The following is a 72,089-nucleotide window of genomic DNA, read 5'->3' as shown; positions in this document are numbered from 1 at the left end:
AAGATTGAAAAGCTCAAATGGTCTCCTGGTGAAAATAGCTTAGCCCTGGCTTTGCCAGTCTTTCTATTAAAACATCTCTTAACTTTTTTCTTACTTTGTTTTTTAATTTGATCAGTTTTACTACTCCTGAAACTTAGAGACTTTTGAGCATGGGACAAAGCCAGTCAAATTTCAGGTAATCGTTTTGCAAGCTTTTACACTTCTGCCGGCACGTCTCAGACCCGACATGTGATACCCTTGCTGTTTAACTCTTGGACCTCTGCTGACAGTTACTGACAGTTGTGACAAATGGTGTGGGTCTCTGTGGCGGACACAGACACATTAAGGAATATCAGAAAAATCACCAAATTCATTCTGCTGATGACCTAATACAACCATATTAACTTCTGTCTCCAGAGGAGGTTGCATTCATGTCCTCATCTCCCCTTCCCTCTTGGTTTTCCGAGGTTTGCGTCTGGGATGTTTGACTGAAGCATATCTCTGGGCACGGTCACATGATGCTTTGCAGGAGGTGCAGGATTCCTGCACTAGCTCCTCAGCAAGGGACCCTTCTGATGATGATGCTAAAACGTTGGCAGGAAAAGTTTCCCTAGCATTAGATCACTTCTGCCAGCAAATCCCTTCTCCCTCCAAAAATACACAAGCATAGGAGGAGAACCAGGCAAGAGGCCTCACCTAGGCTTGGAAGCACGTCCCCTCAAATGGCCCTCTGCAGAAGCATGTGTGCTTGCTGAGGCAAGGGGAGTGAGCATGGAGCAATTCTGGCTAACTAAGCCAAAAAAATAAAAATGACTGAGGCCTCCATGCTTACTAAACCCAGCAACTCCTCCACCTTTTGAAAGCAGAGTCAGCACTTTCTCCTACACTGGCTCAACTCCTTTGACTCAGTTCTGCTTCCAGCCCAGCACCTAAAGACAACAAGCTATTGCAAAGAAAGCGACACAAAGGTCTTATTTTATCTCTTGTCACTCTATATTTTTGTTAAATGTAATCAAAAGGGCCATTATGCAAAAAATTTTAAGTCATTCATTGCTGTCTGTGCAGTGGACGTCTGGCCACAATGTCTCCTCATTGCTCTGCTCTGCAGTGACTGCTGAAAAGGTCATGCTTATTGTTCCACACTATTATAATGCACAATGGGACTACATTAAAGGAAACCACAATAAAAGGGATAATCTTCTCCCACCAAACCCACTTCAAAGTGACTGGGCTCTTCACATATAGCCAAGAGTACTTAGGTACAGGAAGAATGCTAATATATGACTTTTAGCAACAGTTACAGCAGATTCACAAATCAACCAAAAAATATCTGAACTCTTGGAAGAGATTGAAAACTTTAAATAATTAAATTTCTGTAGGTAAAATAAAATCTCAATTTCAAATGCAGAGATATTGCAGGTCAAACACTTTCAGCAAGATTTTTTTGACCTGGACAAGCAGAGCCAAGAAACGGTTGTGCACCTGCTCTATTAAGCAAGACACTGCTGCCTCTGGCATTTGCTTCTTGGTTCGGAGAGGTGGAAGATCATTTTGTTCTTGCAAACATACACTCTTACAATGCGTTCACCTTAATAGCCATTCTCAGGATTACAAGTGAGAGCACCAATTGATTCAGGTTGATTAACTCACTGGTGACATGATGCCAACTGTTGATACCAGGTGACAAGTCACACACTCTGTGCCAGCATGAGAAATCAATGTTACTGGGTGGGTACTCAGCTCATGCATGTTTTCTCCTGGGTGATTTCTCTCCCTCTAGTTCATCCTGTCTCTATTAACAAAATAAAATGAGAGAGGGGAAAAAAAAATAACATAGTATGGGAAAGAAAGATACAATTAAAGAAGGTAGAATAATAGAATCATAGAATCATAGAATCATAGAATGGTTTGGGTTGGAAGGGACCTCAAAGCCCATCTAGTTCCAACCCCCCTGCTGCGGGCAGGCACACCCTCCACTAGACCAGGTTGCCCAAAGCCCCATCCAACCTGGCCTTGAACACTTCCAGGGAGGGGGCATCCACAACCTCTCTGGGCAACCTGTGCCAGTGCCTCACTATCCTCACAGTAAAGAATTTCTTCCTAATATCTAATCTAAATCTACCCTCTTTCAGTTTAAAGCCATTACCCCTTGTCCTATCACTACACTCCCTCATAAACAGTCCCTCTCCAGCTTTCCTGTAGGCCCCTTCAGGTACTGGAAGGCCGCAATTAGATCTCCCTGGAGCCTTCTCTTCTCCAGGCTGAACAATCCCAACTCTCTCAGCCTGTCCTCTTAGGAGAGGTGCTCCAGCCCTCTGATCAGCTTCGTGGCCCTCCTCTGGACTCGCTCCAACAGCTCCATGTCTCTCCTGTACTGGGGCCCCCAGAGCTGGATGCAGTACTCCAGGTGGGGTCTCACAAGAGCGGAGTAGAGGGGCAGGATCACCTCCCTCGACCTGCTGGTCACGCTGCTTTTGATGCAGCACAGGACACGGTTGGCTTTCTGGGCTGCAAGCGCACACTGCCGGCTCATGTTGAGCTTCTCATCAATCAATACCCCCAAGTCCTTCTCCTCGGGGCTGCTTTCAATCCATTCCTCACCCAGCCTATAGTCGTGCTTGGGATTGCGCTGACCCACGTGCAGGACCTTGCACTTGGCCTTGTTGAACTTCATGCGGTTCACACAGGCCCACCTCTCCAGCCTGTCAAGGTTCCTCTGGATAGCATCCCTTCCCTCCAGTGTGTCAACCACACCACACAACTTGGTGTCATCGGCAAACTTGCTGAGGGTGCACTCGATCCCGTTGTCCATGTTGCCGACAAAGATGTTGAACAGTGCCGGTCCCAGTACCGACCCCTGAGGAACGCCACTCATCACCGTTCTCCACTTGGACATTGAGCTGTTGACCACAACTCTTTGAGTGCGACCATCCAGCCAATTCCTTATCCACCAAGTGGTCCATCCATCAAATCCAGGTCTCTCCAATTTAGAGACAAGGATGTCATGCAGGACAGTGTCACATGCCTTGCACAAGTCCAGGTAGATGATGTCAGTTGCCCTTACCTTGTCCACCAACGCTGTAACCCCATCACAGAAGGCCACCAAATTTGTCAGGCATGATTCGCCCTTAGGGAAGCCGTGTTGGCTGTCACCAGTCACCTCCTTATTTTCCATGTGCCTGAGCATAGTCTCCAGGAGGGTCTGCTCCATGATCTTGCCAGGCACAGAGGTAAGACTGACCAGCCTGTAGTTCCCTGGGTCTTCCTTTATTTCCTTCTTAAAAATGGGGGTTATGTTTCCCCTTTTCTAGTCGGTGGGAACTTTGCTGGGCTGCCAGGACTTCTCAAATATGATGGAGAGTGGCCTGGCCACTTCATCCGCCAGTTCCCTCAAGACCTGTGGATGCAACTCATCAGGTCCCATGGACTTGTGCACCTTCAGGTTCCTTAGATGGTCTCAAACCTGATCTTCTCCTCCAGTGAGCGGTTCTGCATTCTCTCCAGTCCCAGGTAGCATTATAGGAGCTAAGCCCAGGGCACTTCAGTGCAGGATGGGGTGCTGCCAGAGACACCACGAGAAGCCTTGTAAGGTAGGTAAGCAGAGGAAACCTCATAGCACAAATGTGTCAGTGTGGCTCTGAAACTGGCCTCCAGTGCATTGGGATGCAGCAAAGATAACAGAACATTAACTTGGTGCCCACAGGGGGAAGGTGGAAGTTGTGTCATTTTCAAAGCGTAGATGACAGTGGTGAAAGAGATGCACTGGAAAATGAGGGCAGTGAAGAAGAGTTTCTGGAGCAAGCTGATGTGATGGTATCAATGGACTTATTTTGGGTGATCCTACAAAAACTAATAGATACAATGGCAAGGTTTAAGGGAGGAAGCTGCAGGGGTCAAGTCCATAACCACACTGAAGGTTTAGGGAAAGCAAAGGCACTTCTCTTTGCCATATTCTCCTTTCATTAACTTGAACAGAGGCTTCAGAGGGGTCTGGACCTAGGACCAGGGATCCGTTCAGCAACACAAAGGGGCGTCAGTTCCTCTCCAGAAAATATATCAATAAATTTGCTAAGGGGACAACTATGGCATTGCTTGCCAATTAGCAAGTAACAAATATATATATGTATAGCAACAGTTTTCCAAAATAGAAATTCTGCAAAACTGGAGGGCAAGTGAACATTAACCAACACAGTCTGTTGCAACTACTCTTTCTGAATTACTCATTTTGCATTTCCAAATGTGAAGCCTCTTAAAAGGCCTGGCTTTCAGAAGGGCTGAAAATTTCCTTTTATTCAAAAAGTGTATCATGATGGGCTCTCGGGTGTGTGTAAGACCTTAAATCACCAACCCATCCCATTTGAAAATCTTCTGCCTATGTATTTTTCAACACCAGAAAGAAGTCACCCACTCTTGCTACCTCCCCACAGTAAATCGTTCCTTATTCCTTTCTTAAGATTTTTTTTCCTTAATGTTATGGAGTTTGAAGACAGACATGAAGTAATCTCCTGTTGAATCGCCTGCTCTCTGCCATGTATATCATTGTTCATGCACCAGGAGAATAAAGTCCATCATCCTGTATCTACACCATATCCTGCCTTTCCAGGCAAAAGAAAAAAAATCTGACTGGCACATCTCTGCAGCCACAGATAACAAGATTCCATGGCCATCCCATCCACTGTGAGGACCCGCTGAAGCCTTGAGGAAGTGGTGAGCTCATATATCATCTTGGCATTTTCCAACAGCTAGAGACGATGAAAGATGGAGGTGGTTTGGAGGAGGTGTGTGAAGCAAAGCAGGGAAGATACAGGGGGGAGAGAGAGCCAGGATAATTGTTTGGAAAAAAAGAAAGAGTAAGGTAAAAATGTGTATTTTACTGTTTATGGGTGGGGGGATGTATGTGTGTGCGCTTGTGTCTACTCTCTCCTGGAAAGAGGAGGAACTGCTGCCCTGGGTGCCCTGCTAAGCAAGAGCCAACAAATAACTCCTTGTAAGTAACCCATTGCACTGGGAAACACAGCCTCCTCCAGCGAGGCTGCGAGGCTGCCAGTGTGCAAGCTGGAATGCCTGTCTTCCTGCGCTGCCCTGGTTCCAGCCTCCGGTGCTGGTTTTGATGAGGGGAGCCGCGACTCCCACTTTTTCAGTCCCGTCTTTCCCAAGGTCCCTCCAGTCCCTGTTGGGAGGACTGGCCTCCTCCACAGGCACCAGTGCTCAGTGGTCCTGGGAGCCCTCAGAGCCACAGCAGACATGTGTGGCCACCCTGCTCTTACTGAGAGGTAACGGTGCTGCTGGTGCCACATGCCATGTCCTAATGCACCGGGCAGGCATGTGGCACTAACAGCACCATCTCCCACAGGTCAAAAAGGAGGAATTTGAGGAGTCTGAAAAGGATGCTGCTTGCAACAGGTTCCTCCTGTGCACTTGTGTGTCTCTGGGCCTGTAAATCAGTGGAAAAGTAAAAGAGACCATGAGGAGTTCAACAAAACATTATGCTCACAAGGGCAAGGAGTAGAAGGGGCTCCTCCTTATCATAAAACATTCCTCCATCACTGAGGAGATGAACAGCCAAGACCATCCCTTTCTCTCCCAAAGGACTCTGGGCACAGGCAGCCCTTGTCTAGAGCACTGAATACCCAAATACCGCCACGCAGTGGAAAATAAACTCATAAGTTAGCTCAGTTTATGCACAGGATACCTGCTCGTGGGAGAAGCATGGCATCCACTGTGCCTCATCATCAGGGGAGCGCCCACAGCAAGAAGTGTGACAAAAGCTAAATGAGCAGGGAGAAGCCAAGAAAGAACGAGCATACCGAGAGCTTTAAACAGAGTATTTGTGTCCAAGTTGCAGTTCTGAGGCGTACTCGCTGATAAGTGGGTGCAACACCAACATTTATACTTTGGCCTCTGATCTAGAGTGCACTCTGTTTTCTTTGTAAATTCATCTTGCGTTATGGCATATCTGCTTACATTTTAAAACAACCTAAGGAGTAAATAATTCGCTCTTTTTGACAGGCATACTGGGAGTTTCAGTCTGTTACCCATTTGCTTTAAATACCAGGCCGTAAAACTGTGCTTGAGTTTTTGGCTGACATCACAGTTAATGATGCGCTGTGCCTATTCTCTGGTTATGGAGGAATTCTCACATTATTTCTGGGGTAAACTAATAATGAATGTTACTCAGAACAAATCTTAAGTTTGTGATTGACTTGCTGCCAGTGTAGGAAATCATATTACAATGGTTATCTCAAGCTATCTCCTCCCTCTCAAGCACAAAGTTTTCATATTAATTCCAATGCAATCCATATCTAAGTAACCAGTGCCTATTTGGTGTGCAATATGTTGCACCAACTCCCTTTAATAGTGTCAATGTGGCACTTGTACTGAGGGGGACCATCTTGGCACCTCACCTTCCCAGGTTTTTTTGGGGCACGACCTTATTTCTTATGTTCAGCTCCATGCTCTTCTCTGCTTTGCAAAATTTCCTGCAGCAATTCTCATCAAATGAACCTGCCTTAAATGGCGATCATTTAAATGGATTTAATTAATTGCACTGTTTAGCCCCGGTACAAAGGCAGAAATAACATACACATCACATAGGTCATACCTGTCAAACTGCAAACACATCAGTAGAGCAAAGCCAAGCAGTTCACTTTCAAATCTTCACTTACATATTTGTATAAAAATAGAGCCTTCAGGAACAACAAAATACATCTAGAATGGGAGTGTTGCAATTAGGGTCTCATTCACACTAATGCTTGGGATAGCATTACAAAAAGTCTAGCGGACTGCAGCTCTGTTAGGTGGTTGCATTCACATTTGGGATCCAACCCGCCAGGGCCTTCAGAGCTCCATTTCTCTCTGATGTGGTTACCAAACAGTGGAACATTTCTAGCGTGACCAAAACTTAGTCATGCCTCAGTAACTTAACTCAGATTCCACATCTTCAAGCCTGGAAGTAGTTTGAGGGGCACAATTTTATCCATGCCATCCATAAAATGTAATTTAACCCTGTTTTCCTGATCACCTTGGATGTTGTGGTGTGCACACATCAGCTATCCTGCTTATATGCGCGGTGCTGTCCAATAGGTCATAAATCCTACGGCTGCTGCCATCCAGTTATGGCATATGGGAATTTGCCTTTAAAAACTCCGCTCCGGTGTTAGCAGAGTGGAACTTGTATTCTCCCCGCCATCAGAACCGACGCTTTCAAACAGCCACATAATACAAGTAAGAGGGGCAAAACCGCTATCTACTTTTACGATGGAACGTGATCAGTGTGTGAAAGGTCCGTATGATGTGGTGACGACAGCAGAAGGAGACGGGGCTGAGTGACTCAAGCTTTCCTTGCAGGCCCCCGTTACCATGAGGGCTCCCAGGGGCTCTTCTCCTGCTATAAGATAGCGCAGTTCTTTCCACTGACGTGGAATTATGTCCAGCTCCGTGAAAACTGAGCTTGTTCCTTGATTTGCTCCTCTCTGAACGTCAGGTGAGTTATGGCAGAGGAAAAAAAAAAAGACATTTCCTGTTCCCCTCATCTCACTGCCCAAAAGCCAGTGGCAAAATTCAAAACCTGAAAGCAGCTTCTTGATGACTTACAGTGACAAGACGCCAAAAGAAAAAGACAAACAGTAAGAAAGCAGAATAGCTGTCTGAATACCATCCAAAGATTTTTCTTTCTGCCTACACTTTTCCCTTTCTCTAACCTAGGTCTAGGTTTCCCTCATAACTACAAAGGATGTGCTACTTAATGGGGTTTGAAACAACCTTTTTTCTCCAGTTACAAAACAGCAGATCAAGAAATAATAGACTAAAGTGAGATTCTTCTCGGCATCACAGCACCTTCTCAGCTAGCAGACCTTCTCTATGACTGTCCTTGGAGCCTCTTCATGTTACTACTGGAAGGTGACTTGGGTTTTAAAACCCTAGTCCTATACAGCCAAAGAAAATAAGAGGCCAAAGCAGATTCAAACATGTCGATGAAACATTGCATTAGCATATGCAGAATCACACGTTATACAAGTGTCACTGTGGTCACAGCCTGGAAGTGGCACAGTTCTGCCCGTACAAAGCCAGTTCATCTTGATACAGCAGTTGGCATAAAAAGAAGGTTAAAAAAAAAAAAAATAAAGCCTTGCAGTCTTATTTTACAATTTGAGGATGAGTTTCACGGACCACTGGTTTTGAAAAGGGTGCGTGTTTGTGGGAAGTGAGGTGTGGAGAGGGATGAGTGTTTTTATAGCTGAGCGTAAGAGAGAGGGGTCTTGAGAAACAGAAGATGTGATCCCACAATGGATTAAGCAGAGCAATTTTTACACACAGAAAGTGTTGGAAGGATGAACTGTAAAGAGAGAGAATTTAATAAGTTACAGTAAAACTCTCTCCAACATTAACTACTTAAAGGCTAGTGGTACACAGGCTTTCCCTTTGCTACATCAAATGTGTACCACTTCCACATCCAAGAGGAACAGATTTCAAAGTAGGAGATGTCCATGACTGGTCAGAGTAATTTTAACAGTTTTTTTTTAAAAAAACCTATGCATGGGAGAGGCCCCATTTAAGTTCTAATCAGTCCCTCAGAAAGCGCATTTTTCTGGAGTGTAATACATTTTTTTGTGTGGCATGCCAGCACCCAACCCACATTTTTTTCCACAAAGTGGGTGTTGTCTGGGAGTATTCTCTCAGGATGTCTAGCGCCTTGGAGCCAGCCTGTACCAGAAATCCCCTCTGTCTCAGCACCCTGATCCAGCTTCATGCCTCCTATCCTCCCCTACTGTATTTCTCCAGCTACTCGTGCTCTTGTGCCTTTATCTCATTAGCCAACTTGCTCTATCTGCCCACGGAATTCTCTGCCTGATGAAAACCTCCTGCACGCAGTTTTTCCTGGTCTCGGCGCTTGTCTGCTCTCAGACATGTAGACATAATACGGTCTGAGAAGATCAATTTCTTCTTTGAGGTCCAGTCTTATCTCCCAGACAGTGGTTTACACAGTGGATTCCCTGGGGAATTTTCCTCTTCGCACATGGAGCCGTTCCCTTGGCCAAAAGCTAATGAATGTGGCACCTCTCCAGACTGCGCCATGAAGGCAGGCAGGAAGGATGCACACCCAGACGGGCTTCTCGCACACTCAGACATCTACTCTGAAGCACGGAGAGAGGCCTTTACTGCTGGTGCCGCTCCCCTGCCAAATGGGTGAAATATCCCAGTCTCTCAGCGAGGACCTTACATGGACAGTTTGGCTTTTTTCCACCCTGATATTCAGTGTCTTCAAAGTGGACTGGGGTATTTCATAGCTGAAGGCTCTGTATTTCTCCCCCATCAGCATCATCCCACTATCACTGGACCCTCAGCGCTGTTCCTGTTGTGGGCAGTGTTAGTGACCCATTGACTGCAGGACCACAAACATCAGCGATGAGTTCCCAGGAGGTACAGCACTTCAGCCTAGCTCAGGGTGGCTTGCTCCATTCTTCAGAGACATCGGCTCTTTTGTGCAAGTTCCCCATGCCTCTTGGGGGCTCCAGGGTGTAGCCTGGACTCTAGTTGCTCATGGCTCTTTTCTCTGTGCTGTGGAAGGACAGTCCTTGCAATAGTGCTGGGGAAGCCAGTGCCCTGTTTTGTAGGAAGCAGCATGAGCTGGAAAGTTCACACCAGACACAGACTTCTTCCAATTTGGAAACATCCACATCTGGGATTTGATTAAGGGTCATTTCTTTCTGTTGGCCACCCGTGGCTGTACTGATGTAGTCTTGGAGATGAGCTGGCTGCCCTACCAGGCCCCAGGGCTGTGGGCACAGCTCACAGGGCAGCAGAGCAGCTCAGAGGTGGTTTCTGTGTGGACCCAGGGGCTGCTGCCATGGGGTTGTCCCACTGAGGACTGCATGGAATAGCTGGAGCCATCAGCTGCCCCATCAGGGACCTTCAGGGCATGGGATCCAAAGCCATCAGTGGCCAGCTGTCTTAGTTTATCTTGCCTATTTACGCACACCCCAAGCCCTAGAACTACTTTTCGTGCTGCACCCTCCTTTCACACTGCCCAGCACAAGATCAGCTGTCCTCCTTTCTTGATGCAGAGCTACATGGTGGCAGCGAGTCCCCCCACCCCACTCACTGGGTCATCTGGCCCTCCCTAGGCAGAAACACGGCACCCATGACTCAGCCCTCCAACTGCTAGAGCAATGACATAATTCTGGGTTTCTTCCTCCTGCTACCTGCCCCAGCAAGCCTCATAAATGGCCTGCAAACCTCAAATTACCAGCGCCCTCCCCCTTTCCAGATAACATGCCTGTTTCCCCAAGAGTTCAGCTGCAGAGATAATCTTTTCCTAGTTTTCCTCTAGAGGGACCCTTACCTTGATTTTTAGTTTTATTAGCTCTGATTAAAACACATTTAAGTATAAAGAAACCTCACTAAAACCCAGCTGCTAACCCTGCAGAGATAGCAGCACAGTAACCATTCCTACCACAGTTCCTCCTAAAACCAAGGGGACTCCTGAGTGTGTGAGGAATCAAGACAGGACCGCTGCAGTGCAACTACTAAGTTTTACTGAACCATACAAAGCAAATATATTAGTGTGTTTAGTCTTAAATGTAATTAAATGTTTTCAGTAGCAAATTAAGTGAAGAAAACAAATCAACCACATGTTTTCAGATACTGGGTACATAAATATTAAATCATTATAAAAGGCATATGAAGAGGAAAATGCAAACATTATGCAGATTTTAATTTCCTCAATTAGTCCTAATTCCCCCTGAGCTCTACATTCATTCCCAGTGATTGCAGACAGACTAATCACTCAAAGCAGGACACCATTTAATAAGATGCAGCAGCTGAAACACAGAGTTTGTCACTGTCCCCGTGTTGGCACTGTCAACACGGTGGCACTGTCGTCTCAATCAAGCTCCTCAGCTGCAGGGGACCGTGGTTTGCGACTCGCGTGTCTGCAGGTACGTAGGTGATGTGCATTTCACACTGCTCTGCAGTCTATCTGGGAAGATCTATCCATCAGCATCTGCCTTCTAAAGCCTACAGAGATCTATTTATGTAACTCCCTCTCTGGAGGAAAGGTGCTGGGAAAGCAGCCAACAATAAATGGAGTGGGTGTGGGAAAATGAAAAATAAGCAAGCAGAAATACTACATAAAAGAATGACCATATGGTTTAAGCCACAAGCTATATAAGTCACAGCTATAAAATTGTGTCTGATAACAGATCCAGCAGAGTAGGTGCGTAGGGCCAGAAGCCCCATGGAGAGGGTCCCGGTGGGGGGTCAGGTGTGCAGAACGAATGCGGGCTCAGAGACCTCCGCCAAGCACAAAACAAGCCAGAGCGAGCCCGGAGGCGGCTCTGCCTTTTCCCAGCCAGCCACAGACCTGCTTTGCCTATCCACAGACAGCATCCTACAGCCAACACCTGCCATGGCATCCGTTCACTGGCCACGGTATGGAAAAAGAAAACAAACACCACTCAAACCTATACACTGCTCCACTTTGAGGACCGATAGTGAGTAGACTGAGGTGTTGATTCTGGATCAGGAAAACCCCACACACTCTCCTGCCTTGTTCACAGCCTTCTTAAGGCCACTCTAGTGATCTCCAAAGCGACCATCCAAGCAGATAAAGAGAAAACCTAATGTATAACTCCTTTCTCATTCAGTATCACATAATGCACAGGCTGGGACAGAATTTAATGGGCAACAACTGTATTTCAAAAAGCAAATTAAGATCTTTGCTCTTCCAATTACTCATTAGTGCAAGAGCTTCAAAGCAGCCTGCTGTCCTGGTGCCAGCAGGGAGATGGGTGTGCAAAGTGCTCCAGCTCGCTGCCCGCACAGCCCCGCTGCTACCCGGTGTCCAGCACCCGGTGCCTTTCACAGGGTGGGAAATGCTCACAGAAACCAAAGCAGGAATTAAGGCAGACCGTAGCAGGAACATCTAAAATGGATGGTGCAGTCAGTCACTTTGGAAAAGAGGAGCCAGTTGTCACTTCTTAACCTGCACCCAGAGGAAACCATGTGGATTAGCTCACTTCTAAATCAGACTCCTTGATTGATTAGTTCCAGCATGCCAGTCCTCCAGCCTGATGGTGAGAGGGATTCCAGGGCTGACAACAGTCACTCACCAGCGGGGGAGTCAGCTGCCTCAAAGGAGAAAGCACTTCTTTCATTCAAGACAAGGAGCTGAGATACTATGAAAATCTCACCTTAGATAGCTACTGTAGGATGAGAGGCACTGACCCAGAAGTGCCAGTTTCCCTCCACTGACTGCAAAGGGAGCTCAGATTTGGACGCTACATCTAGTCAAGGTGAAACCCACGTCTTCACAGCAGAGCACTGCCCCAAAGCACTCATACCATGGCATGGAGAAGTCCCAGTGGCACAGGCCTGTCCCTCACATAAGACATCTCTTTATCATCTCATGCCATGTTCCAAAATAGACCCCTAATGTAGCCTTATCCCTCATCCCACATAACTGAATCAGAATTGAAAGGGTGGCTCCAAAAATCCACCTTGACCTACCACTCAGCTCGGACAGGCACCTCTGCAAAGGGCCTCCTCCATCTCAGCATAAGTGCTGGAGGTGAGAACAAGGTGGGCAAATTTCATCCTATATCCCAGCACGTTTGGCAAGAAAGTGTGAAAAGGATGAAACAGGAACGATTTTGTTCGTGCCTGTTCACGCCCATGGGAACAGTGTGTATAAGCAAGTCCTTCATCCTCTACAAGCTTCCTGTGGCAACTAGCAACCAGATAGTTTGGCAGATGATAATGAAATGAGCATGGGGCAGATCGGACTCAAGGGCACTGTTATATGTACAGCACAGTTCAGTGCTGTCTGTGGAGCGATGCCACACTTGAAAGGAATGAAAAAGCTGAAGATATAGCTCACCGAACTGAGAAAAGGGGTGACAGACAAAATGACTACCGCTTTACAAAGGCCATTTCTTCTCCTGCCACCCCCACAAATGAGCTCTAAAACTGATGCAAGCAATAGCAGCAATTTCTAAAGCAGGCAGCTCTGCCCCTCGCAAAGATGGATCAGAGAATGGAAGTCTGAGATTGATGCAGCCATTATATATGGTCGTCAAACCAATACTCCCCAGTGTATTTTGTGCACAGCATTTTTTTTCTTTCATATGTCCTCTTTTTTGCCAGCAAAGAAGACTTCTTATTTGCAGGATTAAGTGCAATTCTTGCTGGATACTTTTTCAACAGGAAATGGAATTTTTAGTTGTGGTTGTTCAGTTCTATTTTTCCTCTAAAAGTGATTGTTTCCCAGACTAAATTTCAACTTTTCATTAAAAAAAAAAATAAATCCTTAAACGCAAAGCGTTTTAGTGGTTTTTATCCAAATCTAGCTCAAATTCAGTGCAGTTTGAATATTATCCTCTCTGAGCTGGACTACCCTATTTCAAAGTACCTCTTCCCCAGCATAGGGTGACTGTCTACGTAGGGAGATACCAAGGCACCCTGGGACCTGTCACATAGCAGGGATGTCCAACCCCTAATGTGAGACATCACAGCTACAGCACTATATCTTTAACCGCAGTGTAACACATCTGCTCACAGGGGAGATCATCCCAGATCTCCTCCATGGGCTTGGTGTGGGAGGCAGGTAGGAAGTGGGTTTGGGGGAGGCTGCAATGGGATGCCTCAGTGGAGATGTGATCACGGGTGAGCAACCCCAGGACGAGCCACAAGCCTTCTCCCTGTTGCAGGGCTGCTTTTCCCATCCTCTCTGTACTCCTGCATGCATCCTGCTCTCCCAGTGAAAACCTCTGTCGCTCAGTTGGGATTGTCATATAGACCATCACTGCAATCCCAACGTGCAGCTAGCTTGAGGGTAAAAGCCTGCACAACGCTCGCTGCTCTTCAGAGGCTGCAAACACACTCTAGCGAGTCAAAAGGCAGAGAACCAGGATTACTTCTGGCTCGAGGTCCTACACATGGCAGCAGAAAATTTCACCTTTCCGCTGCAAGATTTCATCTCCTGTGCCAAGCCCATGTCAGACGTCACGTCAAGCCTCTAAATTCTCCTTTTGGAGTTTTCCTTTTAGGAAAAAAAAAAAAAAAAAGTGCTGTTTCTAGGAGGTAGGAAGCTACAGACTGCTGTCTGGTTTGATGTGTGTGTATTTTTAAGAATGAATGAAAAATGTTCTGGATAGATACGGTGTAACAATATGTAAGCCTGAGGCTTCAGATGGTTAGAAAGCTGTATTCAGTGTGTGCACAGATGTAATTCACTGTAAGGAATATGTGACACCACACAGCAGTTCAAAGTAGCAGGCTGGTACTAATTACTATGCTCTTAATGACTTCATCCATCAAATCATAACATGTTCTATAATTATACAGCACAGCCATATGACAACCAAATGCCCAGCCACTATTTCATAGGAGATGGTTACACAGCAAAATTCTCTGTTGATTACAAGCAGAAAACTTGAAACATAACTGAATTTTAAGTCATATGAGCCTCCAAAATGACTTTATTTTCCCCTTTTGCAAGGAGTAAAGGTAAAACATTGAGTGTTTGGGAGGAGGAAGGCTGCACGCAGATAAGGCAGGGAGGGTCTGCTGGGATTTGCCACTTTTCATACAGATCTGGGATGTCCACGGTCTGTGCCTTGGACCACTTAAGGACACCATGCGGAGATGCCTTGTCCTAAGAGAGGTGTGCTTCCTCACAAGAACAGTTTGGTTGTGGGAATAGCATCAAACTGCAGCCAGGGGAACTGCCTTGCAGGCAGGGAGTGTCCTCAGCATCTTCAGGGGGTGCAGTAAAGGGGAGGATGAAGTTTGTCTATGACAGATCCTGAACTTCCCCACAGCTGTGGCAGGGCCTTCCCAGGATCTGGGCACTGTCACTGCTCACATCACCTCCATCTGCACCGGCAAGGCCCATATCTTGGCTCTTTCCCTCTCTAAGATGAACACGCTTAGCACATCTACCATCAACAGCTACCCTCCTCCCCAGCAAAAACAGCACACTCCAGTGCACACACTTCTTCCCCTGGGGAGAGGGCGTGAGATTAAACTCTGCGACAGATGTTATTCACACTGCTGCATGAACTACAGAGAGATGTTCTGGTGCTAGAGAAGAGGAAGGCAGGGGTCTGGCCCCCAGTTTTCTGCAGCCTTTGCTTCATTCCCTCCTGAGATCCAGTCCCTTCATCACTTCCACCCACACAGTGACACCCTGCTCAGTAGCGCAGCATAGATGGAGGTAAGGATAGTTCATCCACTCATCATTTGTGCAATGCTGACTTCACCCATTTCCCGTACACGTAAAAAAAGGTGAGTTTCCCACGTTTTCATTTACTATTTCACCACTGCTTTCCTTCCAGAATCGCTATGGAGGGTGTTATACAGGAACCTAAACAATAAAACTACAGATAATACAGATAATATCAGGATGAACTACATTATTCCCAAGCTAATAAGCCGTGAAGCTAACATTGTACAGATATCCTGCGACAGACACCTGCAAGCCCTAGAGCTGACTGCAGGCTGCCTGATCGAGGCTGTGGTGGGTCCAGATGCACTGCGCTCTCCTGTCCTCAATCCATCACAACGAAGCAGAGGGTTTGTTCCCACCTTATAAACCTAACTTGCATTTCAGAATCAGAGGGCTAATCGCCCTAGAATTTCTCTGTAGAGTTGAATGAACGAAGCACTGAATAGGTGAGGCAGGTACCTCTCCTATGCATCACTAAGCCATTGACTACGTGCGTGTAAGTGCTTGTTTTCAAGATGCACTGGCGCAGGGATGTAAAGCATCATGTTTATTAAATAGAATGAGAAAACCACAGGTTTAGAAAAAAGTGGTCAGGAGCTGACCAGAATGCGTCAGATGGTTTCTTATATCCCAACTCAGCAGAAAATTACTGAACTCCAATGACCAGGTCTTGTCCCCAATTTGGGAGAGATGCAACTTCTGGGAAGGGCATGGCACAGACCCAGTCAGGCAAGATGAACAGATAGTCTCCAGAAAGCATTAAAAAATGCAGCTCTCTTATGGGTATACCATAGTCTTCAGCATAAGATGTGCCACATATCGGCAAAGTCCTCAGGCACAACACTAGTTCAATGAATTTTATCAATCAATTGACAGTTTTACCAGTCCATGGGTTTTTACACAGGTATTGATGACATTTCAGCAACTTGACCCAGAGATCTGCACTCCCGATGCAGAGATGCAAGTTACTCATCATACAGAAGCACCCAAATGGCTGTAACAGTCTAAAATAGTGCTTTATTCCAGGAAAAACAGGAAAAAATATTTTGTTTTAAAAATGGACAAAATGTACAGTGCTTGTTCCTATTAGAATTTCCTAAATCTTTAGAGTATTTCACAATTTAGTTATTGGCATAAAACTTGCAGTTCATAAGTATGAAAACAAAGATTTTAAGTGCCTTTATTCTAGTACTAGACAGTGGGAGTACTTACCTCTGTGGGTTTTTTTGCAAGATTAATATAACTGCTGAGAAAGACCTACATAAAACAATTCTACTTCATCAGTTTTTACATTTTTGCTGATTGCGATGAGGTCTAATACTCACTTCGGTGGCATTTCTGTGTTGGTCTGTAACTTAAAGCCTTCAGGGTGCTGTCACCAGGCTTTTCCTTCCTATCTCCACATGGCTACTGGCAGCATTAACTACAGAGCCTCTTGGAGCACCTTGACCACGGTGACCATACCCTGCTTCATTGCCACCTTTCCTCTTGTCTCCTGGCTGTCTGGAGTTTCATCAGGATGGTTGCACCTCCCAGAGCCTCCTCTTCTCCTTCTGATTGCCAGGTATTTTCTGTGGTCATGGGGCAGACAAGTGGCTGGAGCTTAGTTACCAGAAATGCCTCATACTGCTCAAGCCCAGGGCCACTGCGCCATTTGCTTATCGTTCTTCTGGCTAAAACATGTGGTTCAGCATGACATGGGGCAGCACAGGACTCTACTGGAGCTTCTGAAAATGTTTGGTAGTGAAATATCATCTCAAAAATATTTGCTTCTTTTTTCCCAGAGTTTTCCCCCCACCCCAAGCCGTGCCCTACACAGAACTTCTTGAGCCTCATCATTTGCTGGGCTGTCAAATGGCCATTTATTTCTACAGGTCGATGCCTGCCTCTAGCAACTTCTCACCCCTACACCCACAGAGCTTCCTTATGCGGGATTTTGTCAGAAGTTTAAATGCCTGAAGTCAGCATGTCTTGCCTCCTACGTACCCTCCTGTTGACGTCACAGAGAAGATCAATACATATAAGCTCAGGAAGAACTGTTCGCACCTAAAGGAGTCAGCGTGGTTAACCACGGTGACCTGTTAATGCACAGGAACAAAGAGTCGCTGTCTCACACCAGACCACCAGCCACCATGACAAGGTGACACATTGCTGTCCCAGACAGTGCAGCCCAGGCAGTGGTGGCTCTGAAAGGAAGGAGAAAAATTACCCTTGCAGTATAGGGAGGGCATGGGGACCTGAGGAGACACTGCCAGGTGCCACCAACTTGCTCCTGCAGAACTGCAAGAGTAAAGCTTCTGATAAGACTACACCAGTTGTTGTTCTCTGACATGAGGAATGTCACACTTAAACTGGATTCTTCTTAGGCTTATCCTGCACTTTGTCCCTTTTTGCATTCTGTGTTTGAACACTAGCAAGCAGTGCATGGAAGGATTGCCTTAATACTGGGGTCTCTGCTGCCTGTGTCACCTCAGAAGAGCCATGCATTATCTCTGTCAATTTGCACCAGGCCAGCACAGCCAAGGGCTCATTGCTATGAGTTTTTTGACATGAAAGGAGACTGTTAAGGTCAAGCTCGCCATCAGTCAGCAGTTTATACTTTGTGTTGTGCCATGGGGTTGGGTTTTTCTGCCTGTAAGCCCTTAGACACTACTGAAAATTAAATTCCACTGCTGTCTCTTGAGCTGACCCTGGCAATAGGTTGTGCACATGAGCTATCTTCTGCATCTCCACAAATATAGTCTACGTCCCTCAAAGCTAAGCCTTGCAGGTTGTTCACCTCCTCCAGGATTTTTATGTTGTCTCTGCCAATTCCTCATCTACACCCTGCCTTTACCCTCAACCAGTGCTTGCTGGGTTCATTTACATCCACTCTCATTTTCTAATGAATAGATGAACAGAAAGAGGAAAGTGTCAATAGAAGGTCCCTGTAGCTAAACATTCATTATTGCTCCCATTCAGAAAAATCCAATTTATGTTAGGATTTTTTCACAGTTTGCTTTGGTGGAGTTTGTGTTGGTTTGTTTTTTAAATCATTAATCCAAGGTAGTCAGTCCATCTGTCCACAAGTAAAGCAGAACATGGTGCTCGTGAGGCTGCTGCCCTCCACCATGGTTTTCTATCTGAAAACAAGAGAGAAAGAGTTTCAAAGAAGAGACTGCTGCTGGGAAAGCACCAAGACAAAAAAGGAGGACCAAGGACAACTGGAAAGAATTACCTCACCCTGCATCCTGCGTGTCATCCCTCTCCACCCCTCAGTCCTTGTTACAGTCTCCACACCAACCTTTTCCTCCTGCTGCCGGCACCAGTGACTGTCTCAGCCATACCGCTGGCATGTAACCTACCTGCACTTGACCTTTTTTTTCCCTACATCAACAAACAAGGCTTCTCCCTAAGAGCCCATGAGGACACACGGTGTTGGGCACGTTTCTCAGTTCCCAGTAACTCCCAAGACAATCGCAAACACCAGCTGCCAGCTGCCCAGGTTCACAGTCTGTGAAATGGTCAGAAGAGCATAAAAATAGTGGAGCAAGTTGGAAACCAATGAACTGGACCAGGGAGATAAAACATGACTCATTAGTCAAACTGGATATTGCTTTCTTTGCCTTTCAGCAAAAGACTAGTGGAAGTGCTCTCACACTTACAGCCAATCTTAAAGAAGGTCACCATGGCATTACATCAGCCATGAGATTACTTTGCTTTCAATATAACTACCCAAAGAAGAGTTAAACACACGCAATAAGACTGCGTCACAGAGAAATCATGCTCTATAAAAAGCCTGTTTCATAATAGGTGATTGTGTATTACCTTTCTTGCCTTTGGGAGATAGTGAAAAGGGGACTCATCACCAGCCACACTGTCTCCAGCATGACAGGCCAACGTGCAGGTGGTATTTCACTCCACTTATGAGTAAACTCTGCAATTTGTAACTCTGTCAAACACAGTAGGACATGAAAGCACTTGGGAGGAAGTCCATGGGATGCCAGGCGATGATATCATCGCCCCAAGGGAGGGGCATTTTGAAGACTAAAAACAATAGACTTTTGCACTTTAAACGGGGCAAATCTTCAACATCAGATGAAGGACAGGTACAATCACGTGTATGTGTGCATATATACGTACACGCATACACACACAGACTCAATGGAACAAGTATGTGCTTAGCTTAACATAGCTATCAAGAGTTGTAGCCCTGCATTTCTCCCAACCTCCACTAAAATAGTTTCAAAAAACCGACAAATAAGCACATCGTGATACTTAGCAAGTTTTGCAGGAGCAGTTTAATGTAGGCCTTGTTAAATCTTTACGTGTCAGGCTGTCATAGCTGTATCAGCAATGTGCTGCCACCGAAAGGGGTTGGCTCTGTGGAACAGCAGAGCTCAGACAGTGTGTGGGTCAGATGCGTAAGCAGGGCGAGGCCTAACCCACTGCCCATAAAGCCAAAAAATGAAAATCACAGGGAAGGAAACAAGTACATAGGTGTGTCCAAGCTGTGGTGGTCACACTTCTTGTCTGAGTTGCCCAGTACTGACACCACGTACATCTACTTACCTTCCTAAAGAAAGTGCAGCCTATGTTAGAGATCAAAGGCATCCAGCTCCTGCCAGACCCCCCCTGTGTCTACCAAACTAGCAGAAGGCAAAGCATTATTTTAAAGCAGGAACGTCTAGGAATGGGCTGTTCTGTCACAAGGCAGCTCTGCCTGCAGTGAAGCCCCCTGGCATCTCCATCTTCTTCTGCTTTGAGCAGGCTTCTCGTCCAGGGGAGAAACAAAGGGTAAGAGTCTGCCCTTTGAAATTCAGAAGCTAAATATTGAAATCTGAGATTACTACCTTTTGGAGTGGGTGCCCAGAAACTGATATATTGCTACAGGGTGATGTATCTGACTTGTCTTAGATGTGACTTCGGCAGTGAGACAAACAACAAGGCTTGAATCCTACACAAGGCCCCGAGCACCAGAAGACACTTAGCAATCTCCTTTGCTTCCACAGCTTGGAAGCTCTTGTTCTTGGCCCCCAAGACAGTCCTTCTTTCCTTGCTTTCCTGACACAGAGGCATGTCCTTTTGAAGACACAAAGCCCCATCAGTTTGTGCAGGGCCATGGATAGAAGGAAGTGTGTGACCTGTAACCACTGCTCCCTGTTTTCAAAGGTCCAAAGGACATTTTAAGGAAGATAATGGGTGTTCTGCACATTAGAAAATGGCTCCTTTCAGTGTATTTGTCACAGGAAATGGTATCATCCAATGGAGATGGGCCAGAGGCTAAAAATCAGCAGACCTGAACTCCACAATTAGTTTACTAATTATCAAACATCTTCAACTCTGGAACCCAGTTTCTTTGTCTATAAACTGTGAATCATGACTTCAAGTGTTTAAAATGCTTTGTATGCTGTTAATGAAAGGTGACATAAGGGAAGTATTTGCTGTTCTTACATCCAAATCAATATGTTTTTTTTTCCCCTGAACTCTTCTTTCAAATTAACACATTTGCTAGACTTCATTCAGTAACACGTTAGAGTGGGTTACTAGGGAACTCATCGTGCAAACCTCAACGAGAAGAAGGCAGAGAACCTACCACAATAATACACAGGAGGAAAAAGAGGGTGTGCTTTTTTTTTTCCTGACTCAGTTACATATGGAAGATCGTGGGGTGGTGTGTGGGGGATCTGAGGAGAGAAAAAAGTGATCACGCAATGGTAATACTCCTCCTGAATAGGAGTAGCACTATGGCATTTCATTTATTCGAGTCTGTGGGCAAACACAGATTCTGAAGAAACAGGAATCACAGAGAGCTGATTTGGTTGCAAAAATTTTAAAATTTTTGCTTGGAAATAACTTGGTAGGTTTTTTTCATTTGGAATTTTTCTTTTTGGCATTAACTTGGTTTCGTATTCAGTGCCATGATGGAATTTACTGCTGAAGGATGTCAATTCCGGTTTCTTGGGTTTTATATGCATAAAACCTAAGTGAGGAGCTGTGTGCTGTGATGAATGCCTCGTGCACGCTACCTGACTTAGAAAGAGTGACTTGGAATTTTTCAAGTTCAGTCTTTTTATTCTTTTTACAGCTTTCTGCTCTCATCTCCTCCCCCTCAGCATATTTCCTGTTTCCTCATCCTGTAATAGTTATGTACACTTAAACGGTGGATCAAACACCTTTTGAGCTGTTGTTGTCAAGTTTTATTAACATTTCCCACATCGTTTCCTGTTTTCATACTGATACCCCAGCAAAGGTCTGCATGAGTGAGCAATGTTAGCTGGTCAATACCTACCCTGAACTGCTGGCAGATTATTCTCTTCATAGAACATCATCCATCCCAAAAGATATTAAAATTATAATGCTGCAGCCATAAACTTAGAGACATTAAAGGAATCATTTCATCCACCAACAGAGTTCAGCCAGCTTTGAGGGAGATGCAATAAACTTTAAATACAGCGAGGCTAGACATGAACCTAGGCCAGGGAGTAGCAAAGAATGTTGCATGTGCCTGACAGCCCAGGGGAGGTGTATGTTGGTAGAAAGTCTTTCCCAGCCTGGTACAGGCACGATGCCTCTCACAAAAAATAGCAAAAAATGCCATTTTGTTCCTGCAGGCTGCAGCACCTCAATACCAAGTCCCATTCCTGAGGTTACACTTCCAACAGTGCAGTGTCCTGAAGAGCACTGAAGACAGGCATTAATAAATTTAAGAGAATAATGTTTCCATCAACTTCAAAGCAGCAACTGCAAGAACAAGCCTTCTGCTTGCAAATGTCAAGGTCTACTAATATAACACTTCACATGCAAGATGCCCCAGCCTATAAGTATGTAACACCGTAGGAAAACTGATTGACTGAGTCAGCACCAATCAGTGAATTTATGGAGGTTGTTACATTGCTCTCCCATGTAATCTCCCTGCAAAACACAGCATTATTTCTCTACGGAAATACAAATTATTTGTGTCAGTAGGAGGGAACAAATCGAGTGCTTTGTGTTAGCCAGCAATATTAAAAGCAGCGGACACATCAAGGCGCATTCAGACTATGTCAGACAGTGACTGAAAGCAGTAGGAAAAAAAGCCTACATTCTCCCACATCAAGCTTCAGCAGGGTTTGAGGGAGGGGAGTGGAGCTTTAAATGGTTTGAGGCTTAAAAAGAAGCCAAATCACAAGAGAAAGCGATTTCAGATCCAGTATGTCTGTGTTTCTAACCAAAAGTCTGTGTAAAAAAAGGAACAGAGAAGTGTGTTTTTCACAATTTTCTCTTGTGGTGTTTTGCTAAGGCTGTTACTTCACAGGATGTTCTATTGTCTTCGCTGCACGATGCGCAGAAATACCCTGCAAGCCACTGTGGGCTCTGATACAGTGCCTGGCGACATGAAAGACGTGTTTTTGCTTTCAAGACCGACAGACTGAAAATCAATACCTGAGAGTTTTCCCACCCACAGCTGGCAGGCAACCTTCTCAGTTCAATGAGATTTTAATGTAAAGGAGAAAAACCTCTAAGCCCACTGCATCCAGGTTGGTGTTTGTTGGACTCCTGAAGTCCTCTTGCTAAAGAAATCCCAAGATTCAATTATAATTGTGCTCTTTCTTGGTTCCCAAGGTACTTTCTACGAACCTGGGGGTATGGGAAGAGGACCACTGACTTTGCAAGCTTTTATTTACTGTGCTGGAGCCAACCTATTTTTCAAAAAATATTCACAGCTGGGATTGTTGCGTAGTCAGGGGCTAGGACTACAAGAGGAAGCAGCAAAGCTTTTTTGAGAAAGTTGTCAGCACAGACATGGAACTCCACGAGGATCAGCAGCAATCACATCTTTGCTCTGGTGGCCTGAAATGAAGGTCCAGCATCAGAGAGCAGGAAGCTCAGACCTTGTACCACAGAAAACAAGATGCCTTTGTGCTCCTTAACCTGATAGGGACTTAGATTTCCCCATTCCCCATGAGGGAAGGCCCTGAAACAGTGGTAGGAAGAGAGTCAATGTATAAACATCTCGGACTACCCTACTTACCCCCATGAAGACCTATGGCCACGATCTGTCTGCACACGCATAGAGAGTGGCAGCTTAGGTCAAAGTGGATATTTCCACCAGGGTGACTTTGGGGAGGTAAGAGCAGCAAGCCCTGCTCACTTCAGGCTCCCTCTTGAGCCAAAACCAAAAAGTGAAGAATAATTTCAGTAGCCCCTTGAAGATCCAAATCTATCTCCATGGACATGTCCTTCTCCCCAGCTGACCCGTGAGTTGGCTGGGATGAATCCTGCCCAGAGCCTCCCCATGGTGCAGGACTCTGCAAGGGCCAGGCTACCACACCTGGCTGCGCCTGGGCAGCCCAGGAGGAACTCCTGGACCCCCCCTGGGTTTCATGGAGACCTCCAGCACACAGATGAGACAGGGTGGGGGGCTTCTGGGAATCCCAGGTCTGAGAGCTACCTCAGACCTCTGCATTAACAGCAGTGTCACCATACCCCAGCTTCACTGCGAGAAGAGCCAGCCCACCTGGAGGAGCAAATGCTGGAGAAGACCATCCATCACCATCTAGACCCATCCATCACCATCTAGACCCATCCATCACCATTACGCAAAATGTGCTTCTCCTGATGCAAACCTGTCCTGCAGTGTGCTGCTCTCACGAGCATCCCCACCAGCCCACTGACCTTTATTTCCACACCATACCTCTGAGTACTGGGGCTTTTTTAGCTCAGGCAGCCCTTCTTTGGCAAGTCTTTTCCCAAAAGACACCTGGCTCAGCATGTTTCTGCAGCCAAGGAGCCATCCCTCGCCCAGGCCAGACCCCATGGCAAGGTGGGGTGGGCAGAGCTCTCCTTCCCCGGCATTTGAAACTCATGCAGGGTTTGCCTCAGCTCTCAAACGTCTGCAATGCCGAGTGTTTTGCAGATAACTAGTGGTGCATATCCCAGACGAGTTTGTCTACTTGCCCTTCTCACTGGTTGTGCCTATGTGTGACACAGGCTGCTCCAGTTCAGGACACTAAATGTACAACAAAACTCTCAGAGGGGTGAGATGAGCCAAAATAACACCGCTATGTGAGCGAGCTTTCATTCAGTTTTAAGGCAGCTACATTTTGCAAGGGGGGGTTAAAGGTATGGGGGGAGGTTAGTCTGTCAGAAAATGTCAGCAAGCTTTTTATACAACCACCAGAAAAGGTCTTTTTGGGTTTTTTTACACCTACAGAGTCTTGTACGTTGTCTTTTAGACGCCCAAAAAATTCCCCTTAGCACTTTTATCTTTCAACATCGCTCCAGAGTTTAGTCAGCCAAACCATACCCTTTTCCAGTGTTAGATAAATTGCATCTTGAAAACAGCACAGACACTAATATCACATCGTCCTAGAGCTCAGCCACATCTGAAATCTCTATCCTGTTTTTCTACAGAGATGAGTAAGATTTTCCTGTGCAATTAATATATAATATCTTTCTGTGTATTTGTGTAAATATATAGAGCAAAGATACCACTGTAAAGATAACAATTTGCCAAAGTGCTTTTTTTGCATTCTTTCAAATGTGGTTGTTTTACTTGCAGCTTACTGCATTTTAGTCATGTTTTGACATTTGAAGAATTTTCATCGAAAATAGACCTCATAGTAATAACAGAACCAGACATAAAACTCACAGTAATAGGGAGTAGCGGTAAACAACAAATTTAGTATTTATTGCATACATTTATTATGTTTTAACATAATAGAGTATTTAAGTACAATGGAAATAATTCTAGAATTTATTTAATGAGGCTAAAATACATGATTTATGTTACTTGCACATACTTAACAGTAACAGTAATTATCATTGATAGATATTTTTTGACAGATTTTGCCACTTTCAGACATGTCACCCTCTTAAAGACAACAGATATACCTCTGTGAATAAGTCCTGCATATTGTGAGGAAGGCTGCAAATTCTCTAATAGCACAGAGATAAAGAATAATTTACAAAGATATAAGAAGACAAAGTCCTGATTGAAAGAAGCTTATGTTCCTAGAGCCAATTTTTTATTGTCTGCTAGCCCATTATCGCCAAGATCTGCAAAGAATTGGGAATTCTGTCAGTCTTGGATTCAATCCTTATTTAATAATCCAACAATTAACTTAAACTGATAAAGCAGACCAAAATACTCATTTTATCAAGAATAAGAGTTGCCTCGTGATAAGTCGAGAGATAGGATCTTATGGAACAGTGCGCTCTCAACGAACAGCAGGATAAAATTATCACTGATTCATGAGCAGCAAATAGGGGGCATAGAAAGACCAGAATATGCAGAAATATGGACAATCAGCTCTGTCTGTGCCTGTTGATTTTGGACAGAAGGCAGTTGTTCAAATGCATTCATTTTCAGTGGGAGGCTTTTTCGTGTTACTTTTCCTTGGGCTTTCCTGGAAGTGTGATACTTCTAATCTCTTGCAGCAATAGCAGTTTTTTTAAAGCAACATCTGAAGCACTGCAGCAGGGAAGGTCGCGGGGAGGCTGTTTGGCTGCTCGGCATAGCCAAGCCGTGCTCAGGCAGTGAGATGCTAACTCAGCTCCACTGCTTTGAGCATGCCTAGCATGGGCCTTCCTCCTCTTCCTTCCCCCTTTTAACTAGCCCTTGTGCCTCCCAGCTTGAAGTTTTCATATTCAAAATACGGCTGTTTGCAATTGCAGCTGCATCTGCAGTCACCATGACACCTGCTCCCAGCAGTGCCAGCCCTTTGCTTTCTGTCCTTCGGGTGGCCTTCTGTGAAGCCGTACAGCCCATTTATGCCCCCCCGCCCCCGGTTTCTATTGTCACCCTTCGCTAACTGCAGGATGCATTAAGGTAGTGCAATTCATTAAGCACAGCTTTCTGTTTTGCTCTAAAACCTGAGCAATTACAGTACGCAAAACAGTTGAGCAACGTACCATTGCCTTGGTTCTCACCCTCTGTTCTCGCCTGTTTAGGATTCGTTTAATTCTTCATTAACAGACACAGGCACAAAAACCTCCTGCGTGCCCTACGGCTGCAGCCCATGTGTGCCAGCAGGTCACTGTGTCCCACGGCACACTCAGGCCAGGAGTGCTCCATCAAGGGCAAGTTCGGGCACGGACGACAACCAGATCTGGTAGAGGAGCACAATGTGGAAAGGAAAAGGGAAAGGGCATCTCCCCAGAAAGGTTTGGGAGTTTGAATTTTTGCCAGCTTTACTTCAAAAAATTAGCACTGCTCGGTAACGCAAGCGGCACCATCAGTAGGGAGTTGTCTGGTTACACGCGTGAGGTTTTCTCCACATCTGCCAGCAGCATCCAAGATCCCAATGCAAAGCACTGCTCTCCCGCACACGGTGTGGGGCTGCAGCCCCTCTGCGAGGCCGGACCCTGCCCCAGGGCTGGACAAAAGCACAGGACTCCCCGGGCAGGGCAGCGGGCAGTGGCTGGCCAGGGAGCAGGCAGGAACATGGAGCACCTGCCATCCCCCTGGCACCCGAGCCTGTTGCATTGTCTGACATACTTTGCCTGTGCAAATAGGTCGAATCTGGAGGCAAAAGCAAAAAAAACACCAAAAAAAAAAAAACCCCCAACAAAAAAAACCCAAGGTCATTTATTTCAGAAAGGCAGATCTAAACATTGCCTTCTCCCCTTCTCCCCCACCTCGGCACAGCCCCATCCTCAGAGCGAGGGTGAGAGGAGGGGTCCCGTGCAGTGAGGCATGCTGCAAGAAGCACGGGCACGACACAAGTGCCTTCTCAATGAACAGCATCTGCCCTACTTGCACTGCACCATCGCGCAGTCAGATGTGCCTGTGTCATATAGAAACTAGGTTAAATAAAAGGGGTGTAGCTCTGTGAACCTTCATTTCAGCATTGTTTCATACCTTCTGGGTCAAGATCTGAAGGTTTTGGTCAGTTCTGGTCCAGACAGGAGTAGGTCCATAGGAGGTTTGTCTGAGTAAGAGCTAAGGCAGGAATTTCAGATTTGGGCTGTTGTGAGGGACTGAGACACCATCCTGGAAAATTAGTATTATCAACATAAAAGTGCTACTGTGTGCATGTTTTATTGTGTTTTTAGCTGCCACACAAAAGCCAGCATTCCCAAAGGATGCGTCAGAGCCTTAAGCGGTAAAGCTGCCAATACCCCACCTTTCCAACCACTGCGAGTCCCCCTGTTACAAAAATAAATACTTCAAATAAAGCCCAAGTTAGCATTACGTGCTGGGGGGAGGTGATTCGCCTCCACCGGTATGAGCACAATCCCCATCCCTCACCCCCCACCCCCCTGGGGCAGCAGCAGCTCTTGCATCCCCTTTCTGCCCAGGGACAAGGACCACCTTTCCAAAAACCACGATTAGTAACCTCCAGGGACGCAACATGCCCCAACAATAAAAATACTGTTGTGCTTGGAATTGCTCCGACCCATGTGCAGGAGCTTGTGCAGGAGCTTGCACTTGGCCTTGTTGAAATTCATGAGGTTCGCATGGGCCCACCTCTCAAACCTGTCAAGGTCCCTCTGGATGGCATCCCTTCCCTCCAGTGTGTCGACCACACCACACAGCTTGGTGTCATCGGCAAACTTGCTGAGGGTGCACTCAATCCTGCTGTCCGTGTCACCAACAAAGACGTTAAACAGCACCAGTCCCAGTACCGACCCCTGAGGAACGCCACTCGTCACTCACTGATCTCCAGTTGGACATTGAGCTGTTGACTGCAACTCATGTGAGTTGAGTGTGACCATCCAGCCAATTCCTTATCCACCAAGTGGTCCATCCATCAAATCCATGTCTCTCCAATTTAGAAATGAGGATGTCATGCAGGACAGTGTCAAATGCTTTGCACAAGTCCAGGTAGATAACATCAGTTGCTCTTCCCTTATCCATCAATGCTGTAACCCCATCTTAGAAGGCCACCAAATTTGTCCAGCATGATTTGCCCTTAGTGAAGCCATATTGGCCATCACGAATCACCTCCTTATTTTCCATGTGCCTGAGCATAGTCTCCAGGAGGGTCTGCTCCATGATCTTCCCAGGCACAGACATTAGACTGACCGGCCTGTAGTTCCCTGGGTCTTCCTTTTTACCCTTCTTAAAAATGGGGGTTACATTCCCCCTCTTCCAGTCGGTGGGAACTTTGCTGGGCTGCCAGGACTTCTCAAATATGATGGAGAGTGGCCTGGCCACTTCATCCGCCAGTTCCCTCAGGACTTGCAGATGCATCTCATCAGGTCCCATGGCCTTGTGCAGCTTCAGGTTCCTTAGATGGTCTTCAACCTGATCTTCTCCTCCAGTGAGCGGTTCTGCATTCTGCCAGTCCCTGCCTTTGCCTTCTGCGACTTGGGTGGTTTGGCTAGAGCACTTGCTGGTGAAGACTGAGGCAAAAAAGTCATTGAGTACCTCAGCCTTCTCCATGTCCTGGGTAACCAGGTCTCCCATTTCCTTCTGGAGAGGGCCCACATTTTCCCTAGTCTTCCTTTTATCACTGACATGCCTATAGAAGCTTTTCCTGTTGCCCTTGATGTCCCCAGCCAGATTAATTTCTATCAGGGCTTTCACTTTCCTAACGTGCTCCCTGGCTGCTCAGTTATTCATGACTAACTCCTACATGGGCCAGATCTTACTCACCAAGCACGGGGCTGCGCTTTCACAAGCAGTTCAGCCCAGTGAGAGTGAGAAAGGGTGCTTCATTCCTTGTGCAACGAAACAGTAAGCAGCTTTCTCTGATGATATCATACCTGCTGTGCTTTTGGCAAGAGCCATTTATGCTGGGAGAGCAGGGAGCTTGTGCAGCCCTGGGCCTGTCTTTAAAGGGAATATTGCCCTGCAAAAGGTGATCTGAAGTTTAACTAAACAGAATTTAATCTAAAAAAAAGCCTTGTAGTGTTCAAAGCCAGTTTGCAATTACTAAACATCATTATTGGGATCCACTTTGCTCTTCAGACCATTAGGAGATACTCTCCCAGCAACTTTCATGTGGCGAATATGTGCCAGGTCAGTATGCTGTTTGTTATCTCAAGTTTTATTACAGGTGAGATATTTAAATACTGCTGCTTCATGCTGAATGCCGATGACATTGTGTTGCAATATATGTTTTTCCATGTGTACCTGTAATGTTGCCATCAGCACCAATTTCGGTTTTCATTGTCTGGGTTACAGCTTTTCTTTGCTTTCCTCCTCCAGACTGTGCTCACTGCTACTAGTGGCTATTTAAAAACAAGCCTGTCAGCAGATTCAGAATATTCTCTCACCTCTGCATCCTTCTTTTCCTTCCTGAAAACCTCCTACTAAAATCCTGCTTAATACATCTCGAGAACAGGAGAAAATTAACATTGTCCATTTGTGTTTGAAGCCCAAATACCAACCGAAAAGATTGGGCGATATTAAAAATTACGTTTACAATGTGATAACAGTGTTTTCCCAGTGTGAATGGTACTGGTAATCATAAAAGCAAACACCTTAGGCCATCTCTGTTGAGCACAGCTTACAGCATTGGTCCCAGGGGAGCATGAGTACTCCAGTGCTCGGCAGAGGAGCTCTGGTATAACATATCCACTGACCCGCACTTGAACCTACCACTTGCTGTTTTCCTCTTATAATCTAAATCTGGAAATGTGCTGTCTGGTCAGTAGCGTACTACCAAATCATTCAGCGAAATGCTCTAGATGCCATAAAAGCGTGCCTGTGCTTGCAGCGCCATAGAAAACAAACTTGTAAAATATAGCCCGAGCGAGGCTCGCAGCCGCCGGTATCGCAGACGGCCCATGTGCTGCTGCGGAGGCACCTTTGTAATGCAGCCAGGCAGCAGCTGTGTGCATTGCAGACATTGTGGGTGGGTGGCTGTCTGCGTGCTCAACAGCTGTCCCCGCCGCCACGCCGAGCCAGTGCCCGGCCTCCCCCCTGAGAGTGCCCTGTTTTGCTCAGCCAGAGCCCATTTCGGAGCACCCTATGAGAGTGGTGCCACTGCTCGCACCCATCCTCCTCGGTGGGGTTTTGTGGGATGTGGCCGTCTCCGCCGGCCTCGGTCACAGGGAGAGCCTGGACAGCACGGGTGCAGTGTACGCCGCTGGGTAACTCGATCGACTGCCACGGCCGTCTTTGCAAAAAATGACTGCAGACACCAACTATTTTGTGGACATATTCGTGTTAAATAATACTAGGCAGTAAACTGCAGCTTTGGAGTTTTGCCCTTTTTATTCCCCAGCCCTGACGTTCAGTCGAATCCATCCACTGCAGTGAGCCTGCGCGTTTGCTGCCTTTCAGCAAATCCTGAGTGTTGACTCTGGTTGCACTAAAGTCATGCACGTGTTTATGACTTCAGCATTTGTAAAGGACACTATTAATCCCTCCATAAACCTTCTTACCTTATGCCATTGGGTAAAAAAAAAACGGCCTTTAGTTTTTGTTACCAAAAAAAGTTCAAAAGCCTTCATTTCCAGGTTTGCTTGGTCTACTATCAGTGGAGGGATGCTCCTGGCCATGTTTGTAGAAGCCCCTGGCTCACGGTGTGAGGGGGCTGGGGCAGGCCGGCATCTCAGAAACATGAACTTTCAGAACTGCATCTTCTCATTGCAATTCAGAAGCTGCTGTAGAGGCCACCGAAGGCTTGGATGGCAGTCAACGCCAAGGACACTGGCAGTCAGAGGGAGCGAAGTGCGTGACCTCACCCAAAACCACCCACGTCTTTCTATTGACTTCAGTGATCTTCGCCTCCCTCCCCGAATGAGTAACAAGGATCCCCACAGATTAGGCAAGTGAGATGCACGCACAGACAGCCATAATGGGTTTAAAGGCACTTATGTATGTTTAGATACTTTTAATTTTCTAGAGGAGGCCGCCACTCTCTGTGAGTCGTCATGGATTTGCTTCTAGGGTGTTTTCCAGTTTCGTAGCAGAATCTCCACCAGCCATTTCAATCACTCTTGTGAGAAGGGAGTATTTTTCAATGCTTTTTTTAGGCTGTATATTGCATTGACGCTTGAATAACATTAAGCAAACTATTGACTCTTAAGCTATAATGTGTCACTTCTTAGAAAGCTTTTAAGCAGGATCATACGCTTTGCTCATTCTGATTAAAATACTGGATTTTTTTAAAAGCTGTACAATATGCAAGAAAGCACCAAGTGCGCAAGAGAAACCTTCTATTTCCTTCCCAGGACAACTGGATGAGCTCTACTGAATTTTCCGTGCTGGTGATGGGCTCTGGCTGCAGAGGCAGGGCTGTGACCCTTTTGGGCACAGGGGGTGGCAGGGTTGGGCACACAGAGATCTGAATCTTCAGGACTATTTTGGGAGCACACAAAACATGAATGTAGAGCCTGATTTTAAAAATAGCATCTTCTTTACAACTGTCAATACCGAAGCTCCAGCTCAGGAAACAGGGATTGCAATGAAGCAAGTGAAGGTTAAGCAGCTTCATTGAGCGCAGGACTTGGAAACCATAGCTCTAAACCCTTCAGCAATATCTGACTAAAAAGAGAATAGGCCTTCTTACAGGCTTAATGTCATACTGAAGGGGATTTTTCTAGGCTTGGAAGAGCAAGGGAAGATGGAAAAATGAAAAGGATTTTTAAAAATCCTTGTCTGATTTTTTTGTTGTTGTTTTTCACATCAAAAAATTCACCCTCCTTCTTTCCTCTCTCCTCATCTGGCAAAGCAGCTCTGCTGCCCGCAGAAAGGAGCAGGCACAGGTTATGTATCGGGGCCGGTGGGGCAAGCTTTCCTAACCGCCTGCCTGAGGCCCTTTCTCAGCCGTGAGGCTGCTCTACCTTATGCAGAAATGCCTTTCAAAAGCAAACTGAAAAGGGGAAAGGAAAATGGAGGTACACAAGAGATTTCTGTCCCGCTTGTTCCCTCTGACCAAGCAGAGAGGAGAGGCAGGCAGAAGAGAAGCTCAAAAGACTCTCGACACACGCTTTTTTGCTGTCTCAAAACCCCCTTGGCATTTCCTGGTGCGCTGAAGATATCTCGGAGTTCATCTCCAGTGGCAGCACAAACACCATGTGCCTCAGCGAGCCCGACACCCGTGCACGGCTTCGTGATATTGGAGTTGCTCCACTTTTAGATAACAGTGAACAACAAGCATGGGTACCCACGCTTCTCAGCAGGCTGTCAGGGCTTGGCAAGGGGGAACACAGGACCTCTTTGAGGACCTCTTTAGCCTTTGAAGAAACCAACTAAGAGGCCAAAGGAGATGATAGGTAGATCTGCTTTTTCCAGTGAGGCTGTGGGCCAATGCTAGAAGCAAACCTAAATGATAAATTACATGCTGCATGAAATTATTAAATCCTACACTGTATGAAGAAGTGTATGTTAAGAAGTGTCCAGAAACAGTTATTTTCATTACCCACTGAGGACCATCTATCTAGCAACTGATAGACTTTGGAAGTCGTTTCATCAGCACTTGCCAGACACCCACTTCTCTTATCAGACCTTTGCTCCCAGGGAGCACGGGGCTGGGAGAGCCCTCCTGTGCTCACGGCTTCTTCTTGGATCACAATGAATTCTTTATATTTACAAAATCTTTATTAGCCTCAGGAGGCCCCAGATAAAGACAAAAGATCATAAAAACGTCCATAGGAGGTCAGACCAAAGGTCCCTCTAGCCCAATATCCTGTCTCTAATGTTGGCAATAGCAGATGCCTAGGGAAGAGTATAAGACTAGGGCAAGCCTATAATAAAACTACCATGATATACTCTGTCAACCTCCAGTGATTTGGAGGTCAGGGACTTCCTGACCCAGATATGGTATGTTTGTGTTTGAAGGCAGAGAAGGATTTGAACCTCTATTCCAAGCATTTGAATGCTACAGGAAAAAAACACTTAACCCAGCTGGTGAGAAAATTAAATGTTCACTATAAATACAAAGGTGGTGGAAGCAGACCAAAAGTGCATTTCCAAGTCCAAGACATTACCTCCAAGAAAACACTCAGCTTTCTGAGGCCAAGAAGCACCTTTTAGCCTGAGAGGCTCTGGCTGCTCAGCGTTCCCAGGACAGCGCTCACCCAGACCCCTTCTTCCTTCCAGCTGATCCCCCAGGAAAAAACAGAGAGGATGAAGAGGTCTCAGCAACACGTAGGACAGGGAAGCTTTCCCATTCAATAATTCAATCAGATGCTAAAGGTTCTTCTCACAAGAAATAGCAGGTAGGGTAGGTGTTTCCCTCAGGCAGCAGACCAAAACAGTATCTCATGCTGGAATGTGGTGGGCAAGTGAATTATTTACTGGCCAGAGCGCAGCTATCCAGCTGCAGTCAATGCAAGGAAGTAGCTGTGATGTTGATGTCAAGGGGTTATCACGGTGGCCTGAACGCAGGCCAGATCATCAGGCAATGCCCACGCGCTAGCGAGCATGTGCTGATAGCACCCCAGGGCCACGCAGCCCCAGCAAAATGCTGCCGCATCACGACCAGCAGCATTCGGACCCAGGTCATGAGGACAGCCACCACAATAGGTCTTGACAGCAGCAACAACAAAAACAAGCGCAAGTCCCTCTGCCACATGAAAGGCTGCGCATTCATTCCCCTGCAACATTTCTGCAGGGCCCCGGTGCTCACATGAAAGAACAACTGCACTTCAGACCTACTCCACTTTTCTCTCTCAGCCACCACATCCCCTATTGAAATCATTTCCTGTTTTATTTTTAAGATTGCTGCTGTCATAAGCTGTTGCCAGCGTGGGGGTGGGGATGGGAAGGTGGTGTCTGCCCAGCGAGCACAATAGCCGGCTGGACCACGGGTCAGCTCGGCAGCTGCTCTGCAAGACAGCGTGAGGAGAAAGGAATGCCGTGAGGAGCAAGGAGAGGGTGATGCTCGTTGCTTCGTAGCGTCTCTCCTGGAAAATCAAGGAAAACAGGCTGATAGGGCACGGGGAGAGAGCCTTATCCAGCGCTTTGACTACAGAGTTGATGTTTCAGATCCTTGTGGTGCAAGGAAAAAAAGCCGCGAGGGACAAGGGTACCTGCTTGAGGATGAATCTCTGTAATTGGAACAGAGATACAACATACAAATCCAAATTCCAATAACAAGAAGTCACAGCCGGCATATCCATCCCCTCTCCTTATGGCAGGCATAGCAGAAAAAGTCAAAAAAGGGAACTTCAGAGTGAAAATTGTGCTAAATGACACTGTTAAGCTACAACAGCTGCATTATTACTAGTATTACCTTTGCCTCTGAGTCCCAGGTTCATGTTCAATTTAAACTGGGACAAGTCTGTTTGCCCATCGTACTCTCCTGTAGGGTTTTTTTTTTTATTTGTCTTAAAAACATATGTAGCGAGTGGCATAGTTTGAGTGTGAGGGTCAGAGTGGAAGGCAGAACTGAAATTAATAACAACTCAGCTGCTGAAAATTATTTTGCAGACTCTGGAACAAGCTGCTCGGTTTCACTAGGGGCCACTGTGCAGCACAGGATCAGCCCCTTCCGCAGGGCTGGTGAGAAGGACCAGTGTCACATCATGGGCATGACTCAGCGGGCGGCGGGGGGTCTGTTTTGGTGCAAGAAATTGATTTGTGAAAAGGCAAGTTTTTTGCTCAAAGGAACTTTTTTTAAAATTCACTAGCAATCCCTTTCCAAAGTCAGAGTAAGTGCAAAATTTAGGTTTTTTTATATGCCAGAACTCATGTAATTTTCATGGCTGTGAATCAGAACATCTTCATTCTTGTGGCATGTTTTTCACTTTTATGAACACTAATTTCACTACATTTTTAGAGTGGTGACTTTAGCCACAGCGTGGCTGCTGCTAAGTTCCCACGGCTACCAGTAGGACTTTTATGTGGGAAATCTGTGGGCAGCAGGGAGCCTCCCTGTTTGTATCAATATGAACTTCCCAAGCACATCAGACTGACATTTTCTCAGCTCGAGAGTCGGAGCACACATGCTCTCACTTAGAGCTCTCTTTTCCTAAGCTGAAGGACATGTGTGATCATTTTAGTTTCGACAGTTTTCTAGTAGGCCTTTTGCACACACAGAAATCCTGGGCAAATGAGGTTTTTTTTCTCTTCAGCCGGCGGAAGCCCAGTCCTACAAACTGCCGAGCGCCGGTCGTAAGGCGCTAAGGGACTCAAGCAAACACCGGGAGATGTACGTAGCATCCTTCCAGCTTGTGTGTTCCAAGCATGCCGGAGACCCTCCGCACAGCAGAGGCATTCATGTTCCCTCTCCACCATCAGAGATGTTGGTGCTGGCAGGTCATCATCGGCACAGCCATCCCGCAAGAGCCTTCCAGCCTTTCACTCGGTGGCTACGCGTTCCAGAGATGACCAGGCACATAAACACATCTCCTGTACTTGCATACTGGAGCACCTTCTGCAACTGGGTAATAAGTCGAAGCACACGTTAAAAGCATATATATTTTCTCCCCCAGTTGGAAGAAAAAAAAAAGTTGATTTTTTTGTCCTCAGAACATAAAAATGCAGTGGGAGGCCAATGGGTGAATTGTATGGCTTCAGCTTTATTAGAGATAATATATTGCAGGGAAAAATCAGCTGTGGTGGGACACTGTGTTTAGTCAGTGTTTAGAGAAGACCACACAACCCACAAACACGACAGGACCCCGCTCAGTGATCGTATCTCACTATCGCTTCCTATTTGCAGAACTGCAACAACAGTAATTGTGGAAAGGTTTAATGATGGACATCCGTACTCAGGAACACCAGGCACTGGGAAGCAAAAACCCTCAATCGTTTATTACTTCAGTCAAAAGGGCTGATTTCTTTGTCGGTGAGAGATGCTCCAGCTTTGCATAAACCTGAAGCCAAAAGAAATCTCCAAGCCCTGATCCTTCAAAACGCTCACAGCTCCCTGTTTTCAATCCCAAGCGTCCAACTTCCTCATGAACCCATCCTTTGGCAGCCGCTGCAACTTTCACTCCTCCTACCTGGCTGCAAGTGAAGTCCGCGTTACACTGCTCTGGGCATATTCCTCAACGGTGTGCCACGTGTCCTGCATGAAGACAGGAACATGGTGAGATATACTGCTCTTCAGCTAGCAGCGAGAATGTCAAGATACAATTTAGAGGGTTTGAAATGGAAAAGAAAATAAAAAGCTGAAGGTACATTTACTGTTGTTGCAGCCAGGATAGTCTCAGGCTGTAAGTGTTGTGAGGTTTATGGAAAGAGGTAATATCTTCCCAAGACCAACAGATACATTTGGGGGAAAAATAAGATAACCTTCCTCCAGCTCAAAACTGTCACCTCTCCCTACAAACCTTGGTGGTATTTGATTGTTTTAGCATTTACTAGCTCTGCTAGGCTTTAAAGTTCTCCAAGCTAAAACCTGGAAACTGTTTCCCCAAGCAGGATGAGAGCACGGCGGCACGACAGTTGTGCTCAGCGTAGGCTTGCAGCAGCAAAGGGAGCGTGTGCTCAGCTGCTGAGCAAAGCGTGGGGCCGTGCTGTCACTTCGTGATCAGAGGGAGCCCTGGGCACGTTGAACACCCACGACCTGGGGCGGCAGCGGGGAGAGGTACGGCCTCCACAGCCACTCGCTAAATGGTGATTTTAGAGATGCTACGCTTTGGCAGTGCTTTATTTAAAAGGTCCAGGCCAATGAGATAAGTTTTTTTTAATGAACAGAAGCACTGGGGAGTGTACAGCAAAACTCAGAAGCTGTGGGGTGCACCAGGAAGATTTATCACGGAGGGTTTGTGTACTTCTCAGATATTGGGACAATTTTTGAATATATCTGTTAAAAGATGCGCTGAGCCACCTACAATCTCCTTTATTCTTATTGTCTCAGATGCAGAACTGGTAGTGCATCCCCACACTGTTTCAGTCGTCTTTCAGCGTAAGTCAGAAAAAGAAACACGTTGAGACATCACAGTCAGGGCAAAATTCCTTCTAAAACCCCTCACCAACGGCTAGTGTAAACACCACTGTTGTCTCTAACTTACCCCTGTTTTGTAAGTGTCCGTGTGCATCTTTCCCCTTTGCAAAGCAGCTGAACTCCTTGGCCAAGGGAGCTACTGCAGGGGGAAGGAGCTATAATGCTTCACCATGGAGAATGGCTTCAACACCATTTTGTGCTCACCTGTTACACACATCCACTGGGCTTCAGTAGTCCCGATGTTCGAGTGGAATCACCTTACAGACATTAAGACCGTGCCTATTTTCAGGGTACGGGCTGGAGATGGGGTTTTGCTCAGGGCTTCACCCCATTGAGTCAGCAGCCACCTAACCACTCCCTACTGACTCATCAGCCTCAAACGACGTCAATCCCACCAAGCATCTGCAAGCAGAAGGCATGTGTGGAGGTGGCCCGAGTGTTGGGCTGGTGAGAGGGGCTAAAAAATGAGAAACGTGCAGAAGAAAAAGGGGGAACAGCAAAAACAGGGCAGAAAAGATGGAGGGATGCAGGGGTCAGTACTTCGGTCTCGCTCTGCAAGACTCGTAAAGACTTTTTGGTCTCATGTCATGTGAAGGGAAAGTGAGTGGCTCTAGAAACACAGTAAAAATGAGATTAACTCACCTACCAAATTCTCAGTCATTGTCTTCTTGTAACCACTGCCAGGAAGTATGAATAATCAGTCTAAATTTAAATACAACAAAAAAGAAAATATTACACAGTGTGACTAGTCCAAGAGGAAACCTGTGAATATTTTATTTTTATTTTGAATAATTTTAATTTTAATAATTAAAAGTGACCCAGCAAGTTTTCCAGAGCAATTATCTCTTGTTCGTGGAATAAAAGGTCTATCTTCATTGCCCATGGATGTGGAGTGTGCTGCATTATCTGCCCAGATAATTGCATTATTTTGCCGGTTTGGATGAAATTACATTTTGTGAGAGTGACAAACTAATTCCCCAAGCACCGGGGTTTTTTTCTGCTTAGAAAATACCATGTAAAATTATTCTATTCAAGAAGAACTGAAATGCTTTTACTACCTACTTGCTCATATTGTCTAAGTTATGGAAGAAAAAAACATTCATTGCCACTGCCAGCATTAGATGAATGTTTCACTGCATATGACCAGGGCTGACAAAATTTCCTCCCCGTAAGCCCATTCGAGTTCAGCTTGGGACGTGCCTTACAGACTTTTGTTTTTACTTTTTGCAATGCAGAACCAGCATGCTCCTACAGCTTAGCTAGAGCTGTGCATGCTTTGACCTTCAAAATCAGATTTCCAGATATCTTCACCCTTTGATATTTTTAATGCGTTTGCTTCACTGAATATGAGAAATATCTGCATTAATATCTGCATCTCAAGAGTTCTCCGCCAGATAACGTCTGAAATGTAGCACTCCGGGACCTGTTTGGAGAAAGACTTCAGCACTTTTAATCCCTTGGCGCACTTCTTCATGCCAGACGGTGAGAGTAAATATTATGCGCAATGAGTAAAGGTGGCAGGAGCGAGTCTGCAGGCAAAAACCCCTCTGTGAGTAAAACTGTCCCCCAGGTACCACATTAAACCGTGCTGATAGAGGTGAGATTGCACGAATGCAATGAAGAGGGCTTCAGCTCATTAACATCTGTGAAAGTTTTTCCTCAAATATGAGTGTGGTCTCAAATCTGAAGCCCTTTAAAACCTTTCAGTCACTCCGGACTCGGCTTTAAGAAAGAAGGGCAGGTTTTGGTGTTGAGATTTAACTACGTGTGTTGAAGCAACCCAAGTCATTGAATTGTTGGCGCTGCTGTGATAGAAACAGAAAAGGAAGCAGAGCTGAAGGGACTTCTGAGAAATGTCACAAACCAGTTAACCGGACAGGAACTGAACAAACTATCGAGCAATATGGAAAGAGGCTGGTTCCTCAAGATATGCCGCATACAGCCATTTTGTTCGTGCAGCGTCTATCAGTGCTCCAGTAATCAGACCCATACACAAGGATTGCGCTACCGGAAAAGAAAACATATGTTCTTTAACAATGCCCATAAATTAAAGGCATAATCAAGGTAAAAAAAAAACACGTATTTTTGTTGTTGTACCCCTGTGCACAACACCTCTTGACTAAAAATTGATAATGTATTGCTTACCGTGCCTATGTACTGAAGCTCAACAAGTCTAACTTCATGTTAAAATCACTAGCCTTTGCCTTTTATCACATAGAGAAAAGGGAAATTAGCACTCGCTTTTTCATGTTTCAGAACACAAGTATGAGCTTTGAAGTTCTGTATTTGTGAAAGAAACTGTTGTGGCCTGTTCAAACCAGCTTTTGGTACTGAAAAGGTTAACTAATTTGGTTTCCCTGATAAGTTTATCTATGATCAGAACTGAGTCATACAGAAAATACTCCTACAAGATTTGACCTTTTACTTGTATCCCACACTGAGATAATATTATACTTAAAATGGATATCAATAAGAACTTTGTTTTAAAAAGTATATTTAAAATAAATTACTTTTAAATAACAGAAACTGTTTTCAATTAGCCCTGTTAAAGGAAATCAACTAGAAAGTTATGTATGCTTTTTTATTTTCTTTATATAAATTATACCCAGGAGTCCTATGATAGCAGCACTGTACAAACTATGCACTACCTTTATATTTATTTCTTATCAAAATAAACTTAACAAATTAGATTTGTTTTTACAGCACTTTATATCCAATAATGACAATGTTGTATTGGTCCCAGGATAAAAACAATGAAAGTAGCAGCTGAATGGTATTTTTATTAAGAGTTAACAAAAATGTCTTGTGCAAACAAAGTGTATAAAGAAAATTAATTCCATAATTCTTCACGACGAAGGCGTCCTTCTCTTTTTTTCTTTTTTTTTCTTTTTTTCTCACAATATCAATCTCATTTGGAAAGATCTTTTTGAGGGGAAAACTTTAAGTTTTAGCATGACTTACTCAGCAAAATGATATGGCTGAACTTAAACATTGCTGACTGCTAGGATTTAATATTAGGACCTGGCAAATGTTTTGATAACTTAATACTTTTTAAAAGAAAACTTGTTTGTTACTGAAGATTTTGGGAGCCCAGAAGAAATATAATCTAAAAAATAACAGAGCTAAAGATCCAGAGAGATGTTTCTTCTTTTTCCCATTTTTTTCCATTTCCTCTACCTTGAACCGGTTCCTCCATGCTAGCATTTAAATTTAGAGTCCTTTTTATTGGTGGCAGATTCAAATATCTCTGAGATATTCACAGTACAACTCAGCAAGAGTTCACGTTTTCCTCCAGCAGTGGAAAAATGGCAGGGCTAATAGTCTGGGGTTTGTTACTAAAAATGAGTCCTTATACAAAAAAAAAAAAAAAAAAAAAAAATTAAAACATTGTTTAGAACATGTGGTTTGCTGCTATTAAGTTAAGAGTGGAAAATCTCATTATTTTTAAACTTAATTTTATTTTGTGGTGGGATTGTTCTCTAGGCTGAAGCAGATTTTCTCTTAAGCAGAGCCTCTAATCCTACCTTCCAGTCTTCTGTTCAGCGAGTCACTCTTTGCATAGCTTGGCTAGATGCATGTTTTAAGTCAAAGTGCTGAATTAAAAGGAAAAAAAAAAAAGAAGAAAAAGAACTTTTTTTCCCACACGTGCCTCTGGGGCTCCTAGCAGGCACTCATGTGCCATCTTCTCCACCTCTTGCTCTGACTGGAGGAGTTTTCCGATAAAGATCTTGGGTTAAAGGTGCTCTTTGAGCAGGGCTAAGAAAGTTTCTGCTTCCAATGAAGATTAGATGCTGCTGAGTGCTGTGATGGGGTAAATTAGAGGTTGGACAAATTCTGATGCCAGGTCCATGCAGGAAGCACCATGGAGAAGCAGAGGTGTAAGAAAGGGGTGACGTGGTTTGATGGACCAAGGGTTCTGAAAATCAAAGTGGCCAAACAGATAGGAAAATATAAGACTCTACAGGTGTCTAGTTCAGGTTTCTTTCCAAATTTTGGAAGCAGCTAATCTGACTTCTGACTTTCTATTGAGGCTATAATGATTTACAATAGCAGAGAACCAAATCTGCAATTTGAGGGGAAAATAACCCCGAGGCAGAAGCCTCACCTACAGCTTCGTGCTACTCATGCATATGTATATCCTACTTACAAGTTACCATGACTCAAATCTGAAACTCTCATGGTTTAAAATACCAAGTGAGATTCAGAGTCACATAATATTTGCATTCCACCAACAGCCCATGTTTTTTTCCTGTAACATACGCTCACACCATATAAAATTCACTCTTGTGCAGAGGTGAGCCATTATATTGTAAATTCCACTCACAATAATCCTCGTGTAACTCAGTCTGTGAGCTGTATTCCAAGATACCCTTAAACCTTCCAACTCAGCCATTCTCCTTTTCCTCTGAACGTTTCTAGGTACCGGTTCGTCATGAAAATTTGACATATGAATAAGCAAAATATATGCACACAAGATCACTGATTATCTGATATTATTACTTTGTTTTCCTGAACATCACTCTAGTTCTTCTCAACAAAGTTGCCGAAGTCTGAGATCTACATCTAGAAGCTGACTCAGCCCCGCTGCTGCTGAGGCCTTGCTTCTCCATCAGCGATAATTTTGGAAGCTCAGGAGCTCAGTCTTTCAATAGTTTCTGGGAAAGGAAACGGATCAGCTGCCCAGCGAACAAAGGAATCCTGACCACTCTGAACTCATACACACTCAGCAATGCTCTGCTGAAAGTATCTCTGTCTCGGTGCAGTTCGTAGCTTTGTTTCAAGCCAATTGCACTAAAATTTTACAAAAATTGAAAGCAGAGCACGGGATCGGTCATTGCTTCAGTGTAAATAAGAGTACCTGGGGAGGAGGGGGGGGGTGTCTGCTCTTCACAAGGGCGTGAGCACCTGCAGCTCCCACAGCAGCTAGGAGGAGCGGCAGGTGCTCTGAAATACCAGGCTTCGAACTTAAAACACGTGAATCCTTGGATGACCTCCCAGAGGTGAAGTGATTCCTGCCATTTTGGGACTGGGTGCCATTTAGAGCATTATTAGAGATTAGAGAAATGAGTTCAGAGCTGGATACAACTATTAAAAAACATACAGACTTTGGGTATGACCCAAATCCCTTGTTTTACAGATGAACAAAGCTAAATGCAACTAGCCTGGGACTGAGAAAATTTCGCCTCTTGGCAGATGTCTAAAGTACAAACTGAGACAAGAGAGTGACAGCGCGAGACCTTGCTCTGACGGAAGGTGATGCTTTAGACCTGCGGCGTTCATCTGAGCCACAGCGTAGTGAAACCATCTCATTTTTGACATCTCACATGTACAGTTGTAAAGTGAACTTGCAAAAAGGGAATTATTTCAAGAGCTGAGTGAAACTAGCTTGTTCAGATTGCACAGTTTTTGTGTTAACTTTCTTATGTTTTGCTTCATACAGTTCTATACCCCAGGAGTTTTGCTTTGAGTTTTAGCTTCAAACAAAGCAAAACTGATTGTAAACCACCGTATTTTGTCTTTTCAGGTTGAAAGTATAGCTCAAGCAGAAAGTTTCAAAAACTGAAGCGCAGAGTAGTGGTAGCCTGGGGTTTAGCTCAACCATGTTCAGGCTGTCAGACTGAGGGTCGGAGACAAGCCTTTCCTACAGGCAGCGATGTTGAGACCTGGCTTTTCTGTGCAGTCCCATGTCTGCACGAAATGACTCAAACCCACCCAATTTTATGTAGTTTCTTCAAGGAATAATAAGCAAAGCCATTGCAGAGTTGTCAGATTAAACTAACATTGAATAGTGGCAAATTAGTAATTGTTATTTTTAATAGATTTGTTTCTAGCTAGGTGCAATAAAATTGTTATAAAAGTTTGCTTAAACAGAAATCCAGAGATACCGATAGCACTATTTACTGCTAAATGAACGCTGTTTGCTTACCTTTATCTTAACAGACATGACTTGTCAGAAGCAATATGGTAGTGTCCAGAAACATCCTCCTGAAGGAAGCTTTGAAGAATCACCTACTTAAACATGCTTTCATCCTTTATTTTATCCACTTTCCACATTTATTTTCTTAGCAGTCCTTCAGCCCAATTGTTAATACATTGGTTTATCATTCTCACCAGCCACAGAAAATAATTTCTGTCTAATTTACAACAGCACCTATTACTATATTTCCATGGTCATCATTTAACTTTCCGCTGTATTAATAACCAAGACCAATTTTACCTAGCAAGCAACCTAAACCCTCTAACTTGACAAAAATATTGCATGCTTATTTCTCTTTCTAACCCTCAAAGAAGGTCATTACAACGACTCCAGGTATCAGCATTTTTCCTGTGTGATTCACTTACACCAAGCAAACCCTCTAGACCTACATTTTCCTTTTCTGAATTTCTGCTTAACCAATAGGATCAACAGGTCCCCTTCTCCGTGGGTGGTGATAATGTCAGTACACCACTGCCCAGATAACCTTTCTCTATAGGGAAATGCTAACATTTAATTCTTTAAATTTAAACCACATGTATTTTGGTCTCATAACTGTACTCTGTATTAACTGCCTTTTGTTATTAATTTGTATCACTAAAAATCTTAATGAAACCAGTTATTTAAATTGGAAATGTTAAGTGCAGTAGACATCTAAAATCCATGTATCAAAATATACATAAAAATATTTAAATAGTAACTAAATATTTTACCTAACCATTGTAAACACATTTTCAGAATTAATAATGACACAGCTCTGCTTATGTTCAGTGTAAAGCTGTGTCTCAGAAGGGCTGTTCTTTTCAGCCTGTTTCAGGGAACATATGCAATGGCTTTCGAATGGTTTCTATCTCTTACCTTCAACTTATCCAGAAATAAAAAGTGTCATTGAAGTGCTGTCTACGTGAGACCTCCACCACAAAGAACGAATTATGTGTGGCTTGACCACGGACAGTTTTCCTTCTGGTACTGTCTGGAAGAGGCACCACCACTGTATACAATCTTTACATACATTGTCGTAGGGTGACCACAAATATACAGCTGCCAGTGGAGTAAAAATATTGGTATTTGGGGCAAATACTCAGGAACTTCTTGTTCAAACAACAAGAACCACAGTTGGGATAAAGTGTAATGGTTTCCCCAAACTAAATTGTTCCTTAATAAAATTTAGCACAACTGCAAATATTAAAAAATGAATAGACAGATTAGCCGTTGAACTGCAATTATATTAAAAACTAGTGGGTCGGGGGGAAGACTGTATAAAATTTTAAAGTGTTTTCTGTAACCTCTAGAAATGAAACAGTTTATTTAATGTTTACACATATGATTTAGATAATATTTACACAGTTCTACACTTACAGTAATTCTTTTAGTTACACATTTCACATTTCATCTCATAGATGTGTTATTTAATACATATAAAACTGTAAACCTTTATGTTGCAGATAACAGAGTTTAGATACAAGCACATTATCTTTTGAACAGCATTTTTTAAAACATGTACCACCTCCCAGGTACAAACTCACGCTGCCTTTTTTTTTTTTTAATCTGAATTCTGTAGCTAATTCCATAAACTAAATGTTTCACTACCCCGAATATACTTCAGTCCCCTGGACTAACATTAATAAAAGGAACGTCTTTTCCCAGTCTGTCTGGGGGAGCTTACTGGGGCTGGTAAATTATATCAAAAAATGTCATAAACAGTCATCTGAGATGGTTCCAATAACTCAAGAGATATTCTGTGGGTTCGGTCACAAATTTCAGGGTGCTTAGGTTGTAGCTCTCCAAGGCTTCCTGTAATGCACATTTTTTCCCATTTCACAATCTTTCAATTAATTCCCAATCCATAAACTTTTATCACATGCCTTGGTATTTGGTAAAAACATTAAAAATGCCATTATTCCCTTCTTAAGGGACAAACCGTTCCCAGTTCTCTGTAGGAGTCTTCCTTCACCTTCATTCAGGCTCAGATTCCCAGTGATCGGTGAAACGAGTGACACCAGGAAGGTATCTGTTTCTTGTTTCAAACAACCACCTCAGCCGTGACTTGAGGGTTCATTCTGAAAAAGATTGATAAAGACTTAAAAAAACAAAACAAACCAAAAAAAAGACTACATGAAAACAGTTCTGCTTCATTTGCAAATTATAAAATTAATATTGTACACTATTAAATCAGATTTTATGATTACTTTGTAAGTCACCCTACACCATGCCTTTTCCTGTAACAATTTGATTTTTCAAACTTCTGCAAAAATAGACCAAATTCCTATCGATCATAATGCTATTGACTGATTAAAAAAAGCTCATGGGGAAAATATTTTCTGTCTATATAATCCTAATTAACGCCTGTGGTGAATTTTATCCAGAATTTCCTAACGTCTAATAGCTTTAATTTTATTTTAAGGTGAGCTAAATATTTTATACATATACAATATGTAATTTTTATGTTATATACGTGACAAATTGTTCCTGTTATAAAAGAACAATTCAGTAATACTCAGCCCCACACTGTACAATTCATATATAACTACACTAACTAATATATTCAAGCTTTTTAACTTCCTTCCTATTCAGTAGACCATCAAAAATGGACCTGATTAACATAGGTTTCTAATTGCCTATGTAATTCCCTCTAGCTGAGTGCCCTGGTACCTGAAATTACCGCTTCCTTCAGTGAAATTAGTTTGCTGCATCATGCCCAAAACTGAGGAATTAAGCTTGCTAAGACTCCCAACAGTTTTGCTACATTCCTGATGAGAAGCCCCAGATTTCTGACCAGGACCCTCAAGCGAGCAGCTCCCAACTCATGCACAGGTTCAGCTCAGCCACCGTAATTCAAAACAGACCCTTGATGGCATCTCCTTAAACACAATAACTCTGTACTTGTTAGATACAAAATTACTTTCCTGCCTCCATGTCTTGTTAAACTTAAATAAAACACCTTAGATGGAATTACCTTCACAGCTGTGCTATCTTTAATTTTAAAGCATTTTGATTTTAAAATATTAAGCATTTGTAGAGGCATATTATGTTTTACAGCATTTATCCAAAGGAGAAATTCAGATGCCTAAAATAAGGTACCTAATGCCTGCTGGAATACCCTGGAGTATCCAGGATATCTGTGCAGGGCTGGCAGATACTCTGTGGGACCTACAGGAGACCCACACCTTTGAACTGGCAGTGAAGGGCCAGGTGGGGTCCCCCAGGGGCTCTAAAATGACACAGGAAGTCTATGTTTATGCACCTTCATTTATTCTAAAATTAATAAAATAAACCACTAAAACTAAAAAAAAAAAGAAAAAAAAACCAAAAAAACCACCAAAAAACCCCCAACCCTAATTTTATATGATTTCACTTAACTAAAAACATTAAAAAATTTGTAAAAACTCCAAAGAAATAATTTCATCTAAATCTCATACTTTACTGTATAAGATTTTGTCTAAATCTCATACTTGACTGTATAAAAACCTGTTGGGGATCTTCACCACTCATTATCTAGGCCCTGTAAAAATAAAGCACACGTGAATGAACTAGTCACATTCACAATATTTCTAAACTTTCTAACTTCAAATTTTAGAATACCACTACATTTTCAAAGTTAAATACTCAAAAAGTCAGAAAACACTAATGCAGGCTTCATGCAAACCCAAGCCTACAGCTTTCAGCTATTTTAGAGTGAAGTTTTGGATTCTAAATTTATATACTATTTCTTCTCATTCAGCAACCGAGTGCTTGATACTGTTCACAAGAAAAGCGTTGTGACACTTGCAGTTAACTAACTTCTTGAAAAAGATACGGCTGCCTACAGTACAATTATTTTACGTCACTTTGTTGCAATTACAAATCCTAAAAATGTAAAATTAATTAAAACTTTAATGTGCTCCTCACAGCCAAGCCTTGGAGCTTGCTCTTGTGTCTTTCCTCAAGCAAATTTGCCTTTGATTCCAGGAAGAGTTGTGGTGGAGCATCGTATCACAATGGCAAGTAGTCCTTTGTAGGAGCACTTCTAGAAATGGCTGAGGAGAAGATAAACCTGGCTGGGCTGGTCAAGTGGAAGATGACCGCGATGAAGATACGAGAAAGGTAGAGCGCTAAGATGTAGCAGGTGAAGTATTTCTAGCAGGGCGTGGAAGTTATTGCATTAATGTTGTACGCCAAGGCAATAACGAAGGATGCACGCTTCTCCTTGCCTTTGTTTAAAGAAGATGAATTTAACTTAAAGAAATGCTGGGGGATGGAAAACTAAGCTTCTGAAAGAAAACTATGCAAATTTTATTAGTTCAATCTAGGATGCTCGGGCCCAAATTTCCCAGCGACATGCTGATGCAAATGGTGGGGGAAGGGAGCGCATGGCCCCCATGACCCACCCCCCACCCACAGCCTGCTCCTGGGGAAAGTCAACGCCGGGTGAGAGGAGCCGTCCTGGCAGGCTGCGCACAGCACATTGGCCCGCAGCCTAGCACCTCTGGCTTACCAAAACCGAGCCTGAAAGACAGTGTTACTGATTTTACTAAACACATCGGTATGGAGAAAAACCACAACAGAGGGGAAAAACTATTTCATGTAAAAGGACAATACAGACACAAGGGGCCTGGATAAATTTAGGCTGAAAGAAAAATGTTTGTAATCATCAGAGCTGTGATGGGTTGAAACAAACTTCCAGTAGGATACAGCACGGGCAAGACACGTTCTGCATGGATTTCACAGTAAGTTTGTTTTTAACAGCCAGAAGACTAGTCTCGGTAGATTGGGAGCCCTCAGCAATGAACCAGCAGGGTCTTGGTTCTTTATAACTCAGCCGTAGCTTTCTCACTGTGATTATGAGAAATCAAAAAGAATCTCTTCATATTAAAGGAGGATGCAGCTAATAACCAGATGAACACTTAAAGGAAAACATAAATATTATAATAGACATTAAAATGATTATGTGATTATTTTCTGCTTGAGGCTTATTAATGGAGTAGAAAGTGAACGACTACTTTTGGTTACTTCAGACTAAATCTCAGGCAATTCTACTGATTTCAGATGCTTCAATGAGATTACTTCAAATTTACTGTGAAGTAAAATAAGTACTGAATTCAACACCTTAATTCTCTGTGTACTTTGAGGGAACTAAAGCTGAAAGCCCATCGTAAAAATTGATGAATATCACTGATTTTATAGTCACAGGGGGTGAGTAAGCAGTGGTGAAGATGCCACAGAGAACAGTAAAAGGCAGAAGACAGCTTTAGCTAGATGTTAGTTTGCCTTATCAATCGTCTGCCCTTTGTTGGTTATATGTCAGGATTACACGGTGGACAAAGATTACGAGAAAATGCAGACCAGCCAGCTTTGTCTTGGTTTTTATTTGGAGTAAAGTACCCTTCAAAAGCTATATTTTAAGCAAACTTTTTTTTTTCCCCCTTTGTCACAGGCAAATTCTCCAGTTCAGGAATTTACAATATTTTCCTTTTTCCAGAATGACACCTGCTGGTGGGAGCAGCATGGATGAATTGCAGATACTTTATAGGTTTGATTGTAGCTAACCTGACATATTCTCTAAGCATGCTCATCACCTGTTGATAATAAAGATGTGGAAACTGTAAAGGTGCTATAAGGGGTATGTTGTAGAAGTAATACAGTTTTCCAATCTGATTTAATATTTGCTCTTAATAAACCACCAAGCTGCCTACTACTAAGACAATGCTTCAATGGTGTTTCAGTGTTGGACACTAGCACTATTTTAGGAAGCCCACAACATTAATATGTCAGATTGTGAAAGCCAGAAGAAAACCCTCTCTATCCTATGTAAAAAGCTGCTGCGCTGCTTCAAACCTTTGAGTGCGAGTAAAACCAGCTGCTAATGCAACTACTGGTGCTTAACACCCCAAAAAGATTAGCATCTCAAAGAGAAGGATTGTGCACGTGTCCCTGACCCGGTACAGGAGGACATAGCTAGAAGAGACAGAAAGCAAGTTATACCTTTGCCAAAACCGTGACAAATTCTCCTCAATACCCCAGGCAGCGTCAGGCCCTATAATGGGCTTCCATATTCACAGCACCTCTGTCGCCTGCGTCTATTGGAGTAGCCTCCCCTCCAGCTAAACTGGAGCCAGACTTGAGCTTTTGATGCTTCCAACACATTTACAGCAATATTTCCAAAAGTGATTTCCAATGCTAAGAACATCCCCATTGGGAATACACAGCATTATTTCCTTTTTCCGAGATGTCAACTATCCACCATCTTCTATAAAGGCAAGCTAAAGTGTAGGTGCTCAGGACTCTGAAGAAGACCCTGAAGTTGGACTCTAAAATATCTAAAAATATGAATTCTGGGATATTTTTAGACATTAACTTGTGGAAATTTTAATAAATCAGATTTTGAGAACTGTATGTTTTAAACATGACTTGCAAAGAAATATTTGGGGGAAAAAATGCCCAGTTAAAAAGAAAACAGTATTAGAAATTCAGTTCAGAATTAGAATTCGACAAATTATTTTGAATGATTTACAAGAGCATAGGCAAACATACACATTCAAATGCATTCCCTGTGGGTAAATTATTAATATATAGGTGTTGCTATGGCATACATACCTCATTGTAACATCAGAAGGCAAAGTTTCTTGTTGATTAGAGTACTAGACTGCATTAGGATGCCACTAAAGAGACTTGGTTTCTATTCCTGCATTTGCCACTGGCCTCCTTTACCGCTTTGAGAGATAACTTCACATCTCTGTTCCTTCAGTTCTCCCATCTGTGAAAAGAAGATAACATTGCTTTATTATGATAGTTAAATGACTGATTTCCAAAGATTGTTTCTATTTTGGTAAATGCAAACACATGCAAAGGGGGTACATTGCTGTGAACTCACTGGTAAATGTAACGCACGTGAGATTGTTTCAATAGAGTTTAGATCTGGAGAGTTTCTTTAAACATATTTCTTGCAGAATTGATCAAAGCTTCCATCCTACCTATGCTTGTACATGCTTCTGTTTATAAAGTCCTTGTTTGTCACACATATAATTGTGACTATCAAAAGCTGGAACCGTAGCATGACTTCAGTTTATCCTCCTTAACATCCTTAACAAAGCAATGACTTCACAAAGTGCCTGGCTACATCCCGCTGCCTTCAGAGTGGGACCTCAGCCCAGGGTAAGCACTTTGCTGAGAACAGCAGCAGGCTGGAAACAGAAAGGCTGATACAATCCCCAAACCTGTGACAGCCTGGCCAACCCCACAAGGTCTGAGCTAGCTGAAAAGCAGAGAGGAAATTGCAGAAAGATGCTTGTGCAAACGTGTTCCTACTTTTTACTGCCGGAGCTTGAGGAGCTTTACTGAAACAGGTTTTCTAGCTGCTTCCTCTTAGCTCAAGCAGTGTCTCCTTGAGCACATCATTATCAACAATTGACCGTGACCGTCTCAGTTCTGTGCTAGAATCCAGCAAAAAGACACTTCTCATCCCAAAGCGATAGCACTGCTTTTCTTGTCAGATTAGAGGTCAGCTTGAGTTTTGAGCTCAAGTTACTGCTGACCCTTAAGCAGTCTTTCCAGCTTTTAATGCCACACATGGCGAATGAAATGCATGCGTGGGATAGAAACAGCCTGGGATTCAAATAATCCTCTGCACAAGGATAAGAGCTCTGAATTTGGCCAGTTTTTTCTGTTCTCTCAACTCTACTTACTGAGCTCACATGGCATGGAATAACCTTGGCGTTGGGATTACTTTTACGTCCCATTCTTTTTATTTCACCGAGGACGTTCTCAACTTCAGCCTTTTAAGCCTTGCTCAGCGAATCATGAGATATGCGTGATTGCCATAGACCCGGCCCACTTCTCACTAGGCAGCTACTAGGAAACTGGTTTGGATCCAAGCACTGCGGCTACAATGCGCTTAAGCACTCTCACCGCTTCTGGTAATGTGTTACCAGCATCATTTCCCGTAGAAGTCCTCCCATCCCTTCCCCCACCAAACAGCATATGCCCTATGACAAGTCCCAGCTCATCCAAACTCCCTTAGCAGTTAAACCACGCTATGTCCTAAAAGCTCCTCCTCGAAGGCATTCTGGCTTCAGCTGACCTCCTTGGGGACAGCCATGGGCTCTGCAGAAGTGATCTCTAACATCAGCGTTAAGCGTGACTTTAAACTGACCCACACAGAACAAGAAATAACCATATATCATGACATGGTTTAATTTTCTCACTAGTTTTGCATGTGTAGCTTTTCCTCTGCCTGATGGACATGCTTTTCTTCCTCCTGTAACCAGCTTCCTCTAGCTTTGGTTGATTTCGTACTTCAAAGAGTACTTTCTTCCCCCAAAAAATATGTCCTTACCTTTCTCTCTTTCGTCTCAACCTTTCTTTGTTTGTCTTACCCACATAATTTCTGTATTTGTAAGGGACTTTATCAGCATGTACCTTTCTGTTGCCTCTTTCAGAGACATTCCTCTCCTTCCAACCCTAGTCCTTTGCAGCCAAGTCGGAGGGAACTGCTTATCTCCAGGGTACAGTAACTCCTTTAGGCTGCACAGACACCTTGCAGCCACTTCTCAGTGACCAAGTACTTGTCCCACCAGGATGAATACCCAGTAACTTATGTTTTCTGAATGTCATTTACCCTATAAAAGGTCTGGAAGGCCCAGGTTTGCAGCTGGGAAAGTGTGCCCATTTCTTCAGAGCACTAAAAGCCGGTGAGTGCCGGAAGTCCCTGGTGTGCAAGGGGAGCACACGCAGGGGCAACGCTAGAAACGAAATGTTGTGTAGGGAACCAGAGCTCCTGGAAACATGAACCAACCCATCCGTCTGCACTTCTGCTTGTGGGACAGGGTCTGAACGTGGCCACGAGTACGTGCTAAACTCACCGCGCTTGGGGGAAGCTCAGAGTGCCCTGTTCTGGGCAGACAGTCTCCCTGCCCGGCCCACGGGGCAGCAGAGGAGGTGCACACCGCTCCTTCCTTCCCTTTAGGAATGCTCAGTGCTATACGGGAGTTTGAGCCCCCAAATGCAATACAGATCCAGGACCGCAACAGTTCCCCTGCACAGAAGAAGTAAGAAGGTTCCTGAGTGTTGCACATTTTTGTATTTCTACTTTTTGCACTGTCTTTTTTTCCCTTCTACACTGTTTCCCTTTCTCCAAGTTGTTTGTCATATTACAATCCTACCCCGAACATCAGAACGACAGTTATGGTTTTCCATCTAAAACCATATACTTTCAGCCAATACATCATATATTTTAAACTCTGGTAAAAGCAAAGCAGGAGAGAATCCACACTGTGTGTGCCCTCTGCATCTGCACAGGACTGCTAAGCACTGCAGACTGCACAGGATGTAACATCAGTCTGGGGGGGCGGGGGGGGCGGGAAGCATAACTACCTGACCCAAACTAGCAGGTAAACTTGATTAGAGAATTGCTATTTCACTACCCTTCTCTTCCTCCTCACATCCCCCCTACTTCCCTATTTGTCTCGTCCTTCTCAGAGAAAAATATTTCCTGGGGACATATCGAATATGTTGCTGTACCATAGCAAATTCTTCACTGAGATCCAGAAAGGTTGGATTTTACAAGATGTGACTTTTTCAGCAAATCAAAGTACCAGATTTACATACCACATTCAAGGGAGTTTTTTCTTTTTTTTTTTCCTTATTTACTGTATAGAAATTTCTTTCCTTCAAGATCTGTTTTAAAGCTTTGCACCCCTGAGGTCAGATTAATAGGCTTGTTCTTGTCCACGTGACTCTCTCCTCCCTTCTTACACAGAGAAACTGTGCTCTTGCCACATGGTCCCTTTTCTCCGTATGAGACATTCACACATATGGATATATATACCTGTTCTACCTGAATTCTGGAACAACAGTTATCCCACTCCCCTGACTGGAGCCCAGTAACTGTCCTGAGCCTTGTTCCCCCGTTGGTGGGTTAACTGCCATTTCCATACCCTCAGTAACCTCCAGACTTACTGCCCTGTTGCTAGATCATCATTGGTTTATCCAACACAGATTACAGTTCATCTTCGCAGCACAGGAATCTTTCTCTTTCCCACATTTTTTTCTAGATGAAGAACTTTTTGGTATTTCTCTCAAGCTCCTTTCATTTGGTTTTACTTTCCTACATATCCTGCCTTCTGAGACACAACTTTCTTTGCCAATTCCTCTTTTTCCTCCGTCCTTGCATTATGTACCAACATCTTTTCAGTGATGATTACCCATCAAATGAGATACGGTGTCTTTCCTGATTTTTTTTCCTGTTGTTTGGGATATAAGTTCTAGGTAGTTTTCACATCTAAAACTTTAAAAACTCTACACCTCCTCCACATTTCAACCCCATGACTCCTCGATCCGGATGAGTTCAGTAATTAATTCATGTAGTTTATCAAAACTTTCCTCTTCAAAATTAGGAACCTTAACTACAGTCCCACTTCTATTTATTCTTCTGTTCAGTGCAAACACAGCAGACTTGTGAGTACTTGTTTCAAAGTTTCTTTTATTTTTATTCTTCTGCAGAAGCCACGGTGTTCATCAAAACTAAGTCTAAAATAGGATGGGTTGAAAAGTCATTTAGTGAAGTATTTCATCTACCAAGTTTATAGGTACCTTGGGAAATAGGTCCCTACTTCTGCATGCCTTCCTCCAACCTACATCTAGGAAGTCTAAGTCTTGAATAAAGACATAATTTCCAGTCGTTATTTATTCCTCTAATTATACTACAGAGATCTCTGTTCATGTCTAGATGATAAAGATGAACTAAGGGCTACAGCAGCCATCTGGAATGATCTCTACAGGTTTTCTTTTAACTAACTTTTCCCAAAGTAATTTCAACACAGAGAAATTTTGCATTAGGCCAGCAATAAATACTGATAATCACTTTTTTTCTGAGGGAGAATTTATGACATACTATTTTTTTTTTTTTTGAGAAAGGCAGTATACAATATTTCCAACTCACTCCCGAAGCAATTGCATCACTGGACAGCACAAACCCCAGGGCTGCTGGACTCCTGGCTGCCCTAACACTGGGATACATCAAAAAAAAAGCAGCCACCTGTGAATCAGGAAGCCTTAGGGATGGGTAGCCTGAAGGGGCAGCAGCCTGAGGACTCAGGAGGCTTGGAGAGGGGGACCGGAAAGGTCTGATTCTCCACCAGCCTGGCAGGAGGCAGGGGAGGAAGCCAGAGCTGCTAGCCCACCACACGGACAAGGTGGGAGTTGGTGCTGGGGCAGGGAGAGACTTGCGGGCTGGGGAGAAACCAGAATTTACTCCCTTGGGGCAGCAGTGGAGCTGATGCACCCCGGGGAGCAGCATCTTCACCCCACACAAGTGGCATTTTCCACTTTTGGCCCCATCCGAAAACTTTTGACAAGCTCTTATCTGCAGCACGCTACCAGCTCCAGTTGCCAACAAAATATTTAAATCTTTCACAAGCATTAAAAATGTGAAGCAAGACCAGCATTTCAGCCACCATATGAGTAATACCTCTGAAGCAGACTCAACAAGAAGCTTGAGGGAATTTTTGTCTAGCATTATTTACTACCAGAAATTGCTTACCAGATCTAGCCTGTTCAGACCACTGTGCTTGTTGCACTAACAGAAAAAAAAAGCTGAATTCTGGGAGTCTTTTTTTGTTGTGGTGTACTCTCACTGACTTTCACTAATATGATATGGATACAAAAAATGATGCCTGGGATTACAATAGCGTGATGGAAACTTTCTACTACATTTCAGTGAACCTTAAGGAAAAACATGTACATATGTGCTACAGATATTATGTGCATTTCCAGGAACCCTGTCAAAATTGATCATGTAAAAAAAACCAAGACAATTAGGAAGAAAACTGCTTCATCGACTTCTTCCATTACTCATGCCATAGAGCAGATGTAAGATCAAAACCAAAAGTGTAGTTTTCAAAAGCCTTTTGAAAATTTGGCTGGATTTCCTACCTTGTCACCTCCGTGGGCCACACAGAGAACGAGCAGTTCGTGATCTTTTGAGAAGCAAAACACCACCTAAAGTAGCGACGTGGTTCAGATTAGGTCCAAACACCGAATTGTTTAATTCAAGAACAAACCACATTGTACTTTGCTTATGCATCTGCAAACAGAATAGGATATATGAAACAGAAAACTCTCCTTGTGGTTTTGCATATATCATCCTTGCCACTTTCATAATTAGAGGACATAGGCTAACGTTAAAGTCAATTGCAGAGTTCCCATTGACTTCAGTAGATGTAAACCAGGCATTAATATTATGCTTTTCAGTTTTCTTGAGGTTTAAACACCTCATAAAATAAATTTACAGATGAACTAGTAAATGTACACTTACAAAGAAACCTCCTAAGGAGTCCCTGAAGCCATATTTTTAAATGCTGCTATTCATTCAGTTTATATCGGACAGATTAAGGGACTGTCAAACAACGGTGCATAGATCAAGAACAGCAATAAGAAATTCTGAAAATATACTCCAGAAATATAATTCCAAAAATATCATTTGACATATTTGACAAAACAGACTTAGAAAGGGGTTTTATATTATGCGACATATTTCATGAGCTCAGAAAACCCTATCTATTTATTTATCTGCCTATCCATTTCAGTGATCTGTAAATGAAAACATGTACAGTATACGCAGCAAGGGGTTTTTTTCCAGGAACCCTTTCAAAACCACTCACATAAAAATGCAAGAAAAGCTAATTGAGAAAGAGAGAAAAGGTGAGGGGGGAGAGAGAGCCTACCCGATGAGAAGTCAGAAATACTACCATCCGGAGCTGACATTTTCTTCTATAGAGCTATGTGCCCATTGGGCATAATTTTTGATCTCACAGACTTTCCACATGTAAAACTCCAATTGACTTCAGTGCAAATGAATGAACTGCAGGATCTAATTAGGCCTGCTGAGGTTTGAAAAACAATCTCATATGCTGGCTGAACATTTCCATGAATTTCAGAGATTTTCAAGATAGTTTGCCTAATTCATTGCCAAATAATCATTTATAAATATTCTAAATATGTGTAAATATAAATAGAAGGTGAACATTAGATAATAAACAGATATACGGAACTAACAATTACCTAACCTGACTTGATGAAGGCTTTATTAAATGGAACATCATACATGACATTACCAAAGAAAGAGCTGTGATTGACGGATGACATTTGCACAGTCGTCTTGTTCCAGATACTACTGGCACAAGCAGAAAGGCTGTTTTGGCAATTAATAACCACTTGGCAAATGTTTGCCCATTACCACACAGGAGCATGGTAGAAGAGGCATGGATACTGTCCAGCTCTCCAGAGCAGAATTCAACTACCTTAACCAGGAGACCTTGTTTTCTTTTTCTACCATGCGCTGCTTCATTCAGAAAATACCTTGCATCTTTTCAACAAGTGAGCTAGAGCTCTGCAGTTACCATCCACCAGTTCTCCTCAGTGCTGCTTCATCTCCAGAGCAGATCCGTGACAGATATAGGGATGAAGCCTATATGAGAAAAAATACAGTGCAATCACAAAACCAGAGTCAGTGTTTCAATGCAAACACATGTTGGAAGCATCCTGAGGCTGCAGAGATCATTCTGTTATTCGTAATTTTAGGATACTTGTCCACATAGCTTGAATATTATCTTAATGAGATGTTTTTGAAAACAAATTAATAAAGACTATTTCCACTGTGTGCATCATACCCACAGAGACCCATCAACTAGGATGTTGCCTTCGGGCCCACACAGACTAATGGAGAAACAGACAGCAAAGAATCACAGAACCGTGGATTTAGTTGGGAAGCACCTCAGGAGGTCGTGTGGTCCCACTCACCACTGAAAGCGGGACTAATTTCAACATTAGATGTAGTTTTCAGGGCCTTGTTGAGGTTGTCCAACTCACTATGTGTATTCAGGCTAGTGGCAAAGAGAAATTATGCCGGAGGCTTGCCAACAGCAAATGAACAATAAAATTTGGGAGCCCGGAGTTGCATTCCCGCTCAGGAGGGACAGGCTCCCTGCTCTTGGTTCCGCCGTGTAGCATCGCTGCAGCTCACAGTAACGCCCAGGGACAATACTACAGAGGCTGGCTCTGATTTGGCTTCTGGTGTACCCAGCTAGTGACTGCTCAGTCATTCTGCGAGGATGGTGTATGGAAATTCTGATCATGGGAAGGAGCTGTGCGAGGCGGAGAAGACGAAATCTCTGGAAATATTTGCTGTTAGGCTTTAGTAAATCTCTATGGAGCATTTGGTAACTGTGGTTTTTTCCACATCTTGAAACAGTCGACCAAATTGGAAAGGCTTTGTGAAGATGGCAAAAGGCACATACCTGATTCAAAGGCAGAGAAAGGTCTATCTTTGCTCCAAAACTTTTTAAAATACAGGAGTCAGATTTTTTTTTTACATAAGCAGAAAAACGTGGGGTTTGCTAGCCTTCTTCTTATAAATAGTTCAATCACTTCTCAATTAAAAAATAATAATTAAAAAAAAAAACCTAGATACTGACATTGGATAAAAATAAATTTAGCCTAAATACATTTTCGGCCAAGCTCTGAAAAAAAAAAAAAAAGAATCTTGTAGCAGGAAGCATTAGGAAACCTTCATCATGGGCAGAGCTGCCCGTCCTGCCTGTAATATTGTTTGTTAAGCACTTTGGAATCCTTAGAAGTGAACAGCACCACATAACTGAAGCTGCTGGACTGCGTTTCTCTGCTCTCCGTTTCTGCTGCAGTATCTTACTGTTAATTACCGTTATAAACCGCAGCTGGCTGGTGGGAGCACCAGTCAAGTATGTTTTCCTCTGGAACTAAACTCCAGGAAAAGAAAAAATTCTGAATATGCATTGCATCAGGATTAAAGACAAATTTTGAAGTTTGCTTCCAGAGAAAATGCTGGTGCATTCAAACCCTATTAATGTACGGGGGAGGGAGTGCCAGAGGACGAGAGCACTCCACAAATACAGCTGCAATTCCATGAAGTCAGAGCAAGCAGCTCCTTGCCCACAAGATGAGGTAAGTAAGAGATGTAGAGTAACAGCCCACATAACACAAACGGATCTTGCAGCTCTAACTATCTGGGCCATGAGCCCCCAAAACTAACTATATTAAATGTATCATACATATAGCTTTTGTATCCAGCTCGGACATTATTTATGGAATTTATCTGACAGTTCTAAATCCTGATTTTTTTAAAGTATTCTTTCTATCGTCATTATTATTAAGGCGTTGGTTTTTTCTGAGCTTCCAGTATGCAACACGACTAGCTGGTAAGGGACCACTGATGGACTCTCCGTCCTGTTGTACTCAGCAGAAAGTTTGCTACTGATTTCAGAGGAGCAAGATTTTGACCCCACAGGAAATCAAGGTAAGTGGGAAATAATACTCATTTCATCCAATTAAATAGTAAAGCTCACACGTTTTCAGGACCTCAGTGCACAGACATTTCCTTTTTCTGTCAGAAAAATACAGTTGGGAGGATATGTAACATAAAGTACAAAAAAGGTGCTGTAACACAGAGTGAGACAAGGGGGCCAAAGCTGTAAATTCCTTCCATCGACATGGTAATCTGTATTTGTAAAAGGCCAATATTGAGCAGGCAGTGAAAACAGAAACGCATAACCACATCACATCATTCCACTGCCAGAAACATTCATACTAATTTCCACCATCAAACACACAGTATGATTACTTAAAGGGTTTTTTTTAACCAATCCTACTTATAAAAACAAAATCCTCAAGATGGTATAACTTCACATTTTCATATTCTGTAACATGAATATACATCAAATTGGCAACAATCTGCACCTTGTGTACAAGCCTCCTTCAGGGTCATTAACACGGAATCAACTCCTTGCAGTAAGTAAACACTTCTTTTTCTTGGTTTTTATGTTAAAAATTGAAAATTAATCTTGCAAGTCATTTTGAACCAGCAAAACAGGGTTGACAAAGCAAGCACTGTAGTCTGATATCTTTTATTAGGCCAACTTAGAGTTCAAAAATATGCAAGCCTCCTTGACCACACACAAGTTCATGTATGCAGAACTCCAGGCTGGACCCATAAAATGTATTAAACTACTTGCTTTGTCACTACATATATATATAGTATATATGTCTGTAATGTACATGCATACACATTTGAAAGGCTTCAGAATAAACTGGTCATTGATACAGATTTAAAATAACAACTCTGAAGGACTTCTGTGGGTTGGCATGTAATCTTGATATATATCACTGGGTTTAATAAAGAAAATTTAGCAGCACACAAAACAAATCCTGCTTCTGATTCTAATGAGGGCTAATTCCTATGAAAAAACTCATGACTCTGAGTAATAGTGTTAGCATCCATAATAATAACATTGAGAAGACCCAGCAAAGATACAGTACTGTGTTTCACATCAAGTGTTTTACAAGGATCAATACAGAGGGTCACTAACCTTGTACTAGCTGTGATACTTCGGGATGCTTTATGCAGGTAAAACCCACTCTAAATGAATATGTCTCTTCCGCATAAGAATTCAAATGTTTCCAATGTTGCTATGTGTCCACAACAAGGTGTGTGCATAACCTGCTCACCTCTGCTTTTCCTCCCACATGCCTGTAAACAGATCACCACCCAGTTCTTCAGCGGCTCTCAGTCCACATGATAAGCCTTCCACCCGGGGAACAGAAGGGCTGGTTGTGAGAGCTGCATACAAAGAACATATCAAAGAATTACAGTGATGAAGGCAACCGCTCTTCTTTCTTCAAGTTCTGGCACCTGTGAAACTCTTTCTGGGTGTTTCGTTAGGAGTGCAGTCACACCAGTGAATGTGAGTTATTCATTGGAACAAAGACTGAAGAATCGGTGTCCTTCAAGCCTTTGTGCTACCAGCGCGAGTACTGCTTCGTAAATGTGAGTATCAATGATAGCGTGCTGTCTCTACAGCCCTCAGCTACTGGAACTCTGCCAGCACATGCTGTGGCGGTACCTTGTGCTCTACTTGTATATGCCTTGAGATGGGTTGGTGGATCTAATTTGATAACATCAAATGTGGCTCTGATAAAGTCTGCTAACTCATTCTGAATGAGTTTGAAGTTGATGCTACGTCTTTTTAGATTTCAGTCTGAACAACAAAGGCTGTTTGAGACCAAAGAGCATCACACATTTGCAGAAGAGCTTTGTCTGGCTAAGGCAGTACGTTCAAGAAGGATCAACATTTTGATCCTTCTACCAGTGAACTGGGTCATGGGAAAAAATATTGGTAAGTGGATATACTGATTAATAAGAAATCTGAAACCACCTTTAGAATAAATTTAAGATGTGGCCTCAGTGTTACCCTATCCACCTGAAAATAATATGGAGGATTAGACATAAAAGCTAGAACTTTATTTATCCCTGAGCTGAGGTAATGGCTACTAAAAATGTGGATTTCATTGACAGATGATTTAATGAGCATGATGACAGATGCTCAAACATGGCTCCATTAAAGATAAAAGCAACATGCTTAAATCTCATGAGGAGGGATTTTTTCTTATTGGTAGAAAATGTATGTCAAGACCTTTAGAAACCTAGGAACCACATAATGAGAAAATAACAAAGAATCAGCACTCATAAGTGTCTGACTGAAGTTCCCACTAAATGGACTTTGATAGGTCATTTTTTCCTGACAACAAAGACACCAGAAGGATTGCCTGGATTGTAGCTCCTCACTGCAACCTATGAGGAAAAATACTTCCTGTAGCCAAATGCAAAGCCAAGAAGAGGACTTTCTCCCTAGAAATACGGTTTTTTGCACTTGTAGAGTGAATCTAGTCCAGAGATATCATCTGAGAACATCAACACCATCAGGATCAGGAGGAGGAGATATAGTAGCAGACAAAAATATTGAGACATTATGTTCCTTGAAGATGACAATTTTATCAGTGACTGGGAAGATACTGAAGATCTAAAAACTAAAATTAGTTATGCTTTAGCTTCTGAAACTTCAACCTCTGCCACCTGTTGCAGTGCCAACTGCAATGCACTGGCTCAGCTGGCCTCAGTGTTTTGTGTCCTTTTCTTGTTTGGTATCAATGAGGGTGACTGAAAGGCTAGCTAAGGGCTGTCCTCCCTTTCTCTGTGGGCCTCAGTGATAGAAGACTGCTGCTACAGTACTGGTCTTCTGGAAACACTGGTCTTGGGTGCAGCTGATGACAGTGGGTGGCCTTAGCCCTCTCATTAACAGGACAGTAGAAGAGAGAAACAGATACTTCTAAAATGTAGTTCTCTTCCTAAAGGAAATGTCAAAAACAGGTCAGATTAATAATTCCCCAGAATTACCTACTCCTCTCCATTAACCATAAACATTACCGAAGGTGACATGCTTAGATACAAACATCCATATTGCAGACATCTACATTTAGATTGGAATCCCACCCTAGACATTTGCATTTCAGAAGAGGAAAACATTGGTGCCTTATGGCACAGATGTACCTAGGAGGTGGTATTATCACAGTCTTCCACATTACAGGGACTAACAATTTTGACTCCCAAGTCCTCTCTGGGCACTCACAATGAATGACAAACTGCACATTTGGAAGTAATGCGGCCTGTGTCTCAAGAGCAGAACATAGATTGTGGCCACCATATCACACTTCTTTCACGTGTGGCTTAAAGCCTGCGAATTTCATAAAGCTGACAATTAAAAGAAATTGCACATATATTAACTACTATTTTATTTATTTGCCAACAAACACAAAGAAACACCTACCATAACAAAAAATACAGCAACTATGAAGTACAATAATAACAAACTATCCCTAACTAATATATTCAAACAAACACTAGGGCTGATCTAATTCTTTGCCAAGGAACCAAAAGGCAGAGATCTGCAGAGTTTGGGGCTGCTTTTCACCCTTGGATGTAGTCCTGTGCAGAGAAAGTATATGTTCTATGATTTAACAGATTCAGAGAAAAATAAGCATTTTATCTGCTTTGTAACAAGATTCCTCCATAATATTTTCATAATTAAAAACTAGGAGTAGGCAGGTGAGAGGCAGAGCTGTTCCATGTGAACAAAGAGATGAGAAAGGAAGACATAATTGGGGCTCCTACTTCCAGTTCCTACTGCACAAGCTATAAAATTGCTGTAATGTCTTTCTCAGAGAGCTTTATTATGTTATTTCATATTGTCTTCCAAGCTAGAGTAGGCCTACAGACCTCCTTTGGTATGTTTATACTGAATTAACATTAATTAATGATGAAGGGTACAATGAATGTCAGCTGACCAATTCTAGATGTCTACATAAGAGTGAGATGAATTGCCTCTAAGTTCCATTGATTGTATTGACTAGTTTGACTACAAAGGGCATTTAGACACCCAACTCACATGTGGACACCTACATTTACCCCAAAGGTAAGCATCTAAAATCTCTCCCAGGCCCTACAACTCCGGCTGGTAGATAAGTGAATATTCCAGACTAGTTTAGTAATGAAATAAATGATGTTAACAAAACAGAGAAATGGTCTGAAAACAATAGGAGGCAATTCTACTGAGACAAGAATAAAGCTCTATACTTAGGTAGCTGTCGTGCTTTAACCCAGCTGGCACCTAAAACAACCACACAGCTGTTCACTTGTTGTTGTTGTTGTTGTTGTTATAAACAAAAACAAGTGATGAACAGCACAATATCTCACAACTTCAAGTTGATGCTCTGCAAGACCCCAAGCTGCCCTGCCTCCTGGCCAATCCCCCAGTTATATGCTGAGCATGACATCATATGGTATGGAATATCCCTTTGGCCAGTTTGGGTCAGCTGTCCTGGCTGTGTCCCCTCCCAGCTTCTTGGGTGCCCCTCGCCTTCTCACTGGCAGAGCAGTATGAGAAGCTGAAAAGTCCTTGACTGCTTGGCAACAACTAAAACATCAGTGTGTTATCAACATTATTCTCATCCTAAATCCAAAACACAGCACTATCTTCTACTACTTTCTTCTGCTACGAAGAAAATTAACTCTATCCCTGCTGAAACCAGGACAGCAGCACATGAAGGATGGGTGATGATAGGCTACGGAGCAGTTCTGAGAAAAATACCCTAGGATTATAGCTAAATAACCTGAAGATTAATCAACAGTGTCATTTCGTTATGAAAAAAATCAGTCATAATATGATGGGATGTACACCTGACAAGGCATATGAAGGAATCCTTCCATTCTGTTTGGCAGAGGTTACATTACATCCAGTTTTGGGCACTGCACATCAGGAAAGATGGAAAATAAAAGTAAAGCTGCAAGAATGGCTGGAGGTCAAGAAAAATAAATTATTCTCAAGCCATTTCAAGTCAAGATCCAGAAGTGGTAGAAATGGGCTTAATTTGCAGCAAAAGAGATTCAGGTTACAGATCAGGCTTGTGCATACAAGTTGCATACGACAAAAAGGACAGTTTTCTAAAGTGATTAAACACTGGAGTGAACCACCTTGAGAGGTTCTGAAATGTCCATTCTTGGAGGTCTTGGAAATCAGGTCAGTCAAATATCTGTTAAGGAAAACATAGGTACATTTAATTCTGCCCTGATCAGAGGGGAGGTGTAGATGACCCTGAGATTTGCTCTAGCACTGCCTTCTATAATTCTGTGATAACAATCCATTTCAGAGATACAGAACCAAAAATATGACTTGCCTTTGACTACAACAGTGTGCCATATCCAGAGTTAGGATACAATGATTTATCTCATTCTTTTAAATAACACCAGACAGTAATATTGGCCTGTTCTTAAGACAAAACCATTCTCTTTTAAATAGCCACATTTTAAAAATACATCATAGAAACATAGAATAGTTCTGGTTGGAAAGGACCTTAAAGATCATCTAGTTCCAACCCCCTGCCATGGGCAGGGACATCTTTCACTAGACCAGGTTGCTCAAAGCCCCATCCAGCCTGGCCTTGAACACTTCCAATGATGGGGCATCCACAGCTTCTCTGGGCAACCTGTTCCAGTGCCTCACGACCCTCATCATAAAAAATGTCTTCCTTATGTTCAATCTAAACCTATCCTCTTCCAGTTTAAAACTGTTGCCCCTTCTCCTGTCACTACAAGCCTTGGTAAAAAGCCTCTCTCCATCTTTCTTACAGGCCCCCTTTGTATATCGAAAGGCTGCTATAAGGTCTCCCCGGGGCCTTCTCTTCTCCAGGCTGAACTCTCTCAGCCTTTCTTCATAGGAGAGGTGCTTCAACCCCCTGATTATTTTCATGGCCCTCCTCTGGACCTGCTTTAACAGCTCCATGTCTTTCTTGGAGACCCCAGAATTGGACACAGTACTCCAGATGAGGACTCGCCTGAGCAGAATAGAGGGGGAGAATCACCTACCTCGACCTGCTGGCCATGCTCCTTTTCATACAGCTCACAATACGGTTGGCTTTCTGGGCTGCAAGTGCACGTTGACAGCTCACGTCCAATTTTTGATCCGCCAATATCCCAAAGTCCTTCTCCGCAGGGCTGCTCTCAATCCATTCATCCCCCAGTCTGTATTGTTACTGGAGGTTGCCCTGACTCAGGTGCAGGACCTTGCACTTGGCCTTGTTGAACCTCATGATGTTCGCATGGGCCCACTCCTCAAGTCTGTCAAGGTCCCTGTGGATGGCCTCCTTTTCCTCTAGTGAATCAACTGCACTGCTCAGCTTGCTGTCATCACAAACTTTCTGAGGCTGCATTCAATCCCACTGTCTCTATCATTGGTGAAGATATTAAATAGTATTGGTCCCAGTACAGACCCTTGAGGGACACCACTCATTACTGGTTTCCACTTGAACATTGAGCCATTGACCCTAATTCTTTGGCCATGGCCAAAGAGTCACAGGGGACTTTGCCTGACTGCCACGATTTTTCAAATATGATGGAGAGTGGCCTGGCAAATACATCAGCCAGTTCCCTCAAGACCCTGGTGTACAGCTCTTTGGGTGCCATGAACTTATATATATTGAGATTCCTCAGGTTGTCTCAAACCTGATCTTCACTTACAATGGAAGGGATTTCATCTCCCCAGTCCCTGCCTTGAAGTTCAGGGGCTTGAGAGATGTCAGAAGAGAGATTACCATTGAAAACTGAGGAAAAAAAATTATTGAGTATACCTCATTCTTCTCCATGTCTGCTGTTACTAGTTCTCCTGGGTTATTTATTGGACGAGGAAGGGTACCACTTTCAAATTTTTAAAAGTGCATAATTATGTTATTGTTGAATCTGTAAATGCAAACTGAGGAATTTCATCATTTTAATGTATAAAATGCAGTCTTGCATTTACAGCCACATGAATTACTTAGTATAGTAAGTATATGCATATTACATAGCAAATAGTGATACAACACTGTGCGTGCAATTTCATGCAGTATTTTTGTATCTTTTTAAGTTGTCTGAAAATTCCCTGAAACGAAGATACCAAAGAAAACTTGAAAGAATGCAGTAGTATTGTCCCTGTCATATGTAAAGATCACTTTCATTTTCTTCAGTGACTTCCCTGCAGAATAATGTTAACACAGACCCAGAAGTATGATCTCATTCTTTGAGCTTTTCAAAACAGATGGGTTGGGGGATCACCATGAAAACAGCAACTTCATAATATTCTAACGTGGTTCAGAAACCATGCCAATCATTTGCACTAAATTAAGGCAATTTTCTGACATTGTATTTCAATGACCTTGTGCCCAGGGTCTAAAATATACCTTGTAATTTGTTCTAGATGGCCCAAGCATATACCTATGACTTCTGTGGGGTCCTATGGTGATACTACGGACTCTTCCAGCAAAGCAATGTTCAGGAGGAGGAGAAGTATAAATACGGCAATTAACATTTAAAAGCCAAGTGTTCTTTTACTTCTGCGTGGGCTTCACCTGCCTATGCTGCTGCCTTTCTGCAATGAATTGTCTTGTTACTGTTATCTGTACCTTAGGAATTTTTACCAAGTTTTAGAACTCAATTGAATTTCTGAATTCAGTTTCAGGACAAACAGTCTTATCTGCATCATAAAACTCTGGGGAAAAGTCTAGCATAAATGGTGTGTCTCGTGCCCGGCATACTACTATACTTGGATATATACAATAGCTCTTCTCTACGCCTTGGGGAAAAAAATCTTGAAAATTGTTGTTCAGCACATTGGACTTTTATATACCAAGTCTAAAAGAGTAGTCACACATGCCACCAGACTTTAATACGCATGACCTTATAAATTAACAAGGTCATCAGATCTATCAGATTACAATAAAATCCCCATGCCCTTTTTGGCTTCTGTAACCCCTCAAGTAGCAACACAGAAGCCAGTGGCTCCAGGTCAGGCACTGTCTTCTGGAACTCCATCAGTGACACTCGCCATCCGGATCCGCAGATACTGTAGCACAGAGAGTTTAGCGATGTTATCAGGTCAAAGACATGGTCAGGATTTGTCTACACAAGGTGCTTTGAGAAAATTAATCTGGATCAACCAAGTGAAGTAAACTATGTTGGATTTAAACTCTAACTAAGTATCTGCACAGGTGCTTAATACTATTTAGAAATTTCTGCATTAGAATTCTATTGAGATTAACTTCTATGTCTTACAGATAGGACTTTTTGATGCCAAGAACTCCGACAGTGGCAATTTCTTAAGAGGAACTCCCTAATGCGAGCCATAGAGCCTTCCTTCTTAACATTTTTTCAGGGCTAGGAGAGGCTCTATCTAAACCTGCAATTCTTAACTAGGCAACAAGAGGAATAATGGCAGTTATGAGAGAAGTGATATATCCAGCAGATAAAAAGCTCATTATTATATATGGGGTTATAATGGGAGGCATTTGGATACTGTACATTTAAATAGTGCCTTGCTGACATCAAGCTTCCCTAACATTCAAATCAATGGGGCATTCCCAATGTGGAGATTTTGCCTCTCTTTTCATAACAATTAATAGAGACCAGAAGTGATTCATTATGGACCTGACACAAAAAGCAAAAATCGCATAACTTAACATTAGACGTCTTAAATACAGATGTCTACCTCTAACCTGGCAGATCATGCTCTACACAAATGGTGCAACTCCTCTCTAAAACAGATTAGATTAATTATATACTCAAAGTACCTACTCTTTTCTGACTATACTGTGATGTGATACGATGTACACTGTACACCTCTAAAGATAAATTACATGAATGTGTATCAAGTAATTTGTCTCATCTTGGCATGCCCTGCTGAGGATGATCAAGTTAATGACTGTAGGTTTCAGATCTCTGGCTGCATGTTGTATTTCCCCTGTCCCGGTGTAGGATATTTTCAGTGCATTTTCATTACATATCTGAACAAAAGTCTTATTTGATTGGTTTATTTTTCTTTTGGTGTGTTCCAGAGATCCAACTGTTTCCTTTTTCTTTTGTTACAAATAGCATCTGAATGTCACTTGGCTCAAACACTAGTGCCTCAAGACACCATACTCACCTGTAGAAAAGACGGATGGATAAAGGCTCTAGGGCAGTGCCTCACATCAGATTACTCCAGCAGCCCCACTTCCCAGGCTGTGGCACCACATTAACCCTGACAGACGTACTTCAGCTTGTGAACCCCACTTCTCTGGTTTGATTTCCGTCAGGTTGGTGCTTCCCCTCATAGGCAGTGCCTTCACTCGAGGCCATAGTTTGGGAACTGCTGCTCATAAAGGCTTGAATGAAGTGTATATAGTCTTTCCTGGATAAGACTAGGTGGTGACATACTAATCTAGTTTCCTTCTGCAACAGGATAACAGATGGGAGAAACAGGAGGTGTCATATCTTGACTGTTTTTGACACTGACATGTATTATTCTTCTACCTAAGAGAAAAACCGTTTAGAGGAAACTAGTATAGGATGAGTAGAAACTGTAAGTCATTCACTAGAAGCATTTATCAATGGTTAGTTATTGAAATGGAACAATGTATAGAGTGAGATTCCCCGGGAATCTGTGCTAAATTTGGGGCTTCTCAATATTTCCATTAACAACCTGAATAAGGGAAGATAAAATAAGCTTATTTGTTATTGCAGATGATCCCATGCTAATAGAGGCTGCCAGCTCACTGGAAGATAGGACTGAAATTCAGATTATTTTAACAAACTTGGAGAAATAGTTTTAAAAACAGGTGGCAGATCAATAGGGACATATGCAAAGTCCTGCACTATCACCCTGAACAAATACAGACTAGGCAAGAATTAGTAAGACAGTAACCCCGGAGAAAGGAGGTAGGGGAGCACAGCCAGGATATAATCACCTCCGCTGCTGCAATAAAAAAAAAAAAAAAGTAAATCCCATTGTGGGACACATAAAGAGTAAGCCTTTAGGAGACTTGTCTGCTCCCTCAGCAGCAGCAAAGTCTTAGCTGGAATACTGAGTCTAGTTTGAGACATGGTAAAAGAGAAATTGGACCAAGTTCAGAAAAGAGAGATAAGAATTGTCAGAGGTCAAAAAAAATATGAACCCCATAAAAAAAAAAAAAAGCAAAAGGACCAGCACAGTTTAGTCTACAGATGACTATGGAAAACACACCAAGAAAAGACTTCCAACATGAAGGATGGTTAAACACTGGCATAGATTGCACAGGGGGGTGTGAAGTCTCCATCCCTGGATGTCTTTAGGAACAGGCTAGACAAATGGAAAAGACAGAGGGACAGCAGGTCGTCGGGGCACCAGGAGAGGTTCAATGATCTCTGAGGTCTCTTCCAACACTATTTTCTAGGATACGGTCATTCTGCATCTTCTAAACTTTTTGTTGTGAGTAGCTGTTTAGAGTAATTGTGCGAAGACCAGCACTTCTCATTCAGCATCCTTGGAGCTGAATGAACCTGAGCTTTTTACTTGTTATAAATTCAGTAAGTCCGCTAGTTCTCAGAGTTCACTGCACTAAAGCTAAGGCAGTTAGACAGCCTGCTTTTATAATGCTTTCATTGAATAAATTTGCAAAGCTACTACCTAGAGTCTACATTATTGCTCAGCACCACTTTGCTAATTTGGAATCCAGATCTGGTGACTGATTTAGGAAAACAGTTCAGCTAATCCCTAGTGAATAGAAATCCTCAGCCTAAGATTGTACGGCTCACCAGATTCCCACATGTGCAAATGCAGCAGCTGCCTTGCAAAGGCAAGTTAAAATATCAAGTACAAACTTTAGGGGGTTTTCATAGGACATGCTCACTTTCCTCCCTCAGAGATCCAGGGCTCCCAAAGGAAGGAGTAGAGACAATCACAAACTTTCCCAGTAGACAACTTTTGTAGCAAAGTGGCAGGCACATGTATGTATTCTAGAAAGCTCTTTGGAGACAGCAGTTCTGGCAGGAAAACGTTCAGAGCAACTGTTAAAAAACCTAATTCTGCTAATTAGACTTGTCTTGTTTCTTCAATCAGCTGATCAGCATGCATACCCAGGTGATATCAATAACCTATATATTTTCAACTCTTTCCAGACAATTGCCTTCTGCATGATAAAACACATTAAGGCAGGGTACTATGAATTATAATTCCTCGGTGAGAGTTTCTGGGAAGGCATTTGTTGTCATAGGAAAGCAGATTGCTTCCTGCCTGATAGGAAGCCCTTGATTAACCCACAGTCTGTCGAGCTTTGGGGAGACCACACAAGGCCCATTTCTTCACTCAAACTTGGCGTGAGGTGGGCAAGCAGCTGATTTTCCTGAGATGTTGAGATAGGCCAGTCAGTCAGACATATGCTATATACTGTACCTGGTCCTGCAGTAGCCATCCAAATTTAGAAATAAATGAATAAATGTAAAGAAAATAACTATTTTAATTATGAAAACTGTGAAAAGTCATTTGTTCCTCAAAATTATTGTAAAGACATAATAACTGCTCTCAGATAAGTCCTTCTGAGTGCACTGCATTAGTGAATGGTTCTAATGCAGCTGAAACTAGTTTCTACTGAAGACAAGCACAAAACTTCCACCTACCCATACTCATGAGAATATCCCTCAACTATCATTCTTTCTATTGTCATATTATTTACAATATGAGTTTTGGGAGCATTATGTAAGTTGCCCAGTTGATACAGTACATTGGCCAGTACATTGATTTATGTATCACCTGGATATCTCAGGTGCATGCCTCTCTCTTCTTATTCTTGCTGTGCCCTCCCATCCCACTTTTTTTCACTTTTCCCCTCCCACACTTTCATAGAATCACAGATTCATAGAATGGTTTGGGTTGGAAGGGACCTTAAAGGTCATCTAGTTCCAAGTCCCCTGCCATGGGCAGGGACACCCTCCACTAGACCACATTGCCCAAAGCCCCATCCAACCTGGCCTTGAACACTTCCAGGGAGGGGGCATCCACAACCACTCTGGGCAGCCTGTTCCAGTGCCTCACCAGCCTTGCAGTGAAGAATTTTTTCCTTATATCTAATCTAAATCTACCCTCTTTTAGTTTAAAGCCATTACCCCTTGTTCAGCCATTACTTTCTACCGTTCTTTCTGAGACTTCTTCTTTTTCCTTCCAAATGAAGTTGTACAGAATTAACCTTGAAGGCTCTAAGTACCTTTTCAACACACTAATGCTTCTGTCCTGTTCTCAGGAGCTAAGAGTTTTACTTCTACAATACTCTCACCTTCTGCCAATTACAAAATGGAGTTCAGGTCTCTGACAGTGCAGTGCAGGACACTAGACCAGAACAGCTGAAATCCCTTCATTAGAAGCAGGATATTCTTGTCCAGGGTTACTTTCTAGTAAATGTACACTTACGGTGCAATGAGAGATCTTTGATATAATGCCTAAGAAAAAAATGAGGCTTAAAATCTAAAGCTACTCAGATACTTACCTCCTACTACCCAACAAGAAATATTTAAACAGGAGTCAGATGGCCAAGGCTCCCAGATGACATTCGGGGATCCAGGCCCAATCTGAGCTACCCAAGTACCAAATAATTCAAGATGCTCTCGGATGAGAGTCTCATGTGGAAAACTTTGGCAAAGTTTCTGAACTAATCACACTTCTAGGCAGTGAATTAGGTGTTGCACAGTCTGTTTCCTGATATCAGTGTGAGAGATAGCTGATGCGTACTAGAAATGGTTGTGTGTTATATGTGGAAAGCCAGGGTTTAAACAAAGATGTGTCAATTGTGTTAACTTATTTATAGTCTTTGTAGCGTCACACGTAGTTGAACCACTCACTTGAGTTGTAATGAAAGGCAAGCTGCATTTGCTAAAATAAGGTAACTATTTTGCAATGAGCAAATACTTTCTGAATATCATTTTACACTGATGTGTTTTTAATAACTAACAAGACTTCCTTTTCATATAACATTTTATCATTTTTATCTGTCTTGCTTACATCCTTAGGCCATTGTGGCTATGACATGACTATCACACCTGCTTATAAAAGCAGGCTAAAACTCTCCATAATCACTGTAAGTCAGTATACAGGACTGTTATAACGAGTTAGATGGTGTCTGAACTCCCCCAAAATGATCTTACCCAAGTAAGCTTATAAGCCAAGCAGGCAACATACAAACAAGAACAGGGTGTAAGAGCTGATTATAAAAATTAAAAAGATTAAAAATACCTATTAAAGTGAAGAAATGCTAATCCTGAGGACACATTCTTCTCCTTCAGATGTTTTCCCAACACCCGTTTGTTTCTTTGTGGGGAAGAATAACTGCAATATAAGCAAAAAGCAACATAACTGGTAGAGCACCTATAAGCTAGATGCTACGTACCTAGACTTCAGGGACCTAGCCTCTAAAGTAGGATACAAAGTCCCAAATCAAGTGCTTCAATTTGCTGTGAAATACGTGAGAATATCTGGACTCCTAGAAGAGTGACAATACGTAGTTGCACATTATGTCATGTGAAGTTGCGCGATACAACAGGCCAGGCTTCTGAAAGCTTCTGAAATCTCATTTCTGTCTAGAGTTTGCATACCTTGAAGCAATAATCCCAAACCAGTTTGAACCTAGGATCGTCCTTAAGCACTGAGCATTGCCAGTACGAGCGAGCAGCGCGGCAGAAGCAGTACTATTGCTTTTGCACGCTGCAAATCTCCTCGGCCACAAACATGTACATTTTATTACCCAACCTACTTTCATTTCTATCTATGCAGATGTACATTACAGATACTGGACAAAGTTTCCCACACATTAGCCCTTTAGTACACTAATCATTTTGGTTACTCTTCCCTGAATTCCCCCTAGAGCACTTATTAATTTATGACTGAAAAGTATTATTAATCTATTAAAATGAGGGAATATACATTCAAATATATGCAGAGAA

At 43.2% G+C, this 72,089-nt stretch overlaps 1 long non-coding RNA gene across 2 annotated transcripts; it reads right to left on the bottom strand.

Moving 5' to 3' along the window:
- Positions 1–43,978: 43,978 nt before the first annotated feature.
- LOC129196754 (uncharacterized) lies at positions 43,979–59,563 on the bottom strand. Of its 2 annotated transcripts, none has more exons than XR_008574221.1 (5): positions 59,450–59,563; positions 56,270–56,378; positions 54,845–54,995; positions 49,511–49,670; positions 43,979–44,997 (listed from the first exon to the last, which is right to left on the bottom strand). It is a non-coding gene; the product is annotated as an uncharacterized LOC129196754 (long non-coding RNA). The 2 variants fall into 2 exon arrangements; XR_008574222.1 differs by having other exon boundaries at positions 59,311–59,527.
- Between the last annotated feature and the right edge of the window lie 12,526 nt (positions 59,564–72,089).

The sequence above is a fragment of the Grus americana genome, chromosome 1 (genome assembly GCF_028858705.1).
Source record: "Grus americana isolate bGruAme1 chromosome 1, bGruAme1.mat, whole genome shotgun sequence".
Classification (NCBI taxonomy): domain Eukaryota; kingdom Metazoa; phylum Chordata; class Aves; order Gruiformes; family Gruidae; genus Grus; species Grus americana.
The sequence above is the reverse complement of the archived record's forward strand: the minus strand, read 5'-3'. Positions and strand labels throughout refer to the sequence as shown.